A 72,089-nucleotide genomic window follows, 5' to 3' on the forward strand; every position below is an offset into this window, starting at 1 on the left:
GCATGTCGCAATCAGCGGTGGCAGGTGGAGGATATTGGAGCCTATCATATGACAATTGTGATCACAATCAACACGGATCAATGAGGACTGTCGATCAAGTGCGTAGATCGACGACCTAGGTTAACTTGCGATATCGCAATTGGCGATTACAGAGGAGTTCTTACAAATGGCCTGGGGGTTTATGTGATATGTGATTGCGATCAATCACATCACAATATCACAACAGAGATACAAAAAGGAGCAAGGCCGATACAAATATGGCTTACGACAGTCGGACCCGATAGGGTTATAGGCGATATTTTATATATTTTGAAATCCAGAAAATGGCATTTTCCTTTGTATTTCACATTTCTACCAAATAAAGGAATTGCAAAGGAAATGTGCTCGATGCGATGAAACTGGACCCAAAAGGGTTTATGAATGCATATGTATAACATTTCAAGTTTGCCATAAAGCCATTTTGCGAGATTTTCAATGTTTTAATTTATTTTCCAAATGCAAAGGGAAACCACGAAACGAGCGGGATTTTGGGCAGGCCATAGGCAGAAAATGGTTTTGGCTGGGCTTCGCCCAAGCCCATACACTGGCTGCCACGTGACTAGGCACCGGAGAGAGAAAACCACCCTTTTCGGGCAGTTAACCCCCGTATGCATGAGCCGCCCGAAATGAATCTCAGCCGTTGGATCAGGATCACGCAGATCAACGGTGGATATGCGATAGCAATTATAGGTGGACCCGATAGGAGTATAGAGCGGATTTAAGGATATTTGAAGTCCGATAAATGATAGTTTGGTGAATTTTCCTGTGTTTTTAGTGTATTTCTATGTATAAATAGAGAATGCTATTTTTGGGGATTTCAAAGGGCCAATGGTCCCTTCCGTTGCAGAACAGGTGGCCACCTTCCCTGAAGACATTATGCCATGATTGCTAATGCTCAGAAGGGGATTCGAGTGGACAGAGGCCGAGAGCCAGAGTGCCAAGAAGGGGAAACGAACAGCATCGTCGATTGACTTTAAAGCCACATACTAACAAAAGACAGGGACAAGCAATGCTGAGATAGAGAGAAGACAAAGACAGAGAGTCAGTAGGAAGAGTCTGTGTACTCATAGAGACTTGAGGGATTCAAGTAAACCCTACCGTTTTGTATATGTTGTGTTGAGACTCAAATTGAGCTCACTGTTGTAAAACTCTGCTCTTGAAGACATAATAGAGAGCTCACCACTGAAGGCTGGACCAGGAGACGTAGCCCAGGAGTATTGGGTGAACTCCATATTAAACTTACTGTGTTTATGTGTGTTTGCCTATTATGTTTCTTTAACTACTTCATTTCCTATATTATTCACAATCTTATCGATATGTTGCATTAACTAATGTAGGCAAATCCAAAAACATGAGTCTGTAATATCTTAAAAGTAATTTAAGATCTTCTTTTCAGATCACAGTCTAGTATGGAAGCCTTGGTCTTCTTCCATGGGCTTGCTCATTCCGTATCGTGTGGCCATTTCAGTTGTGTAGATGTCATGCTTGGGTCCGCGCCTTCCATTGTATCCTCTATTCCCTGTCCTGTGGTCAAGTCTGGGCCTCCTTCCTCCCACGTCATGGTGGCCCCTGTTTCCTATGTTGTTGCTACTTTTTCGACACCCTTAGTCTGCTCTGCGGTAGCCTTCACTGCCTCGCGGAAAGCCCTTACCTCCTCGGCCAACTGCTCGTTGTGCTTCTGTTGAGCCAACAGCTTGGTGGCATCCTTCTGTTTTTGTACTGTTGTCTTATCGCCCGCCGCTAGATCTGGGGCATGCCACTCGGGTGGCCATGAGTTGAGCACAGTGAAAATGGCATCATCAATTGCAATGAAAGGAAGTTTGGTCCAACTCTGTGATATATCTTTATGCGCCTTAATATACACATTGTTCATATTCGCCTTGAAGTTTGCAAAGCTCTGCAGACTATCGTACACTATGGGGGATAGGCGCAACCTTTGGTGATCCACATTCGGACACTCGCCTTCATGAGCACCCATAAGATCTTGGTCTCGCGGATCCTTGTGGCATCCTTCATCACCCAGAGCGATGCATATTTTTCCACCTCTGGCAAGTCATGTGTAAGAGGAGGGAACTGACTGTCCTCAGGCAGTTCCCTGGTCACCAATAAGATAGACAAGAGCAACCATGCGTATTGGAAGGTCTTGCCCTACTCCTGAGCTTCTTTGTAGTTGGGTAGGAATTCTTCATAGAGGAATTCGACCCAGTTGAATTGGACCCCCTCTGCACATTGTTCGGCTCGTGCGACGACGTCGCTGGTACCTCGTTGCCGCGACATTTTATCATCACCTTCCCGGCCAGCAGCTGGGTGGCTACGTGCACCCCTTTGTCTTAAATGCTACTAATTAAGTAGCCTCTATGCTTCTTTTCCAACTTGTATTTCTTCTTCATGGCCTCCGCGAGTGCCAAATCTCTGCTTTTGCCAGCTATTTCTGCAGGATCCCTTCCCTTACAGGGAAGCCAAGAAATCCTATGAATAAGCTCCGCCATGATGGGAATAGGCTCCTCCAACCACAAGTACCCGTCGTGTACTAGGCAAAGCAGCTGCTTGATGACAAAGATCATAATCGGTACGCGATGAAAATGCAGAATCCATAGTAGGTGGGGTAGCCGGCCTTCTCCACACCGTGCAGCCATTTCTGTGGTTCTAGTGTTGTAATGGACCCCTCCTTACTCTGTTTCATGAGTTTGCTAGTCTCCAAATGTGGGAACTTTTCACTGTTTGCGAAGTCCCAATATTCAAATTTCATCGTGGGCACACGGCCTAGAACCAAAACTTTAAACAAAATTCCATCTGGGAGGAGCGGGGTTTGGAGTGCTCTTTTAGCAGCATCCAAATCCTTGGGTACTTTTGCTTTCCCTTTCCACGGAGGGACATACTCAGGAATTTTTGTTGCAACACGCATCAGCTAGATGTCTTCTTCCATTTCTTCATCCACCTCTATCTCCTCTACGAAAGCCTGGAGGTCCTCCTCCTCATCATCTGTCTCAATATTAACAGTCTTTCCCTTGTCTTCCATAGAAAGTTTACCAAACTGCAGATTTTGTGGGGACATGCGGACTGGTCCCGCTGCCTGTGGATCTGTCTTGGGCCTCGACGTCCGAGGTGATTTTGGAATTTCCGGTGCATCCCCCACCTGCAGCATAGGGCTTTGCGTGGCTTCCTCGACGTACTTTCAACAAAACCCACACCTCTCCTGGTAGTTGTCATCTTGTTCAAGCTGTCTGTAGTTGTTCACGACTTTGGAGGCTCAAACACCACTTGGCGCTCAACAATGTGGGCTCTCTATAACAGCTCAAATCGCAAACAAACAAGTGTTGTCTCGTGGCCAGCCTTGGTAGTTTTATAGTGTCTTTCAAATTTGAATTTGACCATTCCCCCCATTTCTAAGTCATTAATGCATTCTTGGCAGTAGATCGTCCCAAATCTAGTTCTAACTTTATGTCTTAATTTCCCGCCACCCACTCCTCTTTGTCTTAAATTAGATATCTTTTCATGAATAGTGACACCAACGGTCACTTCCTAGTCTACCGGCATGGCAGTGCAACCCCCTCTATGTGGGCATGACCCTTGTGACATGTCAATCCTGCGCGCAACCTCCTTATCGCGCAGCTCCCTCATAGATTCTTTTATAGTCTCACGCTCTTTTTCAACTACTTGGAGCACTGAGACTGTGCTCCCTACGGATAGTCAGGTGGTTGCACCACTTGTGCGAGGCTTCAATTCACCTTCCAGCTTAGTCTATGGGCATTCCTCAATTATCCTCGTGACATTCAGCACCGCACGTTCTTCCTTATGCGGTGCGCTCCCCTGGTTACTTTGTTTGGTAAGGTGCAGTCACAGCCATGGTAGCAGAGTCACAAATTCTTGAAGACAATCTTCTAAGGCAGTAGTATGGTTGTTCATATCTTGTCTTGTCATTCTTATTTTATCGACGTGACATGCTTGCACGATTTCGTTATGCAGTGTTTTGATTTCCATGTCCATTAACATGCTTTTCTTCCTCAGGTGTACCCGATCTTCTTCGAGTTCATGAAGCTTAAGGTTCCCTCACCGAAAGGCTTCCTGAATCCACATATTTTCACCCTCACGGAGCTGCATAATTCCTTCATCCTGGTCCTCACGTATTGTCCCAACTGTGGGAGCTGTTGTGTGAGGATTCCTTTCCTCCAAAATTTTGGTCTCGATTCTGCTCAGCTTCGGAATCATCTCCACACTCAAATTTTTGCACATGGTCTTATAGGCCCATCGAACCGCTGGCATGCGCAAGTCCCAATCAGTTTGTCTCACCTGGTGAACCCTGTTCAGGACTCCACATACCTTATTGAATGCTTCCACGTGGAATGTTTGTGGTGCATGTCACCTTTCCTGCTACTGCGTCCTGTTCCGATTTTCGATTTTGAGTTTGGGGTGTGCTTGTGTGGGCTGCACAGCACATGTCTGTACCCATCGAGACAGGTGGGTGTGCAAGTTGCTCTGTCCTTGCTAACCGACTCTTGTTCGAAGCTGGGGGCTTCCAAACCGTAGGCACATCATCCTTCTACATCCATGCCAGTCCTCAAAATTTCCTTGATGTGTACCCCACCATCGTGCGGGTGTTGCACGCAGTGCCCACTTCAACACATTGAACCACTGTTGTTCCAGTACTGCGCTTTCAAATTTGCTCAGGAATTCATCCACTACTGTCAATCCATCATATGTCGACAACTCTCTTGCTTCTGTTGTCACACAGTGATCTAACCATCATGTTGCAATTTAGCGTTATCACTTCGTGCAATTGATTCTTCCATCACTCTACTTCTTCATTTGAATCCGAAGTGCAGGAGCTTTCACACTCCCACGAGATCCTTCCATCTGCAGTTGGATTCACCCAATCCTCGACTCGCGCAGTTATCTTATTAATACAATCGAGATCATCGTCGTTATCATTGTCGCGCACTGGTTTAGTGTAGCACGCTCCTTCAACTGGGTCCAGTGGGACTACTACGCTTAGTGACTTTTTCTCAAAGATCATTTTATGCTTCTTCAAGTTGATGAATCCATTCATATCGGTGGTCGAGTATATTCCTAACAACGCGGGATAGTGATTGTTTTCATCAACAATCTCTATTACTTCAAAATCCACCTACGTGCTCACGCCTTCAATATCAATTGTTACCCCTTGCAACCTTCCCATGGGTAAAATCTTCTGTTGGTTCACCATTTGTAATTGAATGGGGGACCATGGTAACATGGGCCTACCCATGCGTTCCCATGTTTGCTTCAGCAAAACATTCATGTCCGAACCCAGATCTAGGATTACCTAATCCATTTCATACTCACCAATCTGTGCAGTCAACCTCATTTCCCTTCCAGTGCGCAATGCATGCTTCCCTAATTTCCGGACTACGTGCGGTTCTCCTGACCCCACGCACCTGGTGATCAGCTCCTGTAGTCCTTTAACTGCCTTGCTATTGCGTAGCAGTTTCATGCATGTCTCCAGAAAGGTAGTGAGCATTGAAGGATCCATTCCTGTCTCTGGTTGATCCTTACTACCTGAAGTGGAGGCCTCTGTGAAGCTCTTCTTAGCTTCCATGAATGTCTCCTTTGCATGTTCTAAGTCAAACTCGGGTTCCTTTGCAGGAGCCTTGTGAACCCACGTACTTTCCTTTGGATGCTTCACCATATCCTCTCCCATGGTCTTATCACTTTTGAGCATCATGTTGACATTCGTGTCCTCTTCGCACGGTTCAGACCTCATAATTTGTATATTTTGAGTTTGGGGAGGCTGGAATACCCCTTTTTCGAGGATCTTTGTGATCAACATAGGACAGTCTATTGTTTCATGATCAAACTAAGCACAATACGAACAGGATATCCTCGTCAGGTTGGTACAACCACGAGCATAGTGCCCTGGTCCTCCACAATTGTAACAAATTAACTATACGCGGCCCCTTCCTGGTCCCATTCCACCTCGTCCTTGACCACGCCCCTGAAATCCAGCGCGCATCATCCCCACATCTGGTTCGAGGGCTTGTGTTTCGGTCTGCATCCTATAGGCAAGGGTCCAATCCATCATTAGCTCATAACTACTGCAAGTGCACTCATCATGGCATACCGACCTATAAAAATTACAAAACAATTTCTGGGGTGTCGGTGTATACTTCTATAACAAATGACAATTATCCGTCATGTGTTGCCCTCCTATTTGACAGATCGTGCACCATAAAGCGGGTGTCACACTTGGCCCTGCCTGTGCCTCTAGTATCAACGGCATTGGCCCTCCTCCTGCCAAGTAGTTCATCAACACTGAACAATGATCCTTGTCATGGCCCTGACCTTTGCATTTTATGCACCATACTTCCTCGCGCGCCTCTGGCCGCGGTGCCCTATTCTGCTTCAAGATTTGCATTTCCAAACACAAATTCTGTAATTGCGCGTGGATTCGTTGAACTCCCAACCCACGGTCTTGTATCGGGGTCTCATGTAATCTCATCATCATCTCCAATGCTTCGGCCTGGGTAGAAAGTTTCTACTGTGACAGCGTCATCCTCAAGTGCGATGTCAGAGATGCTACAAACCATGCGCGATGCTGTCCATCTGTCAACATCATATTGGTTTTGCGAATCGTACTCTTCAGCCGTTCATCCAAATCCCAAGGAGTCTCACCTGGGAGCATCGCGATTTCTTTAAACCCGATGATTGATTGTGTTTCTGACTTTGGCCTGCTAAATTCCCTATTCAGCGCATTCTGGATCTTTGCTATCCCTGTATTTGGGTGGTCGTTAGAGTGCTTGATGTACCATGTTAATATGCGATCCTACAGCACGCTCACCAATGTAGCCTTCTTAATATTATCATCCATGACACCTTGTGCTTCCCATATTGTTCTTACCACGAACCAAAATTGGTCTGAACCTCATTCCCTACTCCTCTGAATACTGGTAGTTTGATCGCGCTCGCCATACTGAACCGTGGAGGTGGTGGAGGTGGAGTGGGTGGAGATGGAGGTGAAGGAGGTGAAGTGGGTGGCGGTGTGGGTGAATGTGGTAACCGCGAAATGCGTTGCCTTATCAAACTGACCACGCATGTTAAAGAGACCTTAGCGAACTCCTCCTCGCTTTCTCGCGAGGGTGAAATTAAGGGACTGTTTTCTAATTCTTCTCTACTTTTGTAGATTTTTCCACTCCTCGTAGTCCCAAATATTAGTGTATTCACATGACCCTTTTTTCACAGAATAGCATATTAATCCAAGTATTCAAAGATTTAATATACTTACATCGTGATCCTTTGACAAAGTGTCACTCTACCTCGCTGTAGCTCATGGTCATGTCTACCGCAAACTCAGTGATAAATCCCCCTATTATCTGGTCAAGCCAATGGTCCACAGCTCGCGCGATCTTATCTTCTAATGCTTCTAGTCTGCGCACTAATTCCAGAGTCCACACTATTGGTTTATCGAGCCTACACCTTCCCTGGTTGTCGGCTAACTTCGTGATCCACTCATATAGCTTAGAAGGAAAGGATGCAAAGAAAATCTCGTGGATTTCCGTATACATGTAGCACTCCAACCACTTTTCCTTAGATACTTGTAGAGTTTTGTTTTCTTATGTTTCGAACTCATGAATCTTCTCGTCCAACCACTCTTCAATTTCCTTCTTTATTGGGTTCTAATGGCATGACATCAAACATCGCTTATGTAGATCCTAGTCCCGGCAATGAAATTATTTGTTGGCTTAGTGGGGCCTGGCCTAGGTTTAGAAGTGATTTAGCCAAGCAAATCCCGGTACTACTGGCCCTTTCAGCAACAACCCGCAAAGCGCAGACTGAGGTATCACCCAAAGTAGTATGGGAGGGTGCTAGAACTAGGTTTCCACACCCTGGGGATTTCTGATATGTGGTGATTGGTACACGGTCCAACCTTCGCACCTATTGCGCTACACACATCGGTGGGCACCCCGCGCCCTGCAATATTGTCTCTACGCAGTTCTAGCCACAGCACGACCCGTGTTATCTACCCAAGTCTTCCTTAGTTAGGCTCTGTTAGCTAATTACTTAGATTATTTTCATATATAAGCATTCATACAAGTATTCATCAATTGCGTGCAGTAAATAAACAGAGTAAAAGTAATGCATAACATCAAAATACAGATTCAAGAACAGATGCATAGAGTAAACTTTTCTTTATTAACTTTCAATCCCAAGTACATACCCGACTCTGCCCTACGCACTCAGCTGCAGGGGTCCACGCACTCAGCTGCAGACTCTTCTAGGCCTCTGTGCACTTAGTTGCAGAGCCTCTACCTACTACTATGACCCAGTACACTTCAGATTCCACTCTAACCTCAAACCATGCCTTCGCTATTCTATCTATTCTCTACTTAGCTATCTTTACACTTAGAGCCTCGCTCTATTTATACAATCCCATGGTCCATGGACCATGGGTAGGCCGACACAAATTTACATTAAATTACAATATTTTAGGGCGGATAGCCCTATGACTCATCCTAGACTTCACACTCCGTGCTCGTAGTTTGCGGAGTCTTACAATACAATTGACCAAAACTTGGGCTTTGAGCCCCAAAACATGCTGCAGGGGATCCCATGCCCAACAACCACTTGTCACGTGGTTATTTTTTACAGAGTAAATGATAGCACATTATGAGGATACAAAGAGAAACACCTTCTTTAGCCAATTGATAAATCTCAAACAAAAGGGTTCAATGCCAGAGCACATTGAGGACTTTCGAAAATTGAATATAAGGGTAAATGATATTCCAGAGAAGAAAATGGTTGATGTCTTCATAGGGACTTTAAAGGATAACATTTAACATGAGGTTCGTCTTTGGGAACCTGATTCATTAGAGAAGGCATTCAGGTTGGCAAGAAAAATTGAAAGCAAAATTATGGAAACAAGGAATCCCACCACTCACAACTATAATTATGGAAGTGTTTTTTCTCCTAGCCTTCCACAACCTACAAGGTTTACACCACAACAATTGGAAGAAAAAAGAGAAAAAGGGCTTTGTTACAATTGTGATAACAAATACACTAAAGGTCATAAGTGTGCTGAGAAGAAATTATTTTACATAGATTATGAAGAGGAGGAAGAAAAGGATCAAGAAACATCAAAATAAGAGGATATACACCAGGAACCCACCCCAGAGAAAGAAGAAATGAATCTGACCATATCTTGTAAAGCATTGGAAAGAATTACCACTCCTCAAACTCTTGAGATAGAAGGACATATCAAGAAGAAAATGGTTCAATAAGCACTACAACAAAACCAGTGATTTGCGCCAGATTTTGCGCCAGATTTTAGTGCATTTTTTTTGTAATTGTGATGAGCAACCTGGCGCTAAATCTGGCTCTATTGTACAATTTTTAAAGCGTCCTTTTTTGCACCTGATTTTGCATCCTTTTTCACGCTAGATTTTGCATCATTTTTTACACCAAACTATGCATCATTTTTTGCATCAAATTTTGAACCAAGATTTGCATCTTATTTTATGACAGGTTTTGCTTCTAGTTTTGTGTCATTTTTTGCATCTATTTTTCATTCTCTTTTGCTTCCTATTTTGTGTCATTCTTTGCTTCCATTTTTGCACCATCATTTGCATCAAGTTTACACTGTATTTTGAATCCAATTTAACGTCTTTTTATGCATCCATTTTGTGTCAGTTTTTGCATCTAGTCTTACGCCAGGTTTTGTATCTAGTCTTACACTAGTTTTTGCTTCTATTTTTGCACCAGCTTTGGTGCCTATCTTTGCACCATGTGTTGAATTTGATTTAGCACCAAATTTTTCATCCATTTTTGTGCCCATTTTTGCATCTTTTTTTGGACCATTTTTTACATCCACATTTACGTTTGATTTGTCTCCATTTTTCCCATCTCATTTTGCACCATATTTTGCGTCATTTGTTTCATCCAATTTTGCATCATTTTTAACACCATCTCTTGCATCTAATGTTACATCATTTTGAGCATCCAAATTTGCATTTATATTTGCATCTTATGTTGAGTCATGTGTTGTGTCCACCTTTGCATCTTATTTTGTGTCTAATGGTACATTCAATTTAGAGTCATTTTTTACGTCTACTTTTGTATTTGTTTTTGCACCAAGTTTTGCACCCAATTTTAAGCTATTTTATGCCCCTTTTTGCACCATTTTTTTGTGTCTACTTGTGTCCAATGTTGCACCATTATTTACACCCACTTTTTCATCCAATTTTGCATTTTTTTGGTGTCTAGTTTTACATCGTTTTCACCATCCAAATTTGCATCTTTTTTTGCCTCATTTTGTGTCCACATTTGCATATAATTTTGTGTCTGAGTTCGAGCCTAAATTTGCATGTGATTAGGAATCATTTTTTACATCCAATATGGCATCATTGGTTTCACCTTCTTTCAGCCCCATTTTGCATCTTGTTTTATGTCTTTTCTTACATCTTTTTTTTTTTCCTTTTTTGCACCCAAGTTTGCATCCCAAATTTACACCATTATTTGCATCATCATTTGGCATATTAATTTGTAACGTTTTTTTGCTTCTTTTTAACGCTCAACTTTGCATCTTATTTTACATCTAGTTGTTGTCTTTTTTTGCATCTAATTTGGTGCCCATTTATGTGTCCTTGTTTTTGCCCAATTTGATATCCTTTTGTATGCCATGTTTTGTTCCCTTCTTTGTGTCAACTATTGCACAATTTTTCACTTCTAATTTAAAACACTTTGTATGTCAATTGTTTGCATTTTGTATTAATTCCTAGTTTAACATCCAATTTTACTTTCAATTTTGCATCCATGGTTACATCCGCATTTGACTTCTTATATAGAGTATATTTTTCTTTACATATATGACCCCCTTTATAGATTCATAGTGAAATATATGATAGTTTCTAAATATCATTAAAGCAGATATCACAATTCAAAATCATTTGTAAAGAAATTTAAGAGAAATTGACAACATCCATCCAAAAAAATAACAATGTGTCATTAACAATTTTCAAAACATGTATAAAATAGCAACATAATACTAATAAAATCAGTATTATTTTTAATCAAAACAAGTAAAATTCAAATATGATTAACAAATCAAAATATTTCATGAATATCGTTATTCTACAATAAATTAACAACATACATAAATCAAACTCATCGTATGATTACAAAATCAAAATGTCTCATTGATATAGGGTAAATTCACAACACCCATCTAAACATAACAATGTCATTCTACACAATAATTTCTTCATAAAAAACAATGCATGTGCATGCCTAGCTACCACCACCAAGATCATCCTCATGATCATCTTGACCATCCTCATTACTCTGATCCACATCATCACCAACACCGCAACTATCATCATCATCTCCTCCTTCACCACCATCATCCTCATCCTCATCCTCATCATCTCCTGTCAGGCGGAAAGAGTCGATAGTGCGGACACAAATCAACCTCCCTAGGAGCCTAAGACTCTCTAGTGACAAACAAGACAAACAAGAGCAATCCTTCTCTAAACATGCATTTACTATACAAGAAATCAAGTGTTTAGATCCTACCTGTAGTCCAACGCTGTTGTAGTAGTCCAGCCTCGCCGATCCAGATGAGCTCCTCCTTCACTTCGAAACTTGTATCCACTAACAATCAAACGATTAAATAGCACTTGATAATCTCATAAGATAAAACATATTTAACATATAGACCAAGGAGTATATGAAACAACTCATAAACAACAAGTTATTGAGAAGAATGGACTCATTTGCATTAATAGGAAACAAAAGGAACAATTACAACCTGAGCCTTGGTGTTGTGCAAGTCCCTCCCAGGGTCCATCAAAAGTTCTCCTTTACTTTGACAAAGCTCACCCACTTCCAAATAGAACAAGTAAAGATGGCAATCTCTCCTCACAAGCTTCTAAATGGGAGTCCTGATTCCTGCAGCATCTACCCTTAGAAATGTTTAGCTTTCAACCTCTCCTCCTTCTGACCCAATGCCTGTATTTATAGTGCTCAAGAGGAGGTTAATCAGGTCCACCATCAATGGGATAATCCCCTCTTTGGATGGGATAGCTCCCTTATTGATGGGATAAGTTCCTCTTTGGTAGGGGTGCATGAACCATCTGGAGGCGCTCAATACACGTCGAACAACCTTCTAGAATGCTCTAGAAATGACCACAAGTAACTTTTTAAAGATGAAACTTGCGCATTTTAACCTTTACAGGGGAACGCACCTTCCCCTTTACATACAGAGCGTCCAAAGACGCAGCTTTTGTGAACATTGGGTGCGTCTCCGCAGGTAAGTTTGAGAGAACCTGCGTACCCAGAGATAAATACATTTATAAAGACTTTCTCTCTTTTTTGGAGTTTGACATGGAGAGCGGAGGTATAAGACTTGCCTAAGAGGATAGCATGACTGTTGATAGAGCCATACTAACTGTAAATAGTCATGGTGACATTTTTTAGTGTAACAGATTGCCCCCTAAAGTGCGAAGCCTGTAATAGATTAGGGTTTTGTATTATCTAGGAAGGGTGAAGCGCTTTATCATTTCAAGGATTATCTCGCAGAGAGCCTGGTCAGAACCTGCAATTTTCAACACAAAATACATGTATAAGATTATATCATCACTGAGGTAGGCATTCCCATACTCAGATTAAAACTTTAACTAACAGACTAACTGCTCTGATACAGGAATGATCTTGCAGTACATCATAATCATAGACTTTTGTAGACACAGTATGGGCGCAGCCATCTGTTTATGATTAGTCTACTTAGATAATGAATACAAAACTCCTCGCAGCCTGGATGGTGGAAACTAGATCCAGGGTCTTCATTTCTACTTCCCGAATTGGTACGATTCTAGCCATGCGAATAAATGAGTTGATGTCAAACATGGTAGAAACCACTTGATTACCAGTCGATGATGTAAACTGTTAACAAGCGTGAGAGAGACCACCAGTAATGTCAATGGTTCTCAAAGTACCCAGTACAATCCATGAGATGTGAATGAATGAGTTGATGTCGAACATTTCACGGAATCCTTCGATCGAAAGTCAATGATGTAAACTGACGTCAAAGGCGAGAAACTTGCCATTGATGCATGCAGACTTCAAGGTACTGACGATTTCTAAGTCATCTCGCTAGATAATGTGCTGATGTCGATAGAAAGCGACTCATTGCAAGCAAGCCCGCAACACGAAATCATTGTTCAAGTTGAAGAAATGTTGCTGTAAGGACTGACTCAGGGATGGTCAAATGGATGATAAGTATTTTGCAGATGAAAGTTTTGTTTGCAGACCTCTTGAACACATAACGACACAACAGATGGCTTGGTGATAAACGACTCAAAGTTAATCCCCGGAACCCGGTTGAAGACTTTCAAAGTGGCTTGATCAACTGTGAGGTAAAGGATTTCCCAACCCAGGTGAATGAAAAGTGTCGTGTTCAAGAGTGGTAATAAAGTTTCTTCTGAGACAAAAGGTAACAAACAGGCTCATTCTTCTCTCTTTTCCCCCACCATTTCTGGCAAGTACCTCTTTATTTTTAACAAGCTTGAGGAGGATAACATATGCTTGATTATAAGCTCATCCTTCGGATGAGTCCAACCTAGTTTTGATTCGAACCCTAGGAAGGAGTGGTTCGTTCCTGTTTGTAATTGAACAGGTCCTTTACTGTGAAATGTTTAACGAGCCCAGTATAGGAGAAACTCGGCGTTTTTCAATTTTAGAGAGTCTGAAAAACTTAAGAAGACTCCAAGTTGAACTTTTTCGTAAATTTGTGTCCCTCAAGCCCGACAAAGTATAAAATAATACCTGGGGGAACCGCTTGATCTTGCGACCAAGGAGTACTTTCATAATTAGTGCCACTGACCTGAAAAGTAAAAAGCGATCAAGGACACGTCGTTTTATTTCCAGTATCGAGTTTGAAATGACAAAAACCCGGCAATCTTTTCCTGTTTTTACGGTCAGAAAAGGGCTATAAGTGGACCGTCTTTTTAGTTCCGTTTTAACGAGCTTAAAAAGAAAAAACTTGGCAATATTTTCATGTTTTAGGAGTCAGAAAAGGGCTTAAAGATGACTCTAAGGTTTCACTTTTTTCGTAAGTTTTAACGAGTTCGAAAAAATGATAAAAATGTACTCATGGTTTTCACTTTTTCGTAAGTTTTAATGAGTTCGAAAAAATGATAAAAATGTACTCATATGGCCGACTTTCAATTTAATTTACGAGCAGGAAAAGACGGAAATAACTCGGCATTTTCATTTGTTTTACGAGAATGAAAGATGGCAAAATAATCTCGGGATTTTCATGAGTTTAACGAGTCTTGAAAATAACTGAAATTGACTCGAGATAGGTTTCATTTTTACAAAAGCTTGAAACGAAGAAAAACTATGCTTCAAAGTAGTTTCATTTTTACACAAGCTTGAAACAGAGAGAAAACTGTGCTTGATGCCCCCTAAGCGTAACTGTTAGAGTGCATGCCCCCCAGCTTCATTTCTTTTAACCAGCTGGATGAAATGAAGGTTCAGTTACGAGATCATTTGAAAGACTCAACCTAAAACTGTAAGAAAATTATGAAATAACTGAAATAACTAACCTAAATATACAACTTAACATTTATGAGATCTAGTCAAACTCTCGACTTAATTAGAGGAGGATTTGTTTCATTTTTTTAACGAGCTTGACACAGGAAAAGAACTATGCTCGGATTCGGTTTCATGTTTACGCAAGCTTGAAACGAAAAACTATGCTTGTTATAAGTTCACATGCCCCCAGCATAATGACGCAAAACGAGGTACATGCCCCCCAAGCTTCATTGCATTCAATGAGGTGGATGGAATGAAGCTTTACTTTCAAGATCTTGGAAAGACTTGTGGGAGTTGTTTCATTTTTTAGTGAGGTTGACACAGGAAAAGAACTATCCTCAAAACCCTTGTTTCATTTTTAAACGAGCTTGACACAAGATAAGGAACTATGCTCATAACTACTCTCTACAATCTACCTAACCATAACCTCTACTCTAAAAACCTTGATTCATTTTTTAACGAGCTTGACACAAGACAAGGAACTATGCTCTTAAAATCCTTGATTCATTTTTTAACGAGCTTGACACAAGACAAGGAACTTTGCTCGTGACTACTCTCTAAAATCTACCTATCTAACCTATCCTTGTTTCATTTTTTAACGAGCTTGACACAAGATAAGGAACTATGCTCAAGAAGTTCGCATGCCCCCAGCATAATGACGCAAATCAAGGTACATGCCCCCCAGGCTTCATGGCATTCAACCAGATGGATGGAATGAAGGTTTACTTTCAATATTTAACTTGAAAAGGGAGTTGTTTCATTTTTTAACGAGGTTGACACAAGAAAAGAACTGTCCTCTTACTCACTGATTCATTTTTTAACGAGGTCGACACAGTAAAAGGAACTTTCCTCGTACACACTGATTCATTTTTTAATGAGGTTGACACAGTAAAAGGAACTTTCCTCACAAAATCCTACTTTCTAAAATCTACCTACATATCCTAAAATCTAGCTGATTCATTTTTTAATGAGGTTGACTCAGTAAAAGAACTATCCTCATACTAGCCTGTTTCATTTTTTAACGAGGTTGAGACAGGAAAAAACTATCCTCGTTCCTGATTCATTTTTTAACGAGGTTGACTCAGTAAAAAGAACTATCCTCTGGGATACCTATTTCATTTTTTAACGAGGTTGGCACAGGAAAAGGAACTTTCCTCGCAGCATCCAGTTTCATTTTTTAACGAGGTTGAGACAGGAACAAACTATCCTCGCAACTCCTTGTTTCATTTTTTAATGAGCTTGACACAAGACAAGGAACTATGCTCATAACTTCCAGTTTCATTTTTTAACGAGGTTGAGACTAGAAGAAACTATCCTCACAACTCCTGATCATGGCTTCCAACTGGAAGAAAGACATGTCAATGGACACACCTTGATCATGGCTTCCAAAAAGTCTTCATCAGAAGGAAGAATAGTTCTCTGGAAGGAACACATGTCAAGGGACTCAAAAGGGATAAGAACATCGTGTTCAAGTAATCCCATAGAGTTCTCCATGTCAATTACTGGATCTAAATCAACAGTGAGAGGCTCACTTACATCGGTAACTGAAAACATGGGACCGGTTGCCACATAATTAACCCGTGGCAGGGTAGATACCACTTTAGAATCAGGAACATTTAGGGGTGTCATATTATTGGTAGTTGAAACAAGACTAGGGAACGAAAGCTGGTCTACAGTCACAATACTGCCATTGTGAGGGAAAGACATCACACGAAAGAGTGTCGATACGACAGCTTTCATTGCATAAACATAGTCTCGCCCAAGGAGTAAATTGAAATCCAAGGGACCTCAAACTACCATAAGATCAATACAGACAGTTTTACCTTCCAAGGTAATAGAAAACTTCGGAAGGATCCCTAAAGGTTCACTAATGGTTCTGTTAAAAGCTTTCAGATTCTGCGTAATAGGCGCAAGCTGAGGGGAACCCAAAGCTTTCCAAACAGTTGAGGATAAAATACTAACAGAAGCACCTTCATCTACCTGAGTACGATGTATGTCCCTACCACCAGCCTTGACAATGATTTGGAAAGGGAAGGAGGAAGGAAGACGAGGTTCTGTCAGTCTATTCCAATCAAAGGAAAAGACCTCAGTACTTGGAGGGGGTTCTGTAGAAATAGGTGAAATGCCCCCTGGCGTAGAAGAATCTGATGTAACAAGAAGAACCTCAGCGGTATGAAGTTCACTCTCTAAATGGAAAGTGGGATCGACCGAATGTGAAATTGAATCGACCACTTGATCAACTAATGGATCATCAACCTGAGTGACATGAGTTTCACTCTCCAATGGAAGAGTGTGATCAATTGTACTTGAATTTAGATCAATCACTTCGTCAGTTGACGGTAGGTTGGGAGAAAGTTTACGGTAACCAGTTGGAAATTCTCGCTGTGGAACAGTGAGGTTTTCCAACAATTTTGAGGCTTCATCCATGTGAGGGCAAATGTGAGTTTGATGACTCCCTTTGCATAACTTACAAGGAAACCTAACGTTACCCTTTTTCCCAGGAACCTGACTATCACTGGTTGATGGATCAACGGAAAGTTGATGAGATTTTTCTGACCATGCTCCCAAGACCTTTGGAATACCAGGACAATTGACAAGGAAGTGGTCACCCTTACAAAGCCTGCAAGGGTATTTGGGTTTACGATGCATGTCGGACTTTTCCTCAACACAACTAACACTTACAGCCATGGTTGGTTGGTTGACTTCTTTCTTATCTTGCTTCTTCTTCTTCTTCTTCTTCTTCCCTTTCTTCTTCTTCTTAGCCTCCTGGTTACTAGCATCAAGGCTTTTACCAAACGAAGAGGAAGAAATGGAGGAAGAAAAATTAGGCGAAGAAGGTAAAGGGTCAACAGAAGGTTGGTGATGTTGAGATGGTGAACTCTGTTGAGGTGAAGCATCCGGTTGAGGTGGAACAATTGGAGTACTTTGGGCCAACGAAGTTGAAAATAACCATATCGGTAATCCTATTGTAAATCCAGGTAATGACAAAGTAGCCATATAAGGAGGACCAACATTTCCAAAGTAAGGAAAAGTACTAGGATTCCCATTAGGAGGGGTTCCTAGGTTGGTAAATTCCGGAACATTTGCCATTATATTCAACTTCAGTGAATTTTATTAACAATTTAAAACTAAAATTAACAATTCACAATTCACACCTAACAATTAAAATTCACAATTCACACCTATGGTCTCTAAAAGTAAAAACAAACAAATTAACACGCACTATCAAATCTAGGAGTCAAACCACACACAAATAGTAACTTTCCGGACCGAAAACACTAGTTGGTGATGAAATCCAACATCGCCGAATTCAGTACAAAAGTGGCGGGTGGAACAGTTACCCCGGCAACCTGCTTAATGAATAGACTGGACCAAGTTCCTCCACTTTAACCGTCTCGAGTGAAGTGAACCCCCCAGAAAATCCAAGTGAGTCTAGCCGACGTCTGCTCCAGGTACAGTGGGATCTTCCCTCCACCGTCACCTTGGGTAGAATCCTAAAGATAATGGTCACTAAGGTTACCAACAGCAACAAATACACCTGGGGGAACAGTCTACGACCCGATAGCATGCAAGGGCAGAGTAACAAGCTCAATCCCCTTGCCGGCTCCTTGACAATAATCCAAGGTTTACCGACAAGTGACCCCAGGCTCCTCGACAATAATCCGAGGTTTACCATTTGTAGTACGTGCGTATCTGGCGTCTTTCCCAATGAAGGAGGATTGATCCCCTCACTGGTTCGGACACGGTCTCGTGCTTCTCCTTTAAGAGGAGCTTTCCCAGAGCATAAATGTAACAGTTGGATTTATCCTACCACAAGATGAGCTACTTGTTTGGTTTTGCTGTCTTGGAGAGTTAATTACTCTCCTACTCCAAGACACTAGCCTAAGCTATGTTGTTGTTTCAGAGCCCTAGAAATGTAAAAATTACTAGATGAATTTTAATTAAGCGTTGTGTTATTAAGGCTGTTATTACTCAAATGGGTAAATGGATACGAAACCAATGGTGTTATGACCCGACTCAACTGAATGCAATCGAATATGATAATGTAATCTTTTCAATTCGATGAATCCTAACTAAAGTAAGGAGAGAGTTTCCATTCACTTCCAACAATGCAAAAAATTGATCACTAAGAGAAAATATAACTAATTCTCTAATGCACTAATTTCATCAAGAAAAACTAATGCAAATCAATTTCAAAACCTTTTTTTTTATTGTTATTTTTGTGTAAATTCAAATCAAAGAAAACTGATCTAAATCTACGATTGATTTTCAGAATGTAAACTATGCAATTGTAATCTATGCACAATTCACTTGAAAAGTATGCAAATGTAACCTATGCACATTTTTCATTAATTTTCTGAAAATGAGAATTCTAATTATGCAAATGTGATCTATGCAAGAGAATTCTCAAACACAAGACGATTCTAATGTAATCTAAGAACCAATCAAGTGCAAGTCGAGAAAATTGGGTGAGAGTTCCAAAGATCAAAACATAAAAACACTCAAAGGCGATTAACACTCATACACAATTTAGGCCCCCCCCCCGGCGAATGAGGGGGAAATTTTTTTGCAAAAACAGAAGCAAAAAGATGCAAAAATGTGAAAAGACTGAGAGAAACCTCTAAGTAATGACCAAAGGAAAACAAATCAAGAATTTCTCAAGAAAGAGACTCAAAACACCCAATTGATGAAAGCTTAGAGCAGGAATGCCAATGAAACAAGCTTAGGTGAAGATTTTTGACAGTAAACTGATGGATCTGGGCAGTAAAAACAAAGTAAAAAGCAAAATCTAAGAGAAAAAAATGCAAAAAATGGAATTTTCTTAAATTTTAGCAGGGGACGCAGGAAACCCGTTAAGACAGGTGCGGGCCCGCTCTGTGCACACAGCGACAGTGCGTCCAGGGACGCACTGTGCAATACTCAGAGGGTGCGTCCTACTGGAAAATTCAAGAAAAACCAAAATGAATCTAACCCTAAGCTAACCCACCCAAAGACAAAGTCACAGAGCCAAAAACCAGAAAAATAAACCAATTTTCTCAGAGCAAAGTTCATACAAAGGAAAAGACTTTCACGTCAATGGAGTCCCCAGTATGGTCGCCAATTTGTCAGGCGGAAAGAATCGATAGTGCGGACACAAATCAACCTCCCTAGGAGCCTAAGACTCTCTAGTGACAAACAAGACAAACAAGAGCAATCCTTCTCTAAACATGCATTTACTATACAAGAAATCAAGTGTTTAGATCCTACCTGTAGTCCAACGCTGTTGTAGTAGTCCAGCCTCGCCGATCCAGATGAGCTCCTCCTTCACTTCGAAACTTGTATCCACTAACAATCAAACGATTAAATAGCACTTGATAATCTCATAAGATAAAACATATTTAACATATAGACCAAGGAGTATATGAAACAACTCATAAACAACAAGTTATTGAGAAGAATGGACTCATTTGCATTAATAGGAAACAAAAGGAACAATTACAACCTGAGCCTTGGTGTTGTGCAAGTCCCTCCCAGGGTCCATCAAAAGTTCTCCTTTACTTTGACAAAGCTCACCCACTTCCAAATAGAACAAGTAAAGATGGCAATCTCTCCTCACAAGCTTCTAAATGGGAGTCCTAATTCCTGCAGCATCTACCCTTAGAAATGTTTAGCTTTCAACCTCTCCTCCTTCTGACCCAATGCCTGTATTTATAGTGCTCAAGAGGAGTTTAATCAGGTCCACCATCAATGGGATAATCCCCTCTTTGGATGGGATAGCTCCCTTATTGATGGGATAAGTTCCTCTTTGGTAGGGGTGCATGAACCATCTGGAGGCGCTCAATACACGTCGAACAACCTTCTAGAATGCTCTAGAAATGACCACAAGTAACTTTTTAAAGATGAAACTTGCGCATTTTAACCTTTACAGGGGGACGCACCTGCCCCTTTACATACAGAGCGTCCAAAGACGCAGCTTTTGTGAACATTGGGTGCGTCCCCGCAGGTAAGTTTGAGAGAACCTGCATACCCAGAGATAAATACATTTATAAAGACTTTCTCTCTTTTTTGGAGTTTGACATGGAGAGCGGAGGTATAAGACTTGCCTAAGAGGATAGCATGACTGTTGATAGAGCCATACTAACTGTAAATAGTCATGGTGACATTTTTTAGTGTAACATCTCCTCATATATGTTGAACATAATTTGGATCATCGTCTTGGCAATCATTACCTATAGCATTCTGACAAAAAAAATCAATATTACATGTTAGTATTAATTACATAACACAACGCATGTTTTTGTTATACAATGTTAACCATAAAATGAGGTAAGATATAATATCTAATAGTACTAAAAAATAAAATGAAAATATGGTTTAAAAGTATATTGGAAATCCAACTAAGATTACATACCATAGAGTCCATCCAAACAACAAATTCAACCCATCTCTTTTGCTGCAGCACCTCCTTTTCCAAATGATTTGGAGGTCTTCCATATTTTAGTTCCTATCAATCAGTAAATAGGGAGAAATTAGATAACAATGACTTTCTTCTAGTACAAAATTTATTAAAAAAATATCACATGTTTAATATACTTACAAAGGTTGTTATCAGTGCTTTTAAACCTTTCTGGCCACTACGATGAGTGACTTTTGTCTTGGTTAACCTCGCCTTGGATGCCTTGTCCTTAAACATAAACCAATTCAATTTATTTTCACACAAATACATGTCTAAGATACTTATAAGTATTAATACATTCTAAATAATGTTTAATGAAAAATTCAATACCTGAATGCTCTCATTGCCGGCTTTTCTTTGTGCATCCAACTTCTCATATGATTTTACAAGTTCTTTCCATACTTTAAAAGGTATGTCAATAGGTCTTTGTTTCAGTCTTTGATCTTGAGGTATTTTTTTAATTTTTCTTGTTTGGTTAAAAATTTTGGTTAAAAAAAACCAAACAAGTAATTCACATCAATGGCATGGGGACTCTATGGATATGTGTAAAAAAATGGCTATAAAGAAAACATCCAAAAAACATATGAGCTCTCCCTTTGATGGTCACTTGGGGCATATGGCTGGAAAGGAACAACTCCATTTTCGAAAATCAAGGACAATCCTTTCTCAAAGTCCTTCCTAATATTTGCTCCAAATGTCTTAAAATGAAAAACAAAATTCAAACGTCATCCTTAAACATCTCCCTTAAATATAACGTTGGACCATAAATTCTTCACTTTTATTGTTATCGGCTCTGGAATGATTTTTCTATATGCAATTATATAATGAAATATGTGTGCACTAATGAAAAAACATTGAGTTTCATTTTTCATAATCACAAACAATGAAAAAAGAATCACACGTAACTAGCATCATTTTGGAAATTTTATATTTATTAAAAATCTTTAACATGTTTTCCTCCCATATCTCATAAAAAGGTGTGAAATTTTTTATATACTCTCCAATAAGCACTACAACAAAACCAGCGATTTGGAGGTTTTACACTAAGTTTTTCAACATCGAGCTTACTAGGGCTTGCACCACCGGGGTTATTAGTAAGAATCTCATGAGGTTTGCATAGCCATGATTATTAGAATCAAAATAGTAGGATTTGCACTAAAAAACAGTTCATAGAGCTTTCCTGCTGGGGAGAAAATCACAAGTTCAACTTCTGCAGTGCAGAGCACCGAGAGCTCGTAAGCTTTCTTCAGCAATCCACCTACGTTTGGAAAATGTAACCTTCCTGCTGGCAATGTTCTCAATCCTCTTCCTCTGCATCTTTCCCCTCACTATTCTTGTATGTCCTCTTTCGTTTTTCCCTCCAAACAAACCCTCTCAAATTGAGAAAGCAGAACAACTCACTCGATGAGAATCCGAATCCAATTATCGCTTCTAACAATAACCCAATACGATACCAGAAGTGATTACACAAAACCTCATTGACTCTTTATTTGTTTGGAAAAGAGCCAAGCATATACTTCTGACGAGGGTTTCCGTCTCAAGTCTGGCTCGTAGGACGTCGCTTAGTCAATTGCGAGAAAAGTTTTCCACCTGCCTCTCACATACAGTTTGTCACACTATATATTAAAATAAGGTTGATCATACTAACAATAAGGTTGTATAGTTTAAAAGGAGGGCTCTCCTGACTGCATTTGGTTGGTTTATAGAAAAGATTGCTGGAATGTGTAATGTGAATGCTCTGCTAACTGTTTTTTAAGCATTTGGAAGTATTAAAACCCCCTAGGATAATTAATGTAAACCTGTTAATTAATGTGTAAAGATGGCTATTGTCCTTGCGCTACCTTAGCTGTTCGTCTTTAGTGATCTATGGTATTATGACTCCTCAAGTCACTATTAAACCATGAGAACCATGCCCAGGCAGACTAGTGTGACATTGTGGATGAGAACCAAAACTAGACTCCTATAACCTCCTTTTTCATCCTTTAAATTGCAGAATTAACTGACTGTTCTAGTAATCGTTCTTGAGCACCTGAAGATGTGCACCCTAAATAATAAGAATAATACCCTGTAACATATGAATAGTCCATCCTGTGCATGTAGGATATGCACATGAGGTCCAATAAAATCACTAACCAGAATACCAGGTGTTATTAAAGCCTCTACAGGGTGATTGCAATAGTTCTTCATTTCTTATTACAAGAGTTTCCAATAGATAGGTTTTGAAACAGCTAAATTAGTTCCATAGACATTGGTTACATAAAATTACAAGTTCCAATGCTCGAGGAGAAGTCTTAGCTTACCCATAATCTCCCTACATATACTTGTACAAAATTTGTATTGATCCCACCATATCAGAAAGCCATATACTCTGCCCATTGTTTTCTTCTATCTTTTGTGTTTTTTCAAATATACCATTTCAATTGCTTCACTTGACAACTTTGTTTATTAGACAAACACAATGTCAGGCTTGTCAAATATTAGCTTCTTTTTATAGAGCTCTACCCTTATTTTCTAGCTTACCTCTTCTAGTATTCGAGGTTACAATCTTCATGACATTGTAAAAGAGAAAAAAACGTTTTATTGACTTCTGGTGTTGGAATTGTAGCATCATGCTTTGTTCCCTAAAGCCTTCACAACCTTTTTAGATGTTTGGGGCCTTTCGAGTCCTAACAAGGATTTTTCCGACTACTTCCAAGTTCCGTCTGCACAATCCTTGATAGACTTATTTGTTTTTTAGTTATCTGGGTGCACGATAATCCCATTCAAATGGTTTTTCATGCTTCTGCTAAATTGTCATCCACAAGTGATGTTTTCCACCAAGAAAAGCATGTGTTATTTTGGGCTTGATGATTAGGCATGGAATAAGGGGCACCGGTTCAGCCTCTCTTCTCGATGCATATTCTGGTAAGAAAATGGGACAAATTTTATTGTGAATGAAAATTGTAATCCCTGTAGTCTTGAAAATGCAAACCTTGACTATAATGGGGCCTCTAGCTGGAAATAGGGCAATATGTGTTCTCCTTACGCAACATCGACATATCAGTGATTTTCAGTTTGCCCGATTCTCAGGTGGGTGATATGATTTCCTTGTATATGGCTGTTGACAATCAAGTGACCCTTGCATGTTTACCCCCCATGATGTACATTCAGTTGTAACCTAGCTTGGAGATTAAGCTAATCCAGATCCACATGTTTTTAGCATACATTTGCTAAAGAACCTTTCAACTTGTAGATAATTCACTATATCTCATCCACATGTAGTCAACTTACTGAAGATTAATTAACTTGCACATTCTCTTGTTGAAGAGAATTTGTGCTCGTCCATGCATCAGCTAGATTGGAAATATTCTGGAAAGCTCCTAGTAGTCTCTGTCCATGCATTCTGATTTCTATCTCATGAAGGTGTCAGATCTGCGTTAGCTATCCAAGACTTCGGTTCATCCTTTGACTTTGTTAAATTCAAACTTCATCTTATAATTTTTAATACTATGTATTGGGAAGTGTTCTCTCTCTGATCTGATTTGTGCAAAACTAAGAAACAGCTATGAGAAATTACTAATTAGCCTAAGGTCACAGCTAATTACTCCTCTGTTTGGACTGTCATTTCTCCAGTCAGGAGGGTGTCCCTCGTGTTCATGCACTTTCAGCACTTGGAAGCATATGCTTGGTCAATATGAGTGATCAGCACAGAAAGTAGTTTTCATTGATATATGTGTAAGCATCCAAGGACACAAGAAACTTATAAGATCAAATAATATGCAAAATCCCAGTCCACGACCACCAAGTATGAAAGAAGAAAAGATGGTTGTGCACTTTTAAGTGATAAAAAATCTTCAAAGTACAGGCACTTAGGTCATTCACACTACTGCAACATACAACACTGTTCAACCATCGAATTTGGAGAGCTGTAAAGAAACTGCATGGTCAAACTCCATCAGTGTATTAGTCAAAAGATTGTTTGCATCATGGAGATAAAATATGAGAATGATTGCAATAGTATGCACTGCACAGAGATGTAGGCAGCAATGAGAGAAAGGAAGGATGGAAGAGAACGTTGACTGCTCACTGAGAAAACTCTAGAAAATAATGCCATTCAGTGTTCTCTTATAGCTCCCCAAATTCCCAAAGGTGGGTGGCCTATTCATGAAAAATCTAACTGTTGTTGAGTGGCTGAAGTGAGGAAAATGCTGCAAAATTGCCCGATAACAACCATAAATATGGCTTCCACTAAACCATTGCAATAAGTGGCTTGATCTCTTCATAAGTAAACAAAAACTCATGCAATCAGCTAGAATTCCATTACTAACTAATTTGTCTCAACAAATAAGAATTCCAAATCAGCTTTCTTGTTCAATAATAAAGTTCCATCTCACATGTAAAGTTGCAAACTAATCAACGGGGTCAACTTTGTCAAAAATACAAAATAAACATTTCCCAAACTTCAAGTTTTCCAAATTTAACAAAGAGGAATTTTAAAATCACCCAAATTAAGTTAGGCAGCTCCTTTGCACCTCCTTTCTAAAAATGGTGCCAAGCCGCCCACTGAAAATAGAACTGGAGTCATGAAAAACCACTTTTAGCTAACTACCAGATGTACCGAAGGAAGGGCACCTAGGGTATTCCTGATAGGATTTCCTTATACCTCATAGGCAAACAACCATTGTCCCTTCTATAGATGAGCAGAATAAGTGCTTGGTTCTCTACACTAAATAAAGACAAAGTATAGTACTTATTGCTGACAAAATAGGATTTAAATCGCGGTTCAATTGCTTGACATTCAGCTGGTCACAGAATTGTACAGTGCATAATCATAAGTGATGTTGCGAGCCTCATTGCTCAAAGTCTAAGGGTCTTGCGAGCCATAATCACAACCATGTATGGCATATCTTGTGATTATGGCATTTTATGAGGTCAATTCTTGTGAAGACATTTCAGTTTATAATAAATTTTGAACCTCAACAGAGTTTTGGCAAGACCTGGCTGAGCTAGGACATCAACAACACAGCTGATATGAATGACATAATCTAGCCTCAAGAGGGAGCCTCTTTTGTTTCATCACTCTAACAATCTATGAAGTGGTGGAAAGCATAACAACTTCCCCTTGAATATGACACCTAAACTGAGTACAAATCCTAAATGATGCAGCCCTTGGTGCATGTCTCTCAAAGTATCGATATTTCAAATGTTGAAAGCTCTTGTGCCCATTTGATATGCATTCGATTGCAGTCCCCCTGAAGAAAGAATCTTCTAAAGGCGAGGCCATGGCCAATATGTTAGCCATATCCATTGGAGTTGCCATTGCTTGACAACTTTAGTGTGATCAGTCCCACCATGATTCACATGGGCTTCTACTCAACACTGGCTGTTGCTATTGTAAGAGTCTTCAAGCTCGTTGAACCCATAGTATTGATAAGTGTATTCTTTGGGTCTCTGGTTTTCAAATTCTGCCTATGTTTTCCTCTCAGTATCATTATTTCAAATGCTGAAAGCTCTAATTCCCATTGCTGTGTATTTGATTGTGGTTTCCCTAAAGAAAGAAGCTTATAAAGGTGAGCCCGAGGCCAATATGTTGGCCATATCCATTGGAGTTACTATTTCAGCTTATGGGGAGGCCAAGATGAATGCATGGGAGGTGATTCCCCAGTTAAGTGCAATTGCATGTGAGACTACCCAATTGGTTCTCATACAAATTCCACGAACATCAAAAGGGATTAAGTTGAATCCCATCACATCTTTGTTGCTCCTTGTTGCCTTGTTTTTCTCAGCACCCCCTGGGCCTTAGTAGAATACCCATTTCTGATAATCAGGGTCTCTTCCTTTGATTTGGATTACATGACATTTCTACTTGTGCCTTGGCTCTTAATCTTGCAGTGTTTCTTCTGATAGGAAAGACTTCAGCCTTGACTATGAATGTTGCTGGTCTTGTCAAGGACTGGCTGCTCATAACATAATCTTTGTCTGTAATAAATGAAAAGGTTACAGTCATAAACTTGAGTGGGTGTGGACTGGCTTTTCTGGCTGTCTGTTACTATAATCATTTGAAACTTCAAGCTCTCAAGTCCAATGACAACCAACCAAAGTACCTCAGCAATGCAGCTGATGCCAATGATGAAGGAGAAGGTTTGATAATGATGAGTGGGAGATTCTCAATCAAAGATTCAGAACCAGTAGAGAAAAATCAAACTCAAGCTTCAGGATTAGGTATTTAGATCATTAATATTGTCTTGTGCTAGAGATTACTGTTCTTGGATTGGCTCCTCTATGCCCAGATCTATTTGTAGGGAACAGGCCAGTCATTCACAGTGAAGAAGATAATGACAAGATTAGTGTATAATGATGGACAGGATGGTGCCATGGTGCCAACCTAAATCTCAAGTAAGGAGACATCTGTTCATCAATTTGTCAAGAAGCATGGCCTACAATTCAATTTCTCTAAGCCTATCACTTCTTCCACCTGTCAAATAAATTGTTTCCTATTTGTTTAGTTGACTATGGTTCTAATAAATATACTATTGTTTGATGTAAAAAGACAAAACAAAACAAAAAATATGGAAAGTTGTGACCCCATTTTCTAACTACAAATTGAAATCGGATTACCATAGTGACCACCTCTGCTTATTGGAATCAAAAAGGGGGTGGGTTATGCACAATCCTCCGTATCATTTGCAATTACCAGAGATAATTAAAGCCACCCTAAACTCAAGTCTTAACTATGCTGATAGGGTGTTTGGGGAGGGGGATCCCTTACCAACCCACTATAATCTGCACAAAAGCATCCTAAGAACATATGCAAAATCAACCCTTCAATGAAATGATCCAAGAATATAGGTACTCAAACATTGATTTTATCAAAGAAAAATACAAGACAGAAAGAAAAGATCATAACAAGGATTAGAAGAGTCTAAGAACAGTGCTCACTGTCTACAGAGCCAAGACGAATGCAGAAGAGTTCTTCCTTCAGTTCCCCATCTGAGAAATCAGTTGCATGCCAGACCCAAGTTTTATCACTACCTGTGTGCTCCTGAAGTGACATTGGGGAATGAACTGCAAGGCAAAAAAAAAAAAAAAAAACATAACCCAGATAATAAGGATCAACACAAATTCTCGGCATAGAAAGCCTCTTAAAACTTGGACGTAAGATAAGCTATTACAATCTCAGGGGGGAAATTACAAAAAAAAAAAACAAACAAACAAATTTACATACTTAAATGGTTTGCACATATTTTCAATGTCTTGGATTGCCTCATGACCATCCGAACCTTTGTAGTATCTTTGTGCTTAAGAAACTTTACTGTTCCTACACCACGCTCCTTCCATTGATTCCCATCCTTGTCAAACCTGTACAGCTTCGCCTTCCTGCAGGGTCAAACATATAAAAAAGAATGGGAATATTAATAAACAATGAAATTGCATTAGGATCATTTTAAGAGCCCATGACATCCATTAGAAGTAACGTCCGCAATATCCCACCATATCAAATGCATTCAAAGATAAATTACCAACGACCTATTAAAAACACAGGAGATATTCCTTAACATTACTGAAAAGGATCCCACAAAAAAGCTCAATAATAACATCAAACATGTAAGAATACAAATCATCAACTATTTAATAACAAAAGAATGCTCATCCCATACATCCCCATAAAGTCCAGAAATGATCAACAGCCTGTTCAAAACATCATAGAAAGTCAACAAAAACAGTTGACAGAAGACCAAAATATTACTTTCTTCATATTTATGTGCCAATGTGTTTATTTCATGTTGTTATTGCTTTATATGTTTAAAAACCTGAAAAAAAAAATGAATATTTTATGCATTTTTTATGTCTGCCAACATTTTCGCCAATATTGCCAAAAAGATGTTTTCAGGACCCTCGCCAATATTTTGCAGATACCGATATTTTCAACACTGCAAAGCATCATCCTGAAGGGTCTGTTTCAATGTGCAAGTAACCCCCCTAAATGTAAGGGCAGCATGTATCCTACACAAAATACCCCATATCCTACATGTGTGGGTATGTAGCCCTGCAAAATCAGCCCACTGCCAGCTCCAATAAACTTCACAGGTCAACCCTCCTTATGACAACATTAACCCCATACCATGTAAGGTCAACCTGTCCAATTAACATTTCACTCTAGCATGTCACACACACGCGCACATATATGTTTAAGTGTTTATCATCAATTTCCTTATCCCCTTGAGCTATTTTTTCATAACTGCACCTTCATCTGAAATTTTGTACTCAACCATATAAGGGAGCGCCCAGATCAAGTTGCAATCATTCACAAGTGACATATTACAGGAAATACCTCCACATATGGCGAGACCCTCTGTGTACTTGGTGCCAGAGTTGGCATATTCAGATGCATGGGCTATGCATGTTTCTCCTCTAAGGAAACCTAACACAAGTTCATTCTCAACCATCTGCTGTATCACCCTCCTCACTGGCCTTGCACCAAAGTTGGGATCAAAGCCAAGTTTCCAAGCAAGGTAAAGGCATCCTGAGTGAGTTTAAAATTGATTTTTTTTGTTTTGTTTTAGGCTATCTTGTACACGCTTCAGCTGTAGCTGAACTATATGATTAATCCGATGCGATACTGACGTATTATATACTCCTCGTCTTGATACGAAAAGTCTGTCATGCAACCTTCATCACTTGCCTTTTCAGTAATTCATAAACTACCTAATTAGAATCTTGTGTGTTTAGAAGTGTCAACAAAATGTATTGGTACCTGATATTTGATGTCTTAGCCTTTCATCATCTAACAACAGGAGAAGGATATTAAACACATCACTATGGGCTTTCTCAATCTCATCAATAATACCCCTGAATATAGTCACCTACAGAAAGACTCTGTCAGCTGCCCACCCTCCTTTTGACAAACAAGACCCCAATATATATACATAGTCACCTGTGACTCAAACTTTACAATGTAACCTCTGTTCTGTTCATTACCATGAAGGATGCTAACAAAGGCAGAATTAGGACTCCTCCTTTGCATCTGTCACTTCAATCACCCACAGTGGATCAGACCAAGCAACCTCACTGTTATAATTTTCTACCTCAATGACCCTGAAATCATTGGCTTTAATACATTGTACCATGCCCGAAAATTCTTCCAAGAGTGCAGACCTGCATGTATCTACAGCAGCCAAATCTGAGGATGCATTTGCTGTCTCAAAGTAGCCCACAATATCCATGAGGTAAAGAATCCTTCCATGTATTGGACATTGCTGATAACATTTCTTGTAAAGACTGTCTCAGTATATCTAAATGTTTGCAATCTAAATCGTCTCCATGACTCATACCAAGTCTGTTAGCCAAGTCTTCTAGCTCCATCAAGGCATACTGATTTCATACTATCATAAGAAATCCTAAGGAGTTAATTAGCATCATCTTGTCTCCCATCTCCATGTTGAGACCCCATCCTAGTGTTCAGATCGATAACCTTGTAGTAGGTAGGCAGCTAGTAGCCTTTTATATGTCAAGCATGGTGATGATTACAGTATTAATGAGGAAATACTACAATGAAGTTGTAATGACATCAAGTGATGCATAACCATTCAGTGAAAACAAATGCCTAGCAACTCTTACCCAAATGTATCTTTAAGACACCACTTTGTCCCAAGGAAATCATGAGTAACAGGTCCACACTGCTAAAATAAGGTATTTTCATATTATACCTTTACTCACAGAACAGAATCATTTGCATAGTTGCACTTATTATCTACTCTACAAGAAGAAGGATTGGGCCTTAGTCTTGACTTTAGAATTGGTGATCATATGTTGTGTTGTCTCTGCCTCTACTAATCATTGTTTCTTATATTCCAAGTGACACAACGTAGGAGCTCTCGACTCTCAAGCATATCAGGCCTTGGAGGACATCTACAGCCTTTGCTATTTCACTGTTTATCACATTCTATGAATGATGATAGATGTGATGAGAGGATGGAACAACATATTACTGAGCCAGGACCAAGTGAGTTCTGGCCACATGAACAATAGCGATGGACATTAAGTGTTTGACCATTTGAATTTCCTCTCCATGGGAATTTTGTTGATGGCCATACTCTATTGCCTTACTTGAGGTTCAAAGTATGATTCACCAATTACCTATAAAGTCCAAGTATGATCTACACCGCATGCTAATGCTTTGCCTTCTCTGTCTATATGAACTTGTACTTGCGGGGATCAGGAGAAGGGAAATCAGTCCAAAACAGTTTAGGGCTTGTCCTCTTTGGAATGTATTTCAAGCTAACCTGTATTTTGACTGGATGGTTTCCACAAACATGAATCACCCAAAGAAGGATTCATGCAAAATTATTTCTGTAATATTACCTTGCCTTTCCCACCATGTGATTATTTTAACATTTACACATGAAAATAACTCTTCTTAGAGATCCTTCTGAAGTTCATTCCAAATCTGGCTTTGACTCCAACATCCCTCACACTTTACATATCTGTACCCAATTGAGTTGTGGTCAAACATCATTATTATTTTGAAATAATGAGATCCAGACCCCAGGGTCCAAAAAGTTGGCTTTTCATTTTAAGTAGCCACATTCCAGTGTAGCTTGGAGGATGTGCACCACCCACTTAGACCACTCTATTCAGTATTGGCTGGCCTAGTGTCCTAGGGAACTCTTCAAATGAAATACAACCACTTTTCTGAGTTACAGTTGGTTGCATCTATAAGAACCATTAGTCTAATCTCTGTGTGCCTTGATGAGAATGCAGGCATTATAGAATTGCATGGACATGAACTAGAGTATAATTTAAACTATCGAGCAACTGTGAATTGGTTTGTCTACATTACTGGGTAACTGTACACCATCTTTGAAGTCTTGTCATTCCATTGTTTCTAAGTTGTCTGCTGTCATGATTTCTTGTCTCAGCAACAGAAATTTATTGCTCAACCACAGATAAAGGTAATAGACATTTTGTAAGAAACCCTGTCTTTGCTTCTCTGTCTCAAACCATCTACATGGCATTTGTTTTGTTTAACACCTTAGCCATGTTGGCAAAAAGATGTGACTCATTGTCTTGCAACTCCGTTCCAGCATTTGTAAAGTGAAAAATAAATAATTCCATCAAGTATAGACTCATTTGTCTGGACCTTCATTGCTTCTATAAACTTTAAATTCTACAGCATGGAAAAAATGTGCTCGTATTTGCAAGTTTCCAACTATACTCCGCAGTTCTGCAGCAATGTTAGGAACTCCCCTGTCTCCTGGCAACATGAATAACAAAAGGACAAATTTACAGTAAAATTAGGGCTCCCCTATCCCCACAATTTCAGTCTTTGTGCTTGGGCATAATCAAAACAACCTCATCCTTTCCCAGAAAACCAAATGCCTCAATTTGTAAATAGCTTAAAAGGAAAGTTAAAGAACTTGCATATCGACTAGCAAGAAAATTGAGATACAAAACTTCAAATGGCTTACCCACCCTCTCTTAGATAAAGGATCGACCCTCCAACATGCACGCAGGTAAAACAACTTCTTGCACAAAATACCAATCTGTGAATAGGCAACCAAAACTCCAAAAGAAATATAAACAAAGTTCTGAGATCTTTGGATGGCTTCGACCAGACCTTATTGGCACATATGCAAACCATGAAGACATTATAGAGACCGCTTGTTCTTCTTGTTGACCTCCACTTTCCTAATTAAATTTTTGTAATGGTAGAATTTGGAGCCTATTTCCAGTAACATACAATAAAAAATAGAATATAAAACATGTTTAAAAAGAGGATCAGAAGAACATCACGGGTGGCTTGTATCCCTTTTCCATCACTGACAGAATTTTGAGAATACGTCATTTTGATATGGATAAAATATAGTAAAGTTTAAACCTATTTCCAATAGTCGGTGATGAGATAATAAAAATTAAATGATGCTATGGGAATTACTAATAAGTAATAACAAATATCTTCATTTAAATGAAAGTGGTGGGCATGTAAAACCTATATGATTGTACAAAATACCGCTGTAATGGAGGAGTAGAACAGGAACTATGAGAACAGACAAGAGATACTGTTTATATGCCTTTGCATCCAGGTAACTAAATGTGCTAGCCTTCTGCATGTTTGCAAACAAAGAAATCAAACTAGAAATTGGTTCCCCAATAAGCATTGCATCCTAGTTACATTGCTTGGACTAAAGTGAAACAATTCCTGGCTAAATGGTACCTGTATGTGTCATAAATGAGAGTTTTTTATGTTCAAGTTGTGTCACTTTTAGTTGTACTCTCAAAAACAGTCATGTTGATATAAACTCAAAGATATTGTTTTAGTTACACTCAATCAAATGTCAGGACATTAACTATGTTATTGTTATCTTAAGCTCTCCATTTATAAGATGTATTTAATTAGCTTTTGATATCTGAATAATAGCGTAATCGAATGGATGATGGTTGCCTTTGAGATCAAATGTTACCTAACAATGATTTTGATCAGAGTAGCTTAGCTAGTAAGTTCCAATCCATGGATCTAATAACATGCTCCACAACTTGACACTGTCAATCACTTCAACAAAACACAATGCAGACCAACCTGGAACTGCTGGTTATGCAGGAAACAACTGAACTTATGACACATACATTGTACTCTCAAACACATTAAATACCGAAACTGACTTCCTATTAGAACAACTTCATAACACACCTTCCTCACCAAGCTCATCTACCACAAATTGCATAAAAAATGCAAAGGAAATGGGATCAAAACCATCAAGATTTAGTCTCTCTGCTATGCTCTATACTTTTGCAATTGCCATCTTTTAGATTAACCAAACAACTGGTTCGTTTATAGCAATGACTCTCCCTTGTCTGATTTAGATAACTGCATGCGGTGAACTGCAGGAATGTGAACATTTCCCCTTCCATGTGTAATTGTTGCGATGACCATTCTCACCAAATTTAAATAAAGCTTTAAATCTCAAAACACTTCCACAGTCTACCATGTCCTTGTGAATGACTAAATAATACTTGCACAAAAGATCCCGACGTAGTACAAAGCATAATACAAAGGATTCATCAACCAAGAAAATAAAAGCCTGACAGGATGTAAATTAAACAGACATATGCCTGAATCATACCACCTCACAACATAAAAAGACAAATCACCCTAATGCCAATAACCAAAAGACAGATTATCAAATAGGCCCAATTCAGTATTCAATGGCTAATCCAAAAACCAAAAAATACGAAACCCCGTATGCTTAACAATAACAAATGACCATCACACCCCCCACTAAACCAGAATAACAGAGAAACCATCATAGATTCTTCAAAGACATTGAAAAAAGGATGGCCTATAGTTCAACAAAATATAAAAAGACTCGTCAAAATACAAAACCCCCAATGATAACAAATAAACCATCAAATGCATCCCCGAAAAAATCTTCATCGGCAGCCTATCAACATAGGAAAACAATTATTACAGACCATAATGAGATCAAAAAATGCTGATCAAAATATCAATGGGACATCAAAACAACAAGAAACTCACAAAATACACAGAAAAGCAAAACCCTAATTACCCGATAAAACAAACCATAGCCCGCTAAATGCATCTACCATAGAGTTTCTTCAGCACCCCATTGAAATGACAAATCCGATCATCATCAACAGGCGAACAAAACATCGAGAACCCGATAAAAACAGATCTTACTAAAAAGGAGAAAAATTAGAAGTAAATAACTGCCCAAATGCATCTTCCTTATAGTCAAGGTCCCATTTATGTGCACAAGAAAAGGGCCACCGAAGAGGCCATGAAAACAACTTTCAACTGAGAAAACAAAATCATGAAATAGCCATGGATTAAGAAATTTACATGTCAAGAAGGACATCCTCCTCTTCTTCGCCCGTGGTGACAGTAACCTCCTCAAGCTTAACAATGGGTGCAACCTGAGCTCCAGTGTCCTCTTCCTTTCCGGCATCATCCTCGTTCTCTCTCGAATCGTCATCTACTGCCCGTGTAAGAACAGGATCCTCCTGAGTTCCAGCCATCCCAATACCAGATAGTGCACAGAGGGAGGGCTCGAATGAAATCGATGGATCCAAAATATGCCAGAAACTCGCCCAATATCAGACACGAATGCGAAACCCCGAGGATTTTGGACAAAGGATTTAACTGTGCAAAAATGCTTCGAAGGCAAAGGGCAATGATGTCGACGGAGAGAAAACACTCTATATAAGGGTTTTTGAGGTCGACGGAGAGAAAACACTCTATATAAGGGTTTTTGAGGTCGATGGAGAGAAAACACTCTATATAAGGGTTTTGAAGAGGGAAGGCCGGTAGCTGTTAAAGATTGAGAGTAAAAGTACCATCGTTAAAGATAATATAATAAATTATTACAGGGATGGTTGGGGGGTTTCAAAGGGAGAGAAGGCCATGGAATAATCCCTAAATCATCTCCAACATGAGAGGCCTACTTCATTCATGTTGTCATGTTGGGACCAGAGGTTGTTGTGCGTTTTTTGTTTTCGCAATTTTGAACTCTTTCCTCGGTGATATATTATTGTGTTTATTGTAATAATAATGGGATGGGGTTGAGGGGTTTGTAAATGAGATAAATATGGAAAAGTAATTAGAAATATTGGTTTTAAATTATTATAATAAGTATTGTTGTGGTTGATCCATGATAAGTTGTAGGGTAGTTGGTTTGTATGGGGTTTAGTTGTTACGAGGTCTTAAGTTCAAATGTCATGGGGAGGGGTTGAGAATGGAAGTCATTTTGGGGGCATCAAAACTATTCTAAGGGGCATCTTCCACTGAGCTTTACACAATCCTCGATGTTGAGGATGAAAATAATATGAATATGCCAAGCTCACTCTACAGCCTAGTATGGTTACAGCCATGTTTGTCCATCATTCCAAGGGGCATCTTCCACTGAGCTTTACACAATCCTCAATGTTGAGGATGAAAATAATATGAATATGCCAAGCTCACTCTACAGCCTAGTATGGTTACAGCGATGTTTGTCCATCATCAAAGTTGAAATTTTGCTAGTGTCGGCCAAAATAAATTTAAAAAAAAAAAAATTTAAAAAAAAAAATATAAAACATTTAAATAATGTTTGCTCATAAAAAATAATTGCCAATGAAGAAATTGGATCCCTCTCCGCTCATATTATATCTATATTTAAGATGGGTCTATGCTAGTGGATAACACAAAAATCACAAAGTGAAGAAGAGTTTAATTTCAAGTCAAAGCAAAACTTTGGGACTAGCGCAATTCATCTAACTTCTATTGAAATGCGGTATTTATACATGTAATGTGATATATATATATATATATATATATATATATATATATATATATATATATATATATATATATATAGTGTAATTGCTATTATGTTGTTAAATGGTTGTTTAATTAATGTTGGTTATTCGATGGCAAGATGGTTTTGTAACTCTTAATGATGTAATTGTTCATCTTCTTGGTTGTAGTGTGCCATGTTGTTGACATACAAATATTGTAATGGAGCCAAAAAAAAATGACAGTAAAGCATAGTTGGAAGTTATAAGTTTATCCTCCTGGAAAAGCAAAATTGTGGAGTTAAAGAACCACTTCTAGGAAATCAATTTCCATCACATCCATAGGGAGCTAAATACAACTGTAGATTCTCTCTAAAGAAGAATTATTTGTCTGGAGACAGGTTACATATATTATGATGAATTAGTTGGCAACCCAGTTCAAAGTTCTCATTCGATGCCCATATACTAATATGGATCAGCTTTAAGTCAAATTTTCAATTAGTTATCAACTAGCTTACTATAAATTTCAAGTGAGTCTACATTCAGCTTTCAATTAGCCTCAAATACAATGTCTTTCTTTTTCTCTTGACAGGGGCCTCTTCATGGTTGTATAATACACTTTCGGGAATTTTTGGTTACAGGCTAATGTCATTTCTAGTCACTGTCTTCGTTTTTCTCATAGTAGGGCCCTCTTCGTGGTTGTATATTACACTTTCTACAATTTTTGGTTGCATGCTATTGTCATTTCTAGTCAGTCTTATAATTTGCAGAAGAAAAAAAAATTGTAAAACCCTGGTTTTACAACAACTTATTTTTCTCTTCTTCTGGGTCGTGATGCCTTGTCTTCTGGCAACCCATTGTAATGACAGAAGTTACAATCTTTTTGTCAATGTTTGTGCTTTTTTTCTTCCTCGTGAATAACAAAAGGGTCCTTTTTTTCTATAGTAATAAGAAGAAGAAGAATAAGAAGAAAGATATTGTAATGGTTATGTCATGGTTGGCATTCCTAAATATAAGCAGATATAGGATAAGCATGCATGCATATTAGAACTTGGTGCGCATGGATGGAATTCAATGTGCCAAATGATGTAGATGTTTCACAAGCATGGGGTGTGACATTTCAACCCTAGTTATCAATAGTGATGAGAGGCCACCAAGGACAATACCCCTTGGACCCTATGATAAGTGTTGCACATTTTGGTGTTAGGAGTGGAAGGGTAAGCTTGGTTCGAGGAGGTTGGTTATGGGATGTTTTTTGGTGCACATGAGGTTGTGCATCAACTACCATGGCTACACTTGAATTAGTGGGTCTTTACAAAAATAAAGTGGGAGAGTTAAGTTTTGTGAACAAAAGTAGCCTATGGGTGATATTTGCATTGATCACTTGTGTTAGGAACCTTTTTAGGCAAGTTAACTAATACTTGGAAGCTGTGAACCATGTAATTGAAATAATTCAATAGTGTCCTCATTCCTTCAAATGAAGCAACAAAGCCAAGAACGTGACTATCAAATAAATATTAGCCCCCTATTGAGCCCTTGTTGCACATTTACAAATTGCTCAGACATTGATGTCATGGTGTTTCACACTAAGTATATCTAAGATTACATGTGATAGTATATGCCTCATTTTAGTACTAACAACTTCATTAGTTTTGTTCTTATATATTACATACTTTTTTTATTTGTGGTTGTTATGTATGTGATGTTTATAATAATTACAAAACTAACTATGTGAAAGCGTCCCTAACATAAATTTTCATTTGGCACTAATAATATTTTCCTTACAACCCCCTTCCTTCATTGGCGGTGGGAAGGAAGCTGATCCTTCCTTCCCCCCACACCCCCCTTCCTTCCTTTGGAAAGAGAGGTAAGAGCAAGAGTTGGAAAGATGCCGGAAAGAATGCCTACCTTTGGTAGTTGTGTTGTCGTATCGAGAGAAAGAAAGTCAGTTACCTGTCATCCTCCCTTCGGTAGATGAATTCCTACCTTTGGTAGTTACCTTCGGTAGGAGAGAAAGAAAGTCGGTTACCTACGCTTCGCTTCGGTTGCCGTATCGAGAGAAAGAAAGTCGGTTACCTACGCTTTGCTTCGGTTCGGTAAGAGAGAAAGTCGGTATGAGTACTTTGGGTGTTGTTGGTTGTTCTTTTTTTTCGAACAATTGTTACTTGTTTGAAGAAAGAAGTCTATCTTACTCTGAAAGAGGTAAGGGGCGGCACCGCAGGAGAACGGAACGCTCTCCGGAGGAGCCATCAAAGGTACGAGTTCAAGAAAAAAGATAAGCGGTAAGCGATCATAGGGCGAGGATAGGGGAAGGCACGCTTGAGGGTCGTCCGGGCGAGGGTGGGGTACGGGTAGGGAGAGGGGGGAAAGGACAGGGGAATAAGAGAAAGGAGAAAAGAAAAAAGAATAAGAGAGAGGAAATAAGGGAAAGGAGAAAGCAGTCGACATTAAATTCAACAACTAAAAAGAGGCTCTTTGAGCCATGGCTAGCTCTCAGAGAATTTCATTCTCTTCGAGCTCTATACATATTATACTCGTCTAGACATATGATACTCGCATCTCTACGTTTCACTTCTTTACTCTCTTCTCTATCGAGATAAAGATCTAGATCTAGTATAACTTAGCCATTCCAATAGCCAATAGTCTTTAGTCCTATTTAGTACCCTTCTAATAGTCCCCTTGGCATAGTAGGTAGATATTGATTCCTTGTCCATGCATGAAGTTCCATAGCAAGAGATTAGACCCACTTCACCATTGACCTTAGCATATGGAAGGAAGGAGGTGTAGATGCCAGTCATAAGGCCAGGAGGTGCCCTTCTAGATAAGCCCATAGCCGATTATAGAGGAATCCCCTGTTTCATCGCAGATTGATGCTTAATATTGAATTTGCCAGAATTTTCCTTGCTCTCGACACGACACTGGTGAATAAGAAGCGGGGGGGGGCTTGACAAAGCACCCAACCCCTACTTTAGCGCATTGATCGGTGAGGCATCCAACCCTTCACCTTCTCTCTTTGACCCTGCAGTGCTTAACTACGGTATTCTCTCACTTCGCCTAGCTAGGTTGTTCCTAAACTTGACCTTGCCTAGCCGGGTTGTGAGCCTAACAATTGGTTGGTCGGGGGAATGGTTCAGGGGATAGCTAGTTCGCCCTTACCTCGTTCTACTCTTTATTGGCGAATACAGACCCTGCCGACGAGATGGGACAAGAGCTCCTAAACATGCATATATAAGGACAGGTTGAGACTAGGGAATGTTTGGGTATAAGACTCCATGTGATAGTACTCCTATGGTAGTATATCCATGATAAATATTTCCAACATCTCATGATTGTTTTGTTTGGTACTTCGAGGTAGTCGTACAGCATTTGGAGGCAGTTGTTGAACATGTAAGGCAATTGAAATACTATTTATGACCACACATAAGTGGATTGAATCCACCTCATTTCTATAGTTAACAAATTTGCATAGCGGCTCAAGCACGACTATTCACTATCTTAACAAAAGACAGGTTAACACCAATTCTACATAAGATCCACATACTGTGACTGTAATTAGAATTTCATTTATGTGCATCCATAAAATCATCTCATTAATGCCACATGCAGTGCATTTAAAACTCAAGCAAATTCTCTCATATGCTAAGGAATTTATAACATAGAGGGTAAGAAACCAACATACAGAACAATCCACGCAAGTGAGTCAAACTAGATCAAAAGAGAGAACGACACTTGGAAAACAGAGCACCACTACCCAACCTAGAAATGACTCTTCAGTTCACCACCGAGTCGAGGTTCTTGCCATGGATCAACCGCCTCCAATTGATCTATGCAATGGGTATTTAATACCTTCTTTCATGATATGGTTTCCATTAGCGGTGTCTCGCTTTTATGGATCTTTTTATCCATTTGCGTAGGCTTATCTCATAAAAGCTCACCTTTCTCTCCCATGAGGATTTTCCTCATAGAAGATTGCCTTTCTCTCCCGCACAACTTTTATGTTTTTCTCAATGGATATTTATCTCCAATCCATCCAACTTATCTAGAATTAAATCGAGAAGCTTTACCATGAAAGAATTATCCTTTCCCATTCACCAATGTGATTTGGCAAGAATCTCATCTCTTGGTGTCTCGCTTTTCCAAGTGATTAATTTGTTAATAATGTATTTACTTTTTATATTACACATCATACCTAGCTTTTCTCAGCTTAGGTTTGCAAAGTTTGACACACAAGGGAGGGGTGTTACATTTTGGATCCCTCTCTTTCCTTAAGATCCCTCCAACTGCAGCTAGAGTTCTTAGATGACTGTAAGGAGGAAGCCCCTATTGGAAAGGGACAGACAGTTTGAAGGTGTCTATCTTGTTGGTAATTCCTATATCGAAAAGTTGTATTTTCATAGTCCAGGGGTTGGGAATACACAATTCCCATCCACTTGAGCTCAATTTTATCTCGCAAAACTTCATTGGGATCTACCTAAACACATATGCAAACATAGGTGAAAATGCCTTTCAAAAGTCTTTCCCTGTCTACTTTGACGAATCTTCCAATAAAATTGCCCACTTTTTCTAAGAGATCTAGATGGGTAAAGTGAATGGGAAAACTGGGAATCTTACCCATACTAGAGTAGTCATCGGCAACATAGTGAGAGGATTGAAGTTGGGAAACCATGGCTTCACTAAAAGACCAACTCATCCCCAAAACCATGGACCTTGGTCAAGGATTTTTTTCTTATCCTCAAGACATTTGAAGATCACCACAAAAAAACATGGGTCTACATCCACCCAAACCGGCGTTCATCCAATCCTATCATAATCGAACAGAAAAACGCTACTTTTTCAATAGAAAATGGGGAATAAAAGTATCACCCAAGGATAATGACCATCGCATCAAGCGCTCAATCATAAGGGAGGAGCAATAATTTGACAATCACACGTCCTTGATTTCTGTTGATTTAACTCTGAACACTCACGTAATATTCTCTTGCTTGGCGAATTAAACACCACTGCATGGAATGGACGAGGATTGAGCCGAACCCTGGATGAAGCCCACTTCATTCTCATCTAAACACAAAACTATATATACGTCAAAGCTATTACAATAGATTCTGACTGTCAACACCTCGAGGTTCTGTTTATATGTGGCTACCTTTTATGGTTACTATTGAATGTGTGATTGGCAATAGTAATGGCAACTTAGGGCTGCCAAATTTCCTTCGATTCCCTCACTACATCCTAACGCAAATAGTTGTTCAATGCCTTGGTTGTCTTTCAAAACTGGTAGGCAGCGTCTTCTTTGATATTTCTCGATGGTTTTAATTCCACTACAATCACAACTTTCATTTACATAAACTTCGTGTTTTCGCACGAACGATGATTGTTCCAAGGTGAAATGTCACTTGGATGGTTTCAATGTTGTTGACCCATCATAACTAACTAACGGATATGCCCATTACAATTTTATACCACCCCATTATCAATATCAATTATGCATGGGAACCAATTAAAGCAACTTTTCACATTAATTTTATTTGAGCATGAGAACATGTGTTAACAAGCAGCCCATAAAGCCTCATTTTGAATGCCATAGTCACTTAGAAGGAATTCCTCTTGTAGTAGCATCCTCCCTACTAAACTTTGCTAGTGCTAACATTAGAACCACCATTACAACAAGATATCTTTCTAGTGTTGACAACACCATTATAGTAAGATACCTCAAGAGAGACAGAAAATTTAAAAAGTATGATAGTAATACGTATCCAGAAGATGGTATTGAAACTAGTAATTGTTCATGAATCCATAAGATTGTAAGGTCATTCTCATTATCATAATCATTGTCATCATCATCACCATCATCCTTGTCATTGTTATTGCCATCATTACATTATCATCATAATCACCATTCATGCCATCATCATCATCATTATGGACATTGTTTGCAATTGTTCATAATTGTAGATGTTGTAAGAAATATCATCAACCCAAAAAATGTGATCAGTGCTAGAAAAGGGTTGTTTAGGACACATTGATATACGTAAGAGAAATAACAACTCTATTTTTGACAGATGATTGATGATGATCATCATCACCACCATTATTATCGTCATTGTCATTTTTATCATCCCCATCATCATCATTAATGTAATTTCTATCGACATTGTTGTAATCATGCATCATCATCATTCATGCCATTATTGTTTTTGATGATGACCTAGATGAAAATGATGATCATGACACCAAAGATAATGCTTATGATTATGACAATGACAACATCTAAAATTGGGAAGATTCGCCAATGTCATTAGCATCGTCATCATCATAATCATTGTCATCATCATCATTGTCATTGTAACCACTATCGTCTTTATCATCATAATCACAATTCATGTCATCGCCATCATCTTCATTTTCATCATTGTCAATATTATTGACATTGTCATCAATTGTTCATAATTGTCAATGCCATAAGGAATATCATCAATGCAGAAAATATGATGAGTGTTGGAAAAGGGATGCATAAGCGAACATAGAAATGGGGGCAACAATAGAAGTAAAATTGGATGAAAAGTGGATACAACATAAGTAGATGCACAACAACATGAAAAACCTGACACAAAAGTGGATGCAAAAGTAGATGCAGTTGTCAATGCAAACTTGGATGCAAACATGAAGGCAAAAGTGGAAGCAAACATGGGTCCAATGGTAGGTGTAAAACTTGGCACAAATTGTGGTGAAACAAATGTGGATGCAACAACGGAAACAAAAGTATATGCAAAAATGGATGAAACAAAAGTGGATGCAATAGGGGATGCAAACGTGGAAGCAAATGTGGTTGCAATGGTAGGCGCAAGATAGGGTGCAACAAAAGTGGATGTAACAATAGACAAAAAATATGCAAAATAAGATGCAAAAATGGATGTAAAAGTGGAAGCAAACATTGATGCAATAGGCAAAACAAAATTGGATGCAAAAAATGGATATAATGTAAGTAGATGCAAAAGTAGATACAAAACGAGATGCAAAACCCAATGCATAAACCTGACATAAAAGTGGATGCAAAAATAGATGCAATATTTGATGCAAAAGAGGATATGAACATGGATGCAAAATTGGAAGCAAACGTGGATACAACAGTGAGTGCAAAACATGGTGCAAATTGTGGCATAACAAAAGTGGATGTAATGATAGATGCAAAAAAAGAATCAAAGTATGATGCAAATGAAGATGTAAAAAGGGATGCAAAAGTGAAATTTAAAATGGGTGCAACAGTGGATGCAAAATTGTGTGCAAAAGTGGATGCAATAGAAGTCGATGCAAAAGTAGATGCAAAACGAGACACAAAACCCGATGCAAATCCCGGTCCAAAATTGGATACAAAAAGGGATGCAAAAATAGATGTAGTAGTTGATGAAAACCTAGACACAAATGAGGATGCAAACGTGGATGCAAAATTATAATCAAAAGTGGGTGCAAAAGGAGGTGCCAAACTAGGCGCTAATTGTGGCACAAAAATATTAGATGCAATAGTGGGTACAATAATAGATGCAAAAGAGGATGTAAATATGGATGCCAAACAAGAGGGCAAAGTGGATGCAACAAAAGTAGATGCAAAATTTTATGCAAAACTAGACACAAAACACGATGTAAAACTTGGCGCAAAAGGGATGCACAAATGGATGAAAAAATGGATGCAAAAAATGATTTAAAAAAGGATGCAAAAAAGGATGCGAAAGTCGATGCAAAAGTTGATGCAAGTGTAGGTGCAAAAAGTGGATGCAAATGAGGATGCAAAAGTATGTCAAACAAAATTAGGTGCCAAACTTGATGCAAAACCTGGAACAAAACCTGGTGTAAAGGATGACACAAAACTTGGCATAAAATTTGGTGCAAAACGTGGTGCAAAACCTATTGCAATACCTGGTGCTAAACTTGGTGTAAGATTTGGTGCAAAACTTGATGCAAATTTTGTGTCAAGTTTTGCACCATATTTGATAAATGGATGCAAATAGCACCAAAAATGGGCTCTAGATGCAAAAAAAGAAGTAAAAAGGGACGCTAATCGCTGGTTTTGTTGTAGTGAAGTGAAAGATCACATCGAGAAAGAAGAAATGAATCCGACCATATCTTGTAATGCATTAGACGGAATTACCACTCCTCAAACTATCAATATAGAAGGATCGCATCGAGCATCAAGAAATGAATCCAACCATATCTTGTAATGCATTGCAAGAAATTACCACTCCTCAAACTATCAAGATAGAAGTACATATCAAGAAGAAAAAGGTAATAGTGTTGATTGATTCGGGTAGTACCCATAATTTTATCCATTGTAAGATAGCCAAGGAATTGAATTTCTTCCTATATCTAGCACCAAAGTGTCAAGTGATGCTTGCAAGTGGAAGAACTATAAATTGCTCTAGAAAGTGCCATAATATCAAGCTATCCATGGGATAATATGTATTGAATAGCCCAATGCTTTCAATTCCAATGGGTGGTGCTGATGTTTTACTAGGAGTCCAATGACTACAATCTTTGGGTACGATAGCTTTTAATTTTCAAGAACTTTTCTTGAAATTTTTTTGGGAAGGAAAGGAAGTTGAATTGAGGGGTATCGAAGGGAAACCGGGAAAGATAATTAACTCTAACAACATGACAAAGCTTCTAAATAAAGAACAATAAGGCATAATTGCACAATTATGTTTACTAGAGGATCCCACATCGAAATCATGTATTTCTCCAGATCTCCAAAACGTTTTGGACAATCATTCCAAGGTATTTGAGACTCCCAAAGGCCTCCCACCTATTCGTGATCATGATCATTCTATTCATTTGATTCCAAGAAGTGTTCCTCCAAACATCACGCCTTACAAATATCCATATGCCCAAAGGAGTGGGAACTCATTCAAAAGTTGCAGAAGGTCCCAGTTCAAACAGTATTGCGAGAACTTGACAAGGAAGGAAAAATAATATTGGAACCTGAAACAATCATAGAACTGAGAAATCAACAGCTACGAAATAGATCAATTTCAGAGTATCTCATTAAGTGGAAGAACTTACCCGCTAAAGATTCCACATGGAAGGACAAGAATTTATACAGAAGCATCAAGAACTACTCAAGCGTTGAGGACAACACTTTTTGAAGGAGAGGGGAATGTTAGGTCCCTATACTACTAGTGTAACCCCTTATTGTTATTAGTACAACCCCCTTATTATATTGTTGTGCCCATGTAGTCCCCATATTGTTATTATTGTGCCCTTACATTATTATTGTTATGTCGGCTCTGATTATATTATGACCCCTTAGACTCCTATATATAGAAAGGAGGTCTTTTCATTTGTATCATCCAAGAATTGTTTATTTGTGTAATATAAAGGAGGTTTCCCCCTCGAAGAGGTTGAATTCTAAGGCATTGGTCTAGCTTTTCTATCTTTTTGTGAGCTGGTTTCATAACATTTTGAAATCTTTTTCATGTATAGTTTTGTAAGCCTAGTGAGATGGAGGCAACAACTTTAATGACCAATTACCACATGCCATTGTTGGAGCTTAGTAAATAATGTTAGGGTAGGATTATTCATATAATTACAAAGAAAGATGGTGAAATTTTATGGTTTGATTACATGTCTTATTTATAAACAAACCTTGTGCCAAACCCTATATGAATTCAATGAGGGGTAAAACAAGATTTTAGGTCTAGCTATATATATATAAGATTAAAGACAAGTTGAAATATATAGTGTTAAAAAGACCCCATAGTGGAAATATGAGTAATTGTATTCTAATATACCACAAGCACAAACCATAGACCAAAGAGTGTCATGGGAAAAGTTAAGGACAACCTAAAATATATGAGTTATTATATGAACAAGTTTAATGTTAAAACTTATAAAAAATAAACTTGTATCCAAGTATTACAAAAGATAAATCTATCAATAATCAAACCAATATCATGGAATTAAGTCATAGACTTATGAAGTAACATCTGGGTACTGGAATTTAATCAGTAAGAAATAAAAATTAGGGTGTATCTTGAGGGTTCATTACATGTGGTATTAGAGTTGTAGGTTACAACATTGGGCCTTTATGGGTCCTAACTAAAAGTATTAATTTTCTGTGTATCATACAAAAATAAAAATTACTACCAAAAAGAAAATTGTTGAATGACTAAAAATAATAATATATAGACTTATGTAGGATCCCCTGAAGTGGGTAGAGAGCATGATTATAAGCATGGAATGATGAGGAGAGAAAATGGAAACCAAAGTAACTGTGAATCTAAAATTTTACAAGTGGTGCGTAGTCTAAAAGTGGATTTAGATAGTGTTAAAGCTAATCAGGAGAACCTATGTAAGGCAAGGAATGAACAAAAATACATAAATGGGTACATACTCAAGAGGTTAAAGGAAAATAGAGGTAATATCAAAGCTGAAAGAACTCATAAGAAAAGGTTTAGAAGTGAGTCTCCAGACATAACTAAACCTATAACTTCTAGTGAGAGTCAAACACCTAAGTTAATGACGAATTGAAAGAACAAAATTCATGGAGCAGTGTTTCTGTGTCTAAGAAACCTAAGAATTATATCCCAATTATAGGGTGAATTTAAAAATATCAGACCTCCGAATTTTGACGGAGAATCTAAAGAAGGGGCAGCAGCTTGGCTTTTGAACATGTACAAATATTTTTGAATTCTATAATTATCATAGTAACCTGAAAGTTAGACTAGCACATCATATCAGTTGACTAGAAAAACAACTTTGTGGTGGGAAGAAAACAAAGAAATAAGACAATTAGAGGCAAAAAGTTGACCTGGAAATTATTCAAGAAGGAATTCAAGAATAAGTACTTAATAGAGACGTACTACAAAGAGAAAGTTATGGAATTCCATGAATTAAGATTGGTTCAGCTAACAATGGATGAATTTGTGAATAAATATTTATGACCCTATTGTGATATGTGTCATATCTTAAATAAGAAAAGGAAAAAATTCAAAGGTTTATCAATTGTTTACCTTCTTCCTACAAAGAGAGGATTGAATTTGATAATCCTAAAACATTGGATGAAACAATAAGAAAATCAAAATTGTGTTACACCCAGAATAAGAAGAAAAGTGATAACTCTAAGAATTGGTTGGTAAAGAAGAATAGCAAATTTAATGCCAAAAAGAAAGGATTTGAAAAACCAACATTTTCTAATACTTCTAAAAGTGCTTAGGGGGGAAGCTATAGTAGGAATCTGAATCAGAAAAGAAATCTAAATAGGGAAGTGGGAAGGTAACAGGAATAGGGAACTGAAAAATTGATGAATCAACTAGGCCACCAATCAAGTGTTGGGGTTGTAATGAAAATCATTTGTGGAGGAATTTTCCACAAAATCCTTTGAATAAGAAGGAAACAATGCATAATATACAGGAGGCCTCTATAGTAAATGATGTTGCTTGTAACATTCCAAGGATTAATGCAGTGTTGGATGATAGACAGACTGACCATCAATCCACCATGGTAGAGATTCAAGGTAAAATCTTTGGAAAAACTATATCTATGTTAATTAATCCTAACTCTAGCTTGAGTTATATTTCTCCTTCTATGATTGAAAAATGTGGTCTTAAGAAAGAAAAATAGACTAAACCTTGGTTAGTGCAATTAGCTATAGGAACCAAAAGAAGGGTTACTAATATTAGCAAATATTGTTCAATAGACTTAAATGGATTACACACTAAATTGAACTTGAATATTCTACCTTTAGGATCATATGATATCCTTGTTGGCATGGATTGGATAAAACAAAACAGGGTAGTCTTGAACTATTTGGAAAAATATTTTATATGTGTCAATGATGAAGGGGTAACCTGTATAGTAAAAGGGATACCAAGGGCTATTTCAGTAAGGAAAATATCTGCCTTACAATTAAATAAATGCACCCGAAAGGGATGTAAATTGTATGTAGTTTAGATTGAATATCATTCCAAAAGTAATTAGAAAATTTCCATAGAAGATTACCCCATCCTAGAAAAGTATAAATATGTTTTTCTTGAGGAAATCCTAGGACTATCTCCATGAAGGGACATGGATTTCACTATAGATCTTATCCTTGAAGCAGTCCCAACATCTAAAGCTCCATATAGAATGAGTAATTCAGAATTGATGGAACTAAAAATGCAGCTACAAGAGTTGTTAGACAAGAAATATATTAGACCAAGTGTGTCACCTTGGGGTGTACTAGTCTTATTTGTGAAGAAGAAGGATGGAACCCTTAGACTTTTCATAGACTACTAACAACTTAAAAAAATGATAATCAAGAATATGTATCCATTACCTAAGATTGGCAACCTATTTGATCAGGTCAAAGGAGCTACTATCTTCTCAAATATTGACTTAATATCTAGTTATCATCATATCAGAATCAAAGATGAAGACATTCATAAGACGATTTTCTAGACATGGTGTGGGCATTATGAGTTTGTCATACTTCTTTTTGGAATCACTAATGTACCATCCACGTTTATGTTTCTAATGAAAAATGTACTTAGAGCTTATTTAGACAAATTTGTCACTATGTTTATTGATGACATATTAGTCTATTTAGATAAGAATAAAGAGAAACATGATTTGAATTTTCAAATGGTTCTCCAAACACTTAGAGAAAATGAATTGTATGCCGAGTTTATAAAATGCTTTTTTTATCAAACATAGATTCATTATTTGGGGAATCTTGTATCTGAAGAGGGGATTGTTGTAGATCCAAAGAAGATAAAGGCCGTTATGGAATGACCAGTGCCTAAGGATGTGGTTGAAATTAGGTCCTTCATGGGAATAACAGGTTATTATTAGAACTTCATAGGAGGGTTTTCCAAATTACCTTTCCCAATCACTTCCTTACAGATGAACAAAACTAAATTTGATTGGAATAAAAATGTCAAGAAATTTTTGAAAAATTGAAGCATTTACTGACTACTACCACAATTTAAAATATTGTTGACTCCAACAAATACTTTGTAGTATGTATTGATGCATGTAAAGAAGGTTTATTGGGGGCGGGGGGGGGGGCGCGGCGATGGGGTTGTGTGGGTATTAATTAAAGAAGGTCATGTGGTAAGCTATGAATCTCAAAAACTCAAAGACCATGAGAAAAATTATGCAACCCATGACCCAGAATTATTAGTTACTATTCATGCCTTCAAAATGTGGAGGCACTATCTTATAGGAAGGAGATTTTAGTTGAAAATTGATAATATCAACCTTAAATATCTCTTTGACCAACCAAATTTAAATGTTACGAAAACTCGGTGGTTTCCATTCCCTAGTGAGTATGATTTTGAAATAGTACACATTAAGTGAAAAGAAAAGAAACTAATAGATGCTCTTAGCAAAAAACTAAATCATATTTTTGTTATTTCTGCAAGTAGTTGGCAAACAAATTTGACTGAAAAAGTAAAGACAGTTGCAGATTTTGATGAGGAATATGTTAAAATCAAGGAAAAAATTCAAAAATCAAGTCTCCAAGATGAGGAAGGAAATGATTTTTCAGTTAATGAAGAGGGTTTGTTGATGTATAGAGACATAATCTATATACCCAATGATCAAAACATAAAACTATTTATCCTTGATGAATTACATAAAAAATCCTACAATTGGACATCCTAGCTATCAAAAAACTAATAACCATGTTAAGAAAGGACTCCTATTGTCCTAATATGAAGTCAGAAACAATATAATATGTACCAAAATATTTAGAATGTCAACAAGTTAAATCTTTCCATCAACATTCGGCTGGATTATTATAGGATTTACCCGTTCCAATGGAAATGGGAGGTAATATCAATGGATTTTATCACTGGTCTTCCAAAAACAAGAAAACAACACAAATATATAATGGTTGTAGTAGAAAAACTTAGTAAGAAAACACATTTCATACCTGTAAAGTCTACTTTCAAAGTCATTAATATAATAGAGATATTCATGAGGGATATATTTTGATTACATGGTATGCCTAAGGTTGTAATTTCATATCGTGATGTGAAATTTTCTTCTAAGTTTTGGAAAGGTTTATTTGAAGGCATGGGTATGAAGTTGAATTTTAGCACAACCTATCATCCCCAGACTTATGGTCAAATATAAAGGAACAATCGAATCCTAGAGGAGGCATTGTGAATGTATGTTATGAATAAACCCACTAAGTGGGAAGATTATTTGCATTTAGCTGAATTTGCCTACAATAATGGTTATCAAACTTCCTTAAAGATGAGCCCTTTTGAAGTAATGTATGGGACACATTTTAAAGTTCCTTTAAGTTGGAATCATCCTTAAGACATGAAGGTTTTAGGATCATATAAGCTGAAAGAAATGGAGGAAATAGTCAAACAAGTGAAACTAAATATGAAAACAACTTAGGACCAATAGAAAATCTATACATATTTAAAGAGAGCTCACAAAGAGTTTAATGTTGGTGACCACATTTATCTAAAAGTGAAAGCTAAAAAAGATACTATTAGACTTGGTAGTTGTGCCAAGTTGTCACCCAGATTTTGTGGACCCTTTGAAGTGTTAGCAAGGATAGGTTCAGTTGCCTCTAAACTTTCTCTCCCAACAAGCATAACAGTTTATGATGTGTCATGTGTGTTTATTATAAAAATATGTACATGATCCAACTCACATTATTTATTGGAATGCGGTACATGTAGAACCGAAGGGAGAGTTTCTGGCATAACCTCTATGCATACTAGACTAGAGGGAAGTCAAACTTCATAATAGAGTCATAGACCAAGTCAGAGTATAGTGGAAACACTTCAGCCCGGTTGAGGCAACTTGGGAATTAGAAGATGATGTTAAATAAGAATATCCCTATTTATTTTGAGATTGGGTTGAAGTCCCGAGTAGAAACTAGGATGATGTCAAACTCAAGTGGGGGAGGATGTGATATGATATCCCTTGACTTAGTTTTATTTGTGAATTTATATATGTCAATTATGATGATGTTGTGACTTTAAGACTTAAGAAAAATTAAGCTAATTGTAACATAAAGTATTTTTTTGCTGATAGATTGCCTTATTTAAATATGTTTTATTAAGTTATTAATAAAAATATGGAAAATAATATTGAGGCTGTAAATGGCTAAAGAGAAGTCATGGACTGCAAGCTAGTGGTTGGATTTATTTACCCTTGGATGATGTAATACCTAGGCATCTAATATGAGGATTACATTATTAAATTATGGAAAATTTATTGATCAATAACTCTCCTGGAAAGACAAGACGTTGTCTTAGGAAGCTGGGGAGAGTGGAACTTGTTAATGAGCAAAGTAGCTACCTACCACCTAATGGATAATGGAGGAGCTAGTTCCTAACTTCCAACAAAATCCTTAAAAGGGGATTTTTTGTCATATTCTGTAGTTAGACTCATGCGGTGTGGAGTTGGATTTAAGAGGAGTAGTAAACAAAAAGGATAAAGAGAAAAAGATTTTTGCTGGCTTGTAATCCATTGAAGCTCATGGGGACTCATCAAGGAGGAAGAGTCGAGGTTGGGAGGAGTGTTGTAACTCCAGTAGTATTTTCTAGAAATAATTTGACAATTCAATACACTGAATAACTTGTATATTTAAGTAGTTTTTACATGCTAAGAGCTTTATTGTTGAAAATACATATAGCAATACTATTGTTATAGTTTGTGAGTTTTTTTTATTATGCATGCAAATGAAAAGGAAAAAATGAATTTACATTCTTCAAGTATTTGAAGTGGTTCAAGTATTTTGTATATACACAGAACAGTAAAATTCATGATACAAATATTTGAATAGAACAAGTATTTTATTTTACTTTATAATGATTTTCTAGAGTATCTTGTGAGAAATATTTATCTTTGAATGTATATATAATAATTTGATTTAATTTCAATGTACATGTAAATATATTAGAACAAATAATGGTATATCTTACTAAGAATCTGAGAGAATCTACATATGGTACACTAGAAGCATCCCTTTCTTGTATATAATTCTAGTTAAGATGATATACTAACTATATAATAAAATGAATACCAAAGGTATGGTCAAATTGGCCTAATATATCAGAAATGAATGAAATTTCAGCCAGAACCTTAGCCCAAACATGATATTAACCATAAACGATATATACATATAAATGTATCTGAATAAAACTTTAGAAAATGACAAAGTTCTCTACAGTTAATTTATGAAAAGTCTAGTACAATAAAGCCAATGAGTAAATGAGGGGTTGTAGCCAACAAAGAAAGGAACCCATTAGTGGGTAAAAAATATTATATAACATTTATCTTAGGATTTCACTAAAGCATGCAACTATTGAAATTTAACAAGATCATATACTGGTAATTTCTGAAACAACAAAGGAAAGAAGAAGTTATAGTCTATCTAATAATCCATTTCGAATTATCAAGCAAAGACTCAGTATAAAATATGTTTTTTAAGAATAATAGTTGTTAATATAAATGGTCGAAAAGACCTATCTGACAAATTTAACAACAACAATATCCTTTGACTGAAGGCTTATAGTCATGGTCATTTTAAACAAATACAAGCAAGGCACATTTGCCTTTAACATTAAATTTCCCCTCAGGGTAATGTTCTGCATAGTTTCCATGGTAACTAATTTAAAATAGAATTTGGTGTCTCTATCCTCGATAAGAGAATAAACCACATGCATTAGAAGCAACCAAGGAGTTCAAGAGGATCCAACCTATAGGGAGGAAGTTGAAATCATTAAGGGATAGAAAGGGTTCCAAAATGAGTATAAATAAAAACATTCGAAAAAATGCCAAATAGCCACAACACAGTATTTAAAACCATGGCCACAACAAAAGCTTTCATGCCAAGATTTACCCATGGCTAAATAAAACCATGGTGTGCTAGGGTTTCAATTTTGGACACCCAATTTTGAAAATTAACCGAGAAATCACCAAGAATTATGAGTATTGTAATAAGGGTTTTTCCCTTGAAAGGAACACAATAATAATTTTTACCTTTTCAAGATTAAATCCTTTGTCGAGAGTGAAACCCTGTTGAGAGGAGGCTAAAAGTGTCTCCATAACTTTGCATTGAACTTGCATACAAAAGAAAAAGCGTTAAACACTGGTTTGTTTGGAAAACTAAGAGATATTGTAAACAAATAAAACAAAACAAAGATTTGCTTGAAGAGAAAGGGGAACAAAGTTAATCTCCTGCAACTAGTTAAATTTCAACCACAAACTACCTAAAAGAGGATTTTTCTTGCAATAAAGACCGAGTAGAGTCTTAGCTTTATTAGGGAAATGCTCCCTATAAAAACTTACAACTTCATAAGATAAATAAATGGTTAGATTAGTATATTGAGCAATTGACAAAAGATAAGTAAATAACTCATAAAAAAATTTTTACACTATGTTACTTACCAGTTAGGCCATTTGGAACCATAAGTATTTCCTCTAAAGGTGAATGGATAACACCTAGAAAGAGGATGAGGTAGAGTGAATGGAAAGCTAGCCATGAATGGAAAACTGAGACCAAGTCGCAGAACAGAGTGACGCTCTGTCTGTAAACCAAATGAAAATGACCAAGAATACCGGTGTGGAGAATGTCATTACGATCAAAATGAAACCCTAACATTTTATGTTGTTTATCTATCATTGCATGATCTTTTCTGTTGATTTCAAAGTTCATGCCCTGCCATGGAGATCCATGTGAGGCTAGGTGGGAAACCACATTGTGGACTAATAGAAATGACCCATGTAATCATGTCTAGTCCACATGTTAACATTCACAAGTTAATTCAAGTGTGGGGTAACCTTCATATATATATATATATATATATATATATATATATATATATATATATATATATATATATATCTTTCAAACATAGAACATATAAACTATATTTTAAACATAAATGATAATGAGTCCATTGAGTGGCCTTGGGCTTTGCATTGAATGTTTGCATAATGTATGAATCGTGGATATGGATGTATATATCGGGCTTTGAAATAATTTCCATGTAAAATTCCAAAAGCCTAGTGAGATAGAGGCAACACTTTTTAATGACCAATTACCATATGCCATGGTTAGAACTTAGTAAATAATGTTGGGGTAGGATTATTCATAGAAGTACTGTAGAGAAATAGGGTGAAATTTTATGGTTTTATTGCATGTCTTATTTATAAAACAACCTTGTTCCAAACCCTATATGAATTCAATAAGGGGTAAAACAAACATTTAGGTCTAGCTATATATGTACAAGATTAAAGATAATTATAAAGATATAGTGGTTAGATGACCACATAGTGGAAATAAGAATAATTGTATTCTAATACGCCACCAAAAAAAACCATAGAATAATGAGTGTCATGGAAAAATTTAAGGACAACCTAAAATATATGAGTTATAAGATGAATCATGATCAAGTTTTTTGTTAAAACTTAAAAAAGTCAATTTGTGTCCAAGTATTACAAAAGACAAACTTACAATAAACAAACCAATACTAAGGCATTAAGTTATAGACATATGGAGTATCATTTGGGTACTGGAATTTAGTCAACAAGAAATATTTTAGGGTGTATTTTGGAGGTTCGTGACAATGATATTCCAAGACATAGTAACTCCTTCGAATTCTAAGACATTGTACCTCCTTTGACATCAATGACATGTCATTGGTTATCATCAATAACAACATTGTGTTAGGATATTCCGACAATAGGAAATATTTAAGTACAACTTGGTCTAGTATAGAGTTAGGTAAAGTGTGTTTCTTTACTATGTACATTTTGTAACTTACAATCCGACGGTCACGATATGTAGTGATCCAACGGTTCATTCTCTCCTCGGTATTACCGACACTTGATCCGTGGCTTAACATCCGATTGGTCCATGATCTCTATTTAAAGAGCATGGAGGGTCATTTGTAGGTTAACCGTTCATGAGAGAAGCTTATGTAAATTTTCATTCTTTTATTAATAAATTGCCTGAAGTGGCCGCGTTGGCTCAGGCCGTGGACTATTTCCCTCTTTGAGGGTTTTAACCACGTCAAAAGTACTAGTGTATTGATCTGCGATCTGTTTGTGAGTGGTATCCTTTGGTGTTCTGTTTGAGGAACTTACCCTATAAATTCCTACATGGTATCAGAGCTATTTGAGGGTCGCGTCTGTTGGTGATCCAAATCTGAAGCCGGTAGAACTGCATCTGACTACCGTTTCCTAGATCTACTGTTTATGACTGCTTTCAGGCCGAGAGGACTACTCTGTTGTGTTGGGAGCATCTGTTCCAGTGAGGAACCCCTTTCGTTTCACGCGAAAAGGTTTCCGGTAGCCCTAGCTGCGTCATTTTTAAGATCTGGAGGTATATAGTGTTTATTTGCAGTTTACAGTTATTTTCTCTCTGTTTATTTCGGTTTTCAGTTTATTTAGCCTTTCTTTATTACTGGATCTATACCTTTCATTTCTGTGTATGCTCTTTGCCCTGCGACTCTGTGCGATCTGGGCAAATCAGAAATAGAAAGGAAGGATTTTTCTCATGTGTATGCTCTTTTCCGCTGCACCTTAGTGTGATCTCGGAAAATCAGAAACATTGAGGAAAATATTTAGTTTCTGGCTAAAGCTAACTTCGAGCTGCAAGGTTCATTTTTGAAAATATTTAGTTTCTGGCTAAAGCTAACTTCGAGCCACAAGGTTCGTTTTTTTTGTATGTCTGTGTTGGGTTTTGTGTTTTTTGTTTTGTAGGGAAAAAGAGCTTTCTCAAAGCAGGCACGCAACTCAAAGCATCAACCCCCCCCCCCCCTCTCTCTCTCTCTCTCTCAAACTTTTTGTATAGCTCACTTGGTGCAAAGCTAATTTATGAGAGTAGAGGTCTTGGGTTCAAGTCTCCATTTTGTGGGGGCGGATTTTTCATTTCCGCACATTCCCGCACTTCGTCGGCGACTTCATCAAATTTTCTTCAAAAAGCCATAACTTCTTCATCCGGAAGCCGTTTTTAGAACTGTTTTTTTGAAACAGCCTAATTTTTCGAGATCTTTCCATTGAAACACTTAGTTTTAGCATCTATAGCTTCAGTTTTTTTTAAAAATGGAAAGTCCATGCCAAGTTATTCTTAACAGCACCAACTACTTCCAATGGTGGTCCTACATTGTGGATTTACTTAGAAGTAAAGGTCTTTACAAAATAGCCACAGGCCAAGAGACCAAACCGAAAGATGAAGACAAGGCAGCTAAATGGGAAAATAGGTAAGACCAATCACGTGGGTTGATAGGGATGTCTATTTCTCCAGATCTTAGATTCCATATTGCAGAGCTTGATACTCCTGATGAAGCAATGAAACGGATTACTAAAGTCTTTGGAATTAAAAATGAACTTAAAGCCCATCAACTTGAAAATGAATTGCTTACATTGGACCCCAATAATTTTTCTTGCATTGAAGATTTTTTGTCCAAGTTCAAGACCCTTAGACTTCTCTTGGAAGGTGTTAAGGTTAAGAAAGAAGATAGTAGCCTTATCTACTCCATTCTTACTAAGTTGGGACCAGCCTATTCTGTGTTTGTTTTCACCTTCCATTCTACAAGAGAAGCCTTCATTTCTCAAGGACAAACCTACAAGTCCCCTTCCTTTGATTCCTTTTGTGATTCTTTAATAAGAGAACAAGAAAAACTCTTACACCTTGGTCTTCTTCATCTTGGAAACTCTTCTAAGAAAGTGTTAGCCGCCCAGCAGCAACCAAATTCAAAGAATCCTAAGAAGTCATATCCTAAAAGGAATGGTCCTAAACCAAACAAGGGTCCTAAGCAATTTCAGCCTCAAAATGAAAAATCATTTCAACAAAATGATAAGACAAATAAAAACAAAGGGAAGAAGACTGATAGACATTGCAACTTTTGTAATCGAGATGGCCACTTAGAATCCAAATGCTTTAAGAAGATGGAAGCCTTGGAAGCAGCAATGAAGAAGCATAACATCCATTTGGAGCACTCTTCAACTTCAACTTCATCTTCAGGAATGGCACTTTCTGCATGTGGTTGTCAAGCATCTCGGTCTGGCTATGCACTAAATGTATCTTCTTCTTCTCATTCTCATGAGTGGCTCATTGATTCTGGAGCTTCTTATCACATGGCCAAAAACAAAGCCATGTTTTCTTCTTTAAATGATTGTAACACCAAAAATATATATGTTGGTGATGATAGATCTCTTAGTGTTGTAGGGACTGGAACTGTTCATATAGACAATGGTCAGTTTAATGATGTATTATGTGTTCCAACCTTATCCTGCAACCTTCTATTGTATATCAGATAACTCATTCAGGTGAAGGTAAAATCGTTGAATTTTCACCTCACGATGTTGTAATTAAGGACCTAAGAGATCCTAGACAGATTTTAGCTACTGGCATTGCTGATGATTCTACAAGGTTGTATAAGTTTCACAACTTTGGGTCGTCAAATCTTCCCTCAGTATTTGTTGCTCATAATGATGAAGTGAGCAAACTTTGGCATAAGCGATTTGGTCACTTAAACTATCACTCTCTCTAGAATCTATGTAAAGAAAATATGGTGACAGGTCTTCCAATGGTATCTTGCAGAGATGGTGTTTGTTCCGGATGTGTACTCAGAAAACATCATCGGGACAGTTTTGAAAAACGTGCCTCTTGGCACGCCTCAGCCCCTTTACAGCTCATGCATAGTGATTTATGTGGTCCACTTCTAGTTGCTTCATTCTCTGGCTACAAGTATTTCTTAACTTTCATTGATGATTTCTCCAGACGCACTTGGGTATACTTCTTAAAACTCAAGAGTGAAGTATTTAACATGTTCTTGGCCTTTAAGGCCTTTGTTGAAAAACAATCCAGACATCAAATTCTTAAGCTAAGATCTGATAATGGTGGAGAATATGTTAAAAACACATTCATCAACTTTTGCACTGAGAATGGAATTCAAATGCAACATACTGTTCCATATACTCCACAACAAAATGGTGTAGCTGAAAGGAAGAATCGCACCTTAAAGGAAATGGCTAATTGTATACTTCAATCTAAAGGACTTAGTCTTAATTATTGGGCAGAAGCAATTAACTGTGCAAATTACATAATAAATCGCACTCCTACTAAGGTTTTAAAGAATATCACTCCAGAAGAAGCATGGAGCTCAATCAAACCATATGTAAGTCACTGTCGTGTTTTTGGAAGTGAAGCATGGGCCCATATTCCAGATGAGAAACATAAAGCTTTAGAACCTAAGAGTGAAAAATGTATTTTTGTTGGATATTCTGAAGATGTCAAAGGATATAGACTTATTCCACTTAAGTCCAAAAATGTTATCATTAGAAGAGATGTAAAGTTTGTTGAAAATATATCAGCCTGCGAGCCTAGTTCGGCGGATGTGCCACCTCTCCCTATCTCTTCTACTTTTGAAAATATTTCTTCTTCAGATGATGAAAGCGAGGATGAAAATCCTCCCCCACCTTCTCAGGATCCTCCTTCAGCTCCTCAGCTTCCAAAATGGGTCCGTGCTACTCGGGATGCAGCAGGTGATATTGCCGGTGATCCTACAGATCAGCGACGTACACGTTCTCAGTTAGAGAAAGCCTCTTCTTTACTGGCTCAAGCTTCAGTGAATTATGATCCTGACACCTTTACAGAAGCTTCAGGCCATCCAGATTGGGAAGCAGCTATGAATGAAGAATATCATTCATTATTGGCAAATGATACATGGGATCTTGTTCCTCTACCAAAGGGACAAAAACTTATTAGATGCAAATGGGTTTATAGAACCAAGTATGGACCAGATGGGAAAGTTGATAAACATAAAGCTCGTCTTGTTGCTAAGGGTTTTTCACAAGTTGAAGGCATTGACTACACTGAAACCTTCTCCCCTGTTGCCAAAATGAACTCTATCCGCCTTGTTCTTTCCCTTGCTGCTTCTTTCAAATGGGAAGTCCGTCATATGGATGTTAAATCCGCCTTCTTGCATGGGGACTTGCATGAAGAAATCTATATGGAACAACCTATTGGCTTTATACAAATAGACTCCAGCCTTGTATGTCGGCTTAAGAAATCCCTTTATGGTCTCAAGCAAGCTCCTCGAGCTTGGTATGCCAAAATGGATAACTTTCTTTTAGAATCTGGCTTCTCTAGCTGTCATTCTGGCAATACTGTCTACACCAAGAAAGTGGGCAAGTCTCTTATCATTCTTGTTCTTTATGTTGATGATCTTATCCTGACTGGTAGTGATCCCAAACTTATAAACCATGTGAATTCTAGCCTTAAAAGGAAGTTTGAAATGACAGACTTAGGACACTTACATTATTTTCTCGGTCTTCAAGTCTTGCAATCCAAGGAAGGTATTTCCCTTTCTTAGTCCAAGTATGCCTGTGATATTCTACGCAATTTTCACATGGAAGACTGTAAGCTAGCCCCTTCTCCCTTTCAGTCTAGAGTCAAACTTTCAGTCACTTGTACTTCTCCTGAAGTTGATGCTACCTTATACCGTCAACTTGTAGGAAAACTTTTGTATCTAACCCATACTCGTCCTGACATTTCCTTTATCGTTGGCCTTCTTGCTCGGTTTATGCAAAACCCACATGAAAGTCATTGGAAAGCAGCGAAAAGAATACCTTGTTATGTTCGAGGTACAGTTCAGTTTGGGATTCATTACAGTTCCGAAGCAGCTCCTCTATTGGTTGGTTTCACTGATTCCGATTGGGTTGGTGACCCTGATGATCGAAAGTCTACTGCAGGTTATGTGTTCACTCTTGGTTCAGGACCTATTACATGGGCTTGCAAGAAACAAGGTGCCATTTCTCTTTCTTCAGCAGAAGCAGAGTATCGTGGTGTCGTAGAAGCTAGTAAGGAAGCCTTGTGGCTTCGTCAGATCCTGTCAGAGTTTGGCTTTCAGCAACAGCATCCGACTACACTTTGGTGTGATAATCAAAGTGCCATTCAGCTATGCAAAGATCCAGTCCAACATCAGCACAGCAAACATATTGAACTGCACATGCACTTCATTAGAAAGCTCATTCATGACCATGTTCCTGAAGTGCAATATTGTTCAACAGATGATCAAGTTGCAGACACCTTTACAAAGGCTCTCACAGAGGCGAAGTTCACTAAACTTCGATTTATGGTTGGAGTTCAGGAAGTTGTCACTAAGGGGGGATAGGCTCTAGTGCCTCCTTCCTTCTCCTATTGTGTCATAATTGTAAAACCTTCAATCCTATCCCAAGTTGTTCTTAGGGGGGATGCTAGGATATTCCGACACATAGGAAATAGTTAAGTACAACTTGGTCTAGTATAGAGTTAGGTATAGAGTTAGGTAAAGTGTGTTTCTTTACTATGTACATTTTGTAACTTACAATCCGACGGTCACAATATGTAGTGATCCGACAGTTCATTCTCTCCTCGGTATTACCGACACTTGATCCGTGGCTTAACACCCGATTGGTCCATGATCTCTATTTAAAGAGCATGGAGGGTCATTTGTAGGTTAACCGTTCATGAGAGAAGCTTATGTAAATTTTCATTCTTTTATTAATAAATTGCCTGAAGTGGCCGCGTTGGCTCAGGCCGTGGACTGTTTCCCTCTTTGAGGGTTTTAACCACGTCAAAAGTACTGGTGTATTGATCTGCGATCTGTTTGTGAGCGGCATCCTTTGGTGTTTTGTCTGAGGAACTTACCCTGTAAATTCCTACACATTGTGCCCAATAAGAAGAAGCCACTACAACCCACAAGAAAGAGATACAAAGAGCCCTCTCAAGGAGGAGGACATAGCGATCCATGTCCGTGAAACTTTCTCCACAACTGATATTTATCTATTAATAAAATATTGTTCATTAGGTATACATCCATTATAACTTTGTTATGTTTGCAAATTCTGTGTCTTTAGAAAATTTTCTATTTATGTTCTTTCGATTATATAGATATGCATTTAAATATAAACAATATTACATCCTTTAGGTTTTTACTCTCATTTGTGTTGTTGGTCTACTTTTAACAACCATAGAAAAAAGGTTTTATACTAACCCTTGTGCAAAAAACCCTCCAACAACGTCTTATATCTCTTAGCTTGCCAAGAGAGATGGAACCATTAAATAAAAGTAATAAGGATGTTGAACAAAAATAAGAGGAGGATAGATGGAAAGGTAGGAATTAGAGACAACAAAGAAAAATGAAATGCGGTAGGGATTGCTTGGTCGATCCCTTGACCTCTATAGAAAAGGTAAGTAAAATGATTGAGGTAGAGAGTTAAGTTAGTAAACTCCTTTTAGTAAAATAAAACCATTTGAATTACTTTCAAAATTATTCATACAAACAATTATCACTAGTTATTGGTTGACCACTTGGGAAACCAGACTAGTAGAAAAGTTCAAAGTTTTATGATTACTAATTCTATGTGCTATTTGATTGTCTATCAGGGAAAATTTTAGGGGCGAAATTTCACAAATGTGCTATTTTCTTGGACATTTGCTGAAAATAAAAATAAAAATAAATAAATATATATATATATATATATATATATATATATAGATAGATATATTTGCCAATTTGGTTAAAAATTTGCCTATCTTTTACATATATATGATTAAATATATGATATTTGCCAAAATTTTACTAGTTTTAATAGTAAATTACATATTTTTTTATTGAACATTCACCCACATTCTATATGTATGAATTTTCAAACTAGAAAAGTTGCCTACAATCTATATACAAAAAAAATATTTAAATCATTAAAAAATACCCTATTGTCTATCAAAATGAAAACAAAACTAGTAGAAAACTAAACCAGATTCTGATTGGCATGCCAATGACATTACCACTATGAGAACTCTTGGTATCTAGCTCGCTTGATCTTCATTGAGTTGGAGAGTCCACATGAAGTAGTGATTGTGGCTCACTGTGATTGTCTGAGGAGGAAACGTCAAGATTTGTCAAATCCTCATTTAGAGCTATTACCTTCATGTTAAGCCTCTCGAATTTTTCCACATGAGAGCCTTGATATGCTAATATAAATTGATGATTTGCATGTATGAGGAGGTTCTTCATAACATAGTAACCTTGTTGGCATGAATAAAGGATGATTTTGAAGAGGATGAGAAGAAGGCTCAAGCAAGAGATCTATCCACATTTGGACCAACAATATCTATAAGCATGTAGATTATAGTTCCAGAGCTTGTGAGAAGAACACTCAAACATTGGCTCTATCCACATTTAGAACAAAAACATCAATGAGCTTTAAATTGGTACACAACAAACTCAAACCAAGAATGTGAAAAAAATCACAAAAAATATGGATCTTGCTCATAAGATTTGGGTTGGAGAATGAGCAATAAGCACACAAAAACAACAGAAAGGGTGGAGAATGGAATGCTTATGCCAAAAGATAAGTCGCAGGTTGTCTTCCTACCTTTATTGTTATCTACACTTAGATTGGTTCCAACTTTATGAAGCCATTTTATCATTATGAAAAGGAAGTGATAGTCTCTTAAAAAGTCCATTCCAAATATTAAGAAAACTGAAAGTTGAGAAAGGTTGAATACAAGCTTATTCTAACTAGAACAAACACTTTTTTGGAGTACTTAGCAAATTGCCTCTAAAAATACACATAGAGAATAAAAGCACTTATAAGTATGGTTCCTTACATGTGATTTCTTTATCAATAAATCAATGAAACCATTTTACATTAAATTTTCATAATAAATTTGCTATACTAATTGATTTCCTCACCTTTATTTTTCCTTGTAAAATAAAAAATTATGATTTACTAATTTTTTCCTTGAACAATTATGATTCATTGAATCACTTTTCCAATATTACCAAGCTTTTACTCAATTTTATTATTAAAATTGAAATTCCCAAAATGTTAATCTTACTTTTTTCCCATATAAAATAAAAACTATGATTGAGTGATTTTATTGTTTATACCAGCCTAGATCCATCTTACTCCTATATTCATATCTATCATGTATGAACATGATCCATCTAACTCCTAGATCTCATATCTATCAACTACCAGCCTAGATCCATCTAACTCCTAGATTATCATAGTAAAGATCAAGTCATTCTAGGTGTAAACCTTCTTTTTGGAGTGTGGAATATTATTTTTTTTTTCTCGCTAAAAAACTAATCTATTATTTACAGAAATAGTAGATACATTACAACCATGGAGTTTCATCCCCAGAGGCCCGACTTTGACACTCTGGACTGCAAGATAACAAAAGAGCCACCTTCGCAGAGGTGCCACAACTGGCTAAAACATCCCACGCAGAGGTTCCAGTTTCTTCAAAACAGAGCAACCTTTTCAAACTAGCCAAAACATCCCACGCAGGGGTTCCGTATACTTCAAAAAAGAGCAAAAATTTCAAACTAGAAAGCCCGCCTAGGGGCAGCCGAAATCCAGCCACATTTTCCCACGCAGGGGCTTCAGACATCAAGACACAAACATACACTAAACAAGACATAAGCCGAGAGCCGAAAGCCGAAACAGAACCTGAGTGATGCTGGAGAGGGTAATGCTGCATAGAGGACCAGCTACTCCTCCGGCTACTCTTCAACGATCGGGTACCACCCAAATTCTCCCAAATCCTCCGCTGAAGGGAGGGGATCCAATTTGACCTCGTCTTTCTTGGATGTGGACGCCTCCCAAGGCTGGGGAAGGTCGGGGGGGCTGTTCAGCTTCCTTTCCCGGCATGGCCTGGTCAAATTCGGGCCTTTCACCCTGATGCGTTCCCTTGTCGCGGAGATCTTCATTGTCGGATGGAGCTTCTTCCAGAAATAATACTGAGACATGGGCATTGATACGGGGCTTGTCATTCGAGCTGTTGAAGGTAAAAATGGCTGAGCCGAAGGCTGGCGAAGGCCCTGAGTCAAGGTCAGGGCTGCTAGAGTCCAAGAATTTCGAAGGTTGAATAGGATTGGCTGAAGAAGAACGATGGCAACAGCAGCAACGGCAATGGGGGTGAGGAGCTTCCACAGAAGGCCGAGAGGACCCTCCGCGTGCAGAGCCTCGTCGGCTGAGTAAACGCTGCCGAGGCCTGACCATGATTGCCTGAGCGTCGAGGGTGAAGAGCAGAGCAGGGAGGGGAGGCGGAAATGACAAAGAGGCGAGCGGGCAACAGGTGAGGACCCAGAGGCGTGGATGACACAGAGGCCCCTCAAATGCGAGATGATAAACCTTAGACCGAGAGCCGAAGACCAGGCGAGGGACGTCAGGTGATGAATCCCGGAGAGCCGAAGACCAGGCGACGTCCAGACAGCAGGATACCAGACGATGAGCATGGAGCAGCATTTGCTGAGCCCCTTCATCCTCTTTTCTAGCCATTGCAATGAAACCTAGAACCCCGGACACCTTAACTACTTGATGCGTTCGAGCCTGCGACTTGAATGCGGCAATGAATGCCAACCTGCAATATGCCTTGACATATATTCCATGGCGGCGAACCGGCATTGAATGCCTCCCTTACAACTGTGGCGGCACATGAATGTCATGTGGCTCATCCTCGTTACCTGTCGTGTCACCCGCATCCGGGAAAACTGCATCTCTTTGGATCAGGCTTTCGCATTCCTGGACCTGGAGATTGTTTGGGATGATATCCGTGTTTCCTGATATGAGGGTCTGTTTATTTTCAACCCCAATGTTGGCCAGGAGGTCAGCTACCTTGTTGCCCTCTCTTTTTGTGTGATTGAAGGAGATGGCTCTGTTATTACGCAGGTCTTGTTCAATTGCATTCAGCCTCGCTTCTAGCCTCCAACTGGAAGCAACTTTCCTAGCTTGAGAGCCGTTCTGTATGCGCGTGGCCATGTTTATAAGGATCTGGGAGTCGCCTTCTACAATCAGGGGTTGAAGGTTGAGATTCCAGGCTAGCAGGAGACCTTGCCAGAGTCCCTCTAACTCTGCGGAGTTGTTGGTATCCCACCCAATATTGCCAAAGTAGATCTGCAGAGGAGTGCCTTCATGGTTCCTCAGTATGCCTCCAAATCCAGCTTCTCCAGGATTGCCTTTGGACGCCCCATCAAAGTTGAGTTTGTATGAGTTTTTAGGGGGGGCGTTCCAGCTGCTTTTGTCCTTGATGCTACTATTAGCAGGACCATTCCTGAAGACTTCTTGAGGCAGATGCAGTTGCCAGTTGTCAAGAATGCTTTTTTCATTATCTGTAGAGGGGAAATCCTCCTTTGTCCAAGCTCGAAGCGCCATCGTTTCTTTGAGATTCCCATGTAGCCTGTTCCAAATTTCTTCAATTGGAGAGCGATTGTTTTTGAATATACGTTTGTTTCTTTCCTTCCAAATGTTCCATAGGACAGTTCCCGGGATGATGTTCCATAGATAGTTGAGGATCTCGCTCTTGTAGGGGTTCTTTGGCCACTGTCTTATGGAATTAATGATGTCGTTTTCCCCTCTACATCTTTTTTGGCATCTGAAGCTTACCTTTTCCCATAACTTATTGGCTAGAGGGCAAGTATCCAAGAGGTGTTGAAGAGTTTCTTCGCTTTGATAGCAGTTGTGACAGATGGAGGGACCTTGAAAGTTTCGTCTCCTTAGTTTATCCCATGTGAGAATTCTTTTATGTCCCACCAGCCAGAGAAAGAAGGAGATTTTGGGCCATGATCCAAGATCCCATATTTTGCTCCATAATGGATCTGAAGGAGTGGGGAAGCTGCAGACTAATTTGTAGGCTTCCGAGGTGGAGTAGGTCCCTTTGGGTTGGTATCCCCATCTGAGGATGTCATTGTCTTCATTATACCTTATGCTTCTTTTTCTTAACTCTTTCTCCAACTCTTCTGTCTCCCGGATATTTGTATTAATGAGTATTTGATTACTCTGTCTCCACTTTCTGAATCCATGCTCCGTCTCCTGTGTCCAAAATTGTTGGACATTTTCCTGCTGCTGCTCCTGCCTGTCTGGTATCAGAGATGGATGAAGAACATTAGTAAGCTTGGGCATCTGGTTCCAGGCATCTGTCCAGAATCTTGCCGTGCGCCCATTCCTGATTTCCCAGAAGCTGTGCTGTTGAATTAGCTGATAGTGTTGTTTGGCCGCATTCCAGATTAGCGACCCTTTTTCGATGGGAATAAATCTGATGAGCTCTTCTTGAGGTCTATTGTTGGCATATTTTGCTGTCCAGATTTTTACCCAGGGCTTTTCTGGATTAGTGATCCATTGCCACCAGATCTTGGCGTTCATAATGGAATTGCTATACTCCGGGTCCCTCAGCCCGATGCCACCCTTGTCTTTGGGCATGCATACAGTAGTCCATTTAACCAGCGCCCACTTGCGATTAGTTGCCGAGCTGCCCCATAAAAAGTCACGCTGAAGGTTCCTTATTCTTTTTAGGACCCACTTTGGCGCGGCTAGGATAGAGAAGAGGTAAAGAGGCATTGCCTGAAGGACAGACTTGATGAGCACCACCCGACTGGCTAAATTTAGAGATCTATAAGTCCAGAGGTTGAGACGGGAATCAAGCTTCTCTAGGAGAGATCGCCATGCTGGATGCTTTATGGCTGAGGCAGTGAGGGGGGCTCCGAGATATTTAGAGGGGAGGGTTGCAGAGGGGAAGCCCAGAATGCGAATGACAGCAGATTTAACAGAAGGAGGTGTGTGAAAGAAGAAAATCTGCGATTTGGAGCAGTTGACATGGGTGCCAGAGGCTTCAGAGAAATCATTGAGAAGGGATTTTAAACGAGAGGCTTCCTGGACAGAGGGGTAGCCGAAAAGCATGGTGTCATCAACGAATTGCTGATGAGAGGTGGCAGGGGTATTGTGAACAGAAATACCTTTAAGCTGCTGAGAATGGAGGGCATGTTTAATGTGTCGACCAAGACCCTCAGCCATAAGCACAAAGAGGAAGGGGGATAGGGGGTCCCCTTGCCTGATACCTCGCGAGGGTTTGAAGGGGCGGGAGGGGATACCGTTCACAAGGATGGAAAAGTGAGTGGAAGTGATTAGGCTCATGATCCATCGGATCCACATGGAGCAAAATCCAAAAGCTTTTAACATATGTTGAATATAAGTCCAGCTGAGTTTATCAAACGCTTTAGAGAGATCCAGTTTGAGTATCATACCTGCTTGCTTTGAATGCTTGAGGGAGTGTATTATCTCATGCGTGAGGAGAATGCCATCCATTATCTGTCGTCCTTCCACGTACCCCGATTGTTCCGGTGAGATGAGCAGAGGTAAGAGAGGCTTAAGCCTATTTGCAATAACTTTAGATATGACTTTGTAGATGACGTTACATAGTGCTATTGGCCTGAATTTATCAGGGGTAATGGAGTCCTCCTCTTTAGGGATGAGAGTGATGAAGGTGGAGTTGAGGGAGGGAAGAAGCCAGCGCAGGGCTCTTGATTCTTCTACAATCTGCCAGACCTCCAACTTTATCATATCCCAGAAAGCGTGAAAGAACGTGGTGGTAAATCCATCTGGGCCAGGGGCCTTTCCTTCTTTAAGCTGGGACATTGCCTCATCCACTTCCTGAGGGAGAATAGGGCGCATGAGAAGCTCATTATGTTCCTCCTTGATGAGCTTTGGCACGTTGCTGATTATTTTCCTAATAGCCTGTTGCCGATCTTCCATTGGTTCATGGTGGACATGTTGGAAGTGATTGAGGAGTACCTCTTCGATTTCCTCATGCTTCTCTACTTTTGCCCCTTCTTGATTCTGGATGAAAGGTATGTTATTATGCATCCTTCTCTGCACCGTGGTTCTGTGGAAGAATTTGGTGTTGCGCTCCCCCTCCTTCAGCCATCTGACCCTTGACTTTTGCCTCCAATAGATTTCCTCCTGCTTTCTTCTGTCCTCGAGCTGGCTATGGATGAGCCTTTCCTGTTCCAGGGTAGCCTCCGTATGCCCTTCTGTGATAATCTTTTGTTGGAGATCCATCAGTTCCTGATTTAACTCTTGTTGCGCCTTAAAAATATTTCCAAAGGTCTCCCTATTCCATCTTTTTAGGTGATTTTTTAGAAATCTTAGCTTCTGTTGGAACTGATACATTTTTGATCCTTCTGGAGGGACAAAAGATGCCCAAATGGTCTTGACAAAGTCTTTGAATGTAGGGTGTGAGAGCCAGAACCCTTCAAAGCGGAAGGGTCTTTTTGTCAAGTCTCCTGGTCTTTGCCACTGTAGAGCAATCGGCCAGTGATCCGATCCTGTGTGTGCAAGGATTGCAGCTGAGATGTCTCCTCCTAGATGAACCGCATTGTCTGAGATGAGGAAGCGATCCAATTTGGAGGCAATTTGATGTTTGCCAGCTCTGCGATTGCTCCAAGTGAAGGTACCATTACAGAATGGCATGTCTATGAGAGACGCATTTTGGATGAAGTCCTTGAAGCGAGCAACTTCTGGTTCCATTCTGATTCTCCCTCCTATCTTCTCCTCGATTTTAGTGATCATGTTAAAGTCTCCGGCAACAATCCATAATGGGTGCCTCCTGTTATTGCTCAGAGCTGCTATAGTGTCAAGGAGCGCAATTTTGCTTCCTGTATCTTGCGGGAAATATACATTTGATAAATTGCCATGTATGTTGGTACCCAATATATGAAAGGCCGCCTGTATGAGGTGATGAGAGGCATGAAAATCTGTGAGGGTTACCGCTTGGGTATTCCATGCTATAGCAAGCCCTCCTGAGGCTCCCGAGGCGTCTACTGCAACTGAGCGACAACCTGGCCATGCTTTTGAGAGGATACTGCCTAGTGTAGAACTATTACACTTGGTTTCCTGGAGAAAACACAGCTGTGGCTTTTCCATTTTAATCATGTTTTTTAACATCCTAAGTTTTCCGGGGCTATTAAGCCCTCTTAAATTTCATGATACAAGCTTCATGGTTCAACTGTTAATGGAGGGCTTGTAGTACTTCGTCAACTTAGCATATCTGCCTGAATCTACCAGAATTTTTCCAATCTCGATCGTTCGCTGGAGATCTGTTTTCCTTCCTCTCTTTTTAGAATCCTTTGGGCATAGGCTGCCATCCCAGTGACTTCCTGGTTGTATCCCTAGTTGGTGTTGATGATAGGCTCTCGAGATGACCACTTCAAGCTTGTTGAGTTGAGTCTTTGATATTGAGTCATATGCTCTCTTTTTGCAAGCTAGTTCTAATTCCAGTATATCCAGACCATTTAGATCTATGCTTTCTGGCTCTTCCTCCATTTGCTGCACTTGACTTCTTTCTTCTATATTGATCTCTGAGCCCTGGGGGAGGTCTGCCTTTCCGTCGACTTCCATATCCTTGTGAATCTCTGCTGTATCTTTCTGACTTCTGCTGAGGATAGTTGGAATGATGATGGGGGGCTGAGATTTGGGAGGGGGATCTGAGGGAGGGAGATGGGATGAGGACGATGGGCGAGCTGGGTTGGTCTCAGAGATCAGGGGTTGTTCTTCAGAGGTCTGAGCAAGAATATCGAAGCTGTTCTTAGTTACTGGGCCTTGGGGTTTGTTAGGCTGGGGTTTGTTCCCATTCTGGGGCTTTTTATGCGAGCGCTTCCGGCTTGGGACCTTGGTAAAGCCATCCTGGGTTAGGTTTTCAGACGGGTCAGGGGTGTTGGCTTTGGCATTTTGAGGGCAGTCCCTGAAGAGATGCCCCAGAGCATGGCACTTTCTGCAGCGAAAGGGTACGTGTTCATAGTCGAGAGGCTGGATCCATTCTTCGTCTCGGTGGGCGAGAGTTACCGATTCTGGTAAAGCTTCATTCAGGCGGATAAAGACACATATTCGAGCATAGGAGATGTACTTACGAGATTTGGTTTCTTTCGCCGCTCTGATGTATTCTCCCACTCCATTTCCTATACCCTTGAGAATGTCCTCGTCCCAATATTCATCTGGAAGAGAGTACAATCTGATCCAAACCGGCACCCATGTGAGATCTTCTTTATCTGGGTTGAATCTTGGAATCCATTCCCTCAGATACAGTCCTGCTAAGTTAAAAAAGTAAGGCCCTGCTCCCAGAATCCTGTATTTGTCCTCTAGACAGAAAAAGATTGCAGTGAAGAAGCCTTTCGGCCCTAGCTGCAGAGTGACATCTCCTTTGGGTTTCCATTTCGCCGCAATCCAGCCGTATAAGGCTTTCTCAGTCGGCCAAAACCCTATAAACTTCCCAATGAGGGCATGATCTTTCATGTATTCTATTCTTCTGTCAATCTTGTCTCCCGGCAGCTCTATTCGTGGCCGTTCTTTGGCCACTGGTCGGCATGTCGATGAGGATATTTTCAGGCCTTCTTCTGGAGTTTCTCTTCCCTCTTGTGTGTTGTTGTCTTCGATCTTCCGATTTCCGGTCTCCTTGTCATCATCTTGATGCTTTTTCCCTTTGTTTAAGATTTCCTGATCTACAGATCCAAAAATAACCGTTTGCTCAGGATCGTGCTGTGAGGGGGAGGGCTCTGTCGCCCTCCCCTGAGGATGTTCCATTGCGCGACGCTAATGCCCTGCAGCTCTGTCACGCCGCAGAGATTTCCTTTCAGTCCCTGAGCGTATTCCGTGCAGTGCAGTCGGCGCCGTTGAGAATTTTCTCAGAACCCTAGTTCTTCAGTCATCAAAACCCGAGTGTGGAATATTATTAATTAACTATAATTAATTAATTAATATACAACAATAAAAATTAATTAATATTTAATAATAATTAGTTTTCTTAATTAATGTTATTAATAATTATTTAACACTAATTATTTTAAATTATAAGGATAATGTTATTTGATCAATAATAACATGATTGAATTGATGGTGGATGAGTGCATTGTTAAGGCACTTCATGTGAAAAGGTCATCCATTAACATGTTTGTGGGAACATATTCTACTGTAGGATCCATAATAACTCCATATGTTAAATACTAATGAAGTTAAAAATTAAAATAACCTTATTTAAAAAAAATTAAAATCATATAAATTTTAAATAATTATTTATGAAAAATAAATTCTTAAAAAAATGATTTTAAATTTTATTTTCATAATTTAAAATCACTAAATCATTATTTCAAACAATAAATAATTCATTGTAGTACAACTTAAATTATTTTGTTATTAATTAAATATTTAAATTTAAATTTAAAAAATATATATGTCAACTCCACATTAAACAAAGACGGAAATGCAAAATACTTTTCTACAAAATAAATAATTATAATTCATTAAATTAAATTTTCAATTTTTTATTCAATTTTATTATTAAAATTAAAATTCCCAAAATACTAATCATGCTCTATTAATCTTTTAAACATGTTAAAAAAAACCATTTTGATTCCAATTTTGTCTTAAAACCCACTGGATTTCAATTTCCAATTTTGTCTTAAAACCCACTTGGATTCCAATTTTGTAAAAATGATTAAGAATGTAAATTCCACATCTACACTTTGAACTTCTTTCGCACCATCATAGAAAACAAAAAAGTCAGACCACATTTCTCTTATAAAACGAAAAATAAAAAGACTGATAACCCCACATTTCTAATTAATATATATATATATATATATATTTAATTTATATGAAAATTCAATTTTATTTATATATATGAAATTCAATCTTATTTAAATATAAAAAATTAAAAGTGAAAATTAATTATAAAAATTTAAATTTTTAAAAAAATCCTAATAACAATATCACATAATTATCCTAAATTAAGCATATCATTATTTGATCAACGATAAAATTACGCCTAACCTTGTATCCAAGATATCGCTACAACTGTATAAATTATTCTTGCACTCAACATTAAAGCTGAGCCAAGCCTCAAATCAACCAAATGTGGAAAAAAATATTGAGTTTATTTCATGGACATTTATAAACTATTTAAACCCGTATAGTTAAGCCACATTTGCAATTTTTTTTTTCAGCACGAAAAAAAAGC

At 38.4% G+C, this 72,089-nt stretch overlaps 1 protein-coding gene across 5 annotated transcripts; it reads right to left on the reverse strand.

Annotated features, from left to right (window-relative positions):
- Positions 1-11,081: 11,081 nt before the first annotated feature.
- On the reverse strand, positions 11,082-35,274 carry LOC149230015 (ran-binding protein 1 homolog c-like). Of its 5 annotated transcripts, none has more exons than XM_089378815.1 (7): positions 34,875-35,272; positions 28,242-28,393; positions 27,956-28,081; positions 21,179-21,265; positions 20,993-21,085; positions 20,758-20,820; positions 11,082-11,424 (listed from the first exon to the last, which is right to left on the reverse strand). In XM_089378815.1, exons 1-4 carry the CDS (start codon positions 35,048-35,050, stop codon positions 21,216-21,218), a joined length of 504 nt encoding a protein of 167 aa, XP_089234941.1. In that variant the 5' UTR covers positions 35,051-35,272; the 3' UTR covers positions 11,082-11,424; positions 20,758-20,820; positions 20,993-21,085; positions 21,179-21,215. The 5 variants fall into 5 exon arrangements, with proteins under 5 accessions (XP_089234941.1, XP_089234943.1, XP_089234940.1 ...); XM_089378817.1 differs by having other exon boundaries at positions 27,956-28,048; positions 34,875-35,271; XM_089378814.1 differs by lacking the exon at positions 21,179-21,265 and having other exon boundaries at positions 11,082-11,418; positions 34,875-35,274.
- Between the last annotated feature and the right edge of the window lie 36,815 nt (positions 35,275-72,089).

This window comes from Pinus tabuliformis, chromosome J, assembly GCF_031772625.1.
Source record: "Pinus tabuliformis cultivar Carrire ecotype Pingquan chromosome J, CPIR1, whole genome shotgun sequence".
In the NCBI taxonomy this organism is placed as follows: domain Eukaryota; kingdom Viridiplantae; phylum Streptophyta; class Pinopsida; order Pinales; family Pinaceae; genus Pinus; species Pinus tabuliformis.

Coding starts and splice junctions, on each gene's coding strand:
- LOC149230015 (XM_089378814.1), bottom strand. CDS start 35,050: ATGGCTGGAACTCAGGAGGATCCTGTTCTTACACGGGCAGTAGATGAC. Junction 28,082..28,241: donor AATATGTGCAAACCATTTAA/GTATGTAAATTT, acceptor TTTGCCTTGCAG/TTCATTCCCCAATGTCACTT. Junction 21,086..27,955: donor TCGTCTTGGCTCTGTAGACA/GTGAGCACTGTT, acceptor ACTGATTGATAG/GAACTAAAATATGGAAGACC.